This window comes from Nesoenas mayeri (assembly GCF_963082525.1).
Source record: "Nesoenas mayeri genome assembly, chromosome: 3".
NCBI classification, from domain to species: Eukaryota; Metazoa; Chordata; class Aves; order Columbiformes; family Columbidae; genus Nesoenas; species Nesoenas mayeri.
The window spans coordinates 73,973,148-74,045,236 of record NC_137544.1 but is presented as its reverse complement, the minus strand read 5'-3'; the positions used below and the strand labels follow the sequence as shown (position 1 = coordinate 74,045,236).

Sequence of the window (72,089 nt, the reverse complement as noted above, 5' to 3'; positions counted from 1 at the left end):
AAGATGGGAGGTTGAGTCTCAAAAAATGAAGGATATTTTCTTCTGAAAATAGCTCCTGCCTGCTGATATGGCCCCTGAGCACTAGAAGGAAATGAAGGTGAATCAGGCTTAGAAAGCACCCAGATATGGATTCAGGGTTGCCAAGCCAATATGCCTTCAAAAGACCCTGATACGTAGTCAAGGCCTGCTGTGCTGCTTATGTGCACAATACAAAGACAGTGATTGCTTCCTTCTTAACAACTACTGTATTACACTTATCAGAAATTATTTTTACCTTCAGCAAAAAAAAGCCATCAGCTCCCCATTCCTCAGCATTAGTGTTGCCTGCAAGACACTCAGTCCCAGCAGTGAAATTATTGAGTCACCTCCAGGCCAGGACTTCTGCAAATGGAGAATTGTGCATGGCTGAGGGGGTACCTATTTTATGGCTTGTCTCAGGGCTAGGTACCATTTCTACAGCCTTTCTGCTCCCTTGGGGTGTAGTTTAGGAAAAAAGAAGCAGCAGGAGTACATGGAGACTCTGCAGCGTGAGCAAAGAGGTTTGCCTGCCTTTGCCAGGGTGTTCATGAAGGACAAGGCAGAGAGCAGGAAAAATGGCTTGAAAGTAGAGAAAGAATCCCTAACATCATCTAAATGAAACAGGCTTTTCTTCATTTATGCTGTCAGGATACTAATGGCTTTTAAAACAGGTTAATCCAAGAAGTAACCAAGTGAAAAGAGAGGACTGTCATTGCTGATACTGCTTTTATCCTCCTGTTTCTGCCTCTCTGACTACAAGCTGTTTCCTGCCAGCTGGAGGAGACATGTCAGCTGGTGCTGGCCCATCACTCATGGGGACTCAGCCTGCAATGGGCTGGGCAAGGCCCTGGTGGCCTCAAAAGCCAAGTTAAAATTCTTCATCACAGGAGAGGAAAAGAGCTGGAAGACATCCCCAAGTAAGGCATTGCTCCAGCCTTCTCCTGCCTGAAATACCGCAGGAGGCAAACCCAGGAGAAACACTGAGGATACCTTGGCAGAAGACCTTCCTTGGAACTTTTCACTGTAGGGGATGGGGCTTTCTTGTGTGCATCATGAATGGCAGGCACTGGAAAAGGAATGGCATTAGTATTGGGCAGAGTGGGATGCTCAAGACCAACACAGCTCCTTCCCAGTCTCAGAGATTGGCATTAGTATTGGGCAGAGGGGGATGCTCAAGACCAACACAGCTCCTTCCCAGGCTCAGAGAAGTTCTACCCAGGCCCACTCACTTGTGGTGTCAGCAAACCCCACAGAAATAGCTGGTTGTGTAGTGCAGCTCCCAGACTGGAGGCAGCTGTCACTTGGAGTTTGTCAGAACAAATGCTGATTGTCCCAGACGCTGCCCCAGGAGGTCTCTTGGGAAAGGTTCTGTGCTTTAAAAGCTTGATTTAGGCATAACAAAACCCCAACAATTTCTGTCTTATGCCAGATTGGGTCAATCCTTGAGGGCAAAATATTTTGTATATGCACAATATATAAATACTTTGCATATGCCTCCTGTGAGTGACTGTCTACTTATCCAGCTGGTGATGCTGGCCAGTTAAAGACACTTGTTGTCCAGCACTGAAGTTCAATCTAATACTCAAAGATGTCTGGTTGACATCAGACAATAGAGATCCAAGTCTCTATTTTCTGTCAGAGTCCTTCAGCCTCAGATAATGCATGAATATTTTAAAATCTTTTTCGCACTTAAAGAAACCAAACACTGCACTACTAAAGCAGTATTTGCACACATGTAAATGTGTCAGCTAGCTAGCTTTGCTTCAATTTCTCCCACTTCCAGAAATGAAACTTCTGGAAAACACTGGCAACTTTTACATGATATTTGAGTTAGAAGAAAAAAATGCAGCACACCCAACCGTGAATTTGATAGTAGGGTGATTATTGTGACACTCATCTTTATAACAACTGAGAGTTTATAAAATATGCACTTGGGCTCTGAGCTGCCCACCTACACTCAATTTCCTCTGACTGTGGAATGTCCTTTGGCAGCTTAGCAGCTAACTGATACCCAGGAGTCTGAGGAAAACACTACAACTTGTACAGTATTATTGGTCTAAATGCTGTGGGCTCATATTTCAGCCAGCCAGCACAAGGTTATTTGTAAAACACAACCACACCTTGTGAGAGATAAGAAGTCACAGGGACATAGCTGGAAATTGTGTACTCAGATAGCACAGAGATTAATACATTAAAACTGCTAGATAGATATTACACCAAAAGGCATCTGCAATTTGTTTCCCTTTCCGCCACAGCCTTTTTGCTCACAAGCCAAGCAGTGTGCTAGTTAAAGAGGAGCCTTACTGGCTACACACCCTGTACCCCTTGACGGACGAGTGTTGATGGAAATATTGCTCCTTAGCTCAACTACTCATCTGCAGAACTAGAGTGCAGAGCCTGATGCACATTCATCACTCCTACATCATGCTCCCTGGTGGAGCTGCGACCGCCCCTGTAGAAATTCCTTGCTGGACATTCAACATGCTTCTCTTGCACATTGAGCTTCCTGTGAGACTGAGTAGAGGCTGCTGTAACAGTATTTTCCTTCACTTCTGGCATCCTTCAGCTGGTTGTGGAAGGGCCATCCTGAAGAAGAGAACCTGTGTTCAGCCTGCTTGTGGCCCTTCTGAGATCAGAGGTGGCCCCCATAGTTATTCAAAACCAGTATACCTATATGCAACTTTCAGTCATCCTTGGTGTTCATTGAAGCTATCTCATAGCCTTTAAACAAATTCATCCTTCTCCTTCATTCCACTTTCCCTGGAGTCTCTGCTAAGGGAACAGAGCCTGAGGCAAAGGCTTCCCTTCTTCTTGTCCTGTCAGCCTGGTGCTGTCCTTACCTGTCCCTATAACAACACAGGTGTTAATCCTGAAGGCATCTGTTTGTTCTTTCACCTCTGGTGTGGTGAGAGGAAGGGGTATTCTGCTTGACTGGCTAGATAGCCAAGCACTTTGTCAAAAACAGTTCCATACTCATTACCCAGAAGTCCTAAGAAGTTGTAGCAGGTTTCCTCACCTGTGACAATGGTCTCTTGCATTTTGTCAGAACTGTGGACCCATCCAAAGAGAAATAGTCTTTTTACTTCAGTGGCTGCTGGACTGGCCTGAACTCAGCAGCATCTAGTAAAATCCCAAGTAATAGCATCTCAGAAAGGACACAAAAAAGATCAGTATGAAAAATTCCAAACTAAGGGCATCACAAAGCCAGAATAAATGATTTGTAGGAGAGCACTGCACACAGTATTTTAGCACTAGAGAGACTGGAGCAGCAGACCAGTAACACCCACCTGGCACACAGTGACTTATTTGACTTTAAGAAAAAAGAAAGGTTCACTTCTAACTTTGGACACATTAAAGTATTGTCTGATTCTACATTTAGATGGACTTTGGGCCTCTGGCTTGTTCCTTAGCCATTACAAATAAAAATTCAGTTATTTGTTTTGGTACTAAAATACTGAATAGGTTACCAATATTGTTATCCTATTTTTTTTTTTTCACCAGAGTAGCCAGAATCATGAAGGTCTGCCTGAAAAACCACAAATAGACAGTGTGATTGGAGTGAGCAGGCTTGACCTTGCTGCTAACTTACTCCACAAACATTTCTCTGCTTCTCCCCTTGGTCCTCTGTAGATGGACATGGAAAAGGATGACATTTCTCTAAGTTTGTAGAGCAGTGGGGTTTTATTTACTGAAGAGCTGTGATCTCTAAGCTAAAGACTGGCACAACTTCAACCTCACCCCAAGCCATGCAAAACACACTAACCTTTTGCTTGGGACTGGGAAGAGCCCTGTGTCAAAGCTGTCACATGCTGAAAAGGAACATATGCTGTAAAGGGGTAGGGTTAGGACATGCCTCTGCTCGTGGCATGGTAGCTGGCTCCAAAGCAGCCCTTGCTCAGCAGGATGCATTGTTCCTTCCCAGGGTCCAGCTTCCAGAAGACTGTGTCACAGTCACGGTCAGTCATGGAACAGGACTGCCACGGGACTGTGTAGAACAGTCACGTCCTCTGTACAAACTCCTGTGCTGAAGTATACTCAAAACTAGCATGGGTAAATAAACACCAGGCTGCTGGGTCCACCTGTTTGCTTCAACGCAGTAGGTTGCAGCTACAACACATTAGGTGCTTTCTGGGCGGACAGGAAACTGATGCTTTTCCTGTGCAGCATTCATTAAAAGCAACAGGTAAAGGGCCAGATATATGTCAGCAACCCAAACAATTGGATGGGCCTGTTCCAAAATCCACTGAAAGCAGTGGAAAGACTCCCACTGACTTCAAAAAGGCCCTGCCTGAATAGTAAAGTGAAATGTTACAGGGAACATTACACATCTTAGTTTATTTCCTTTATGGAACTGAGTTCCACCTTTTCTACACATGCCAGCAAACCTTCCCTTGCACCCACCTTTTTTTCCTTATCTCTTCCCTCCCTGCTTTGAAAAAAGGCTGATATCACCCGTTTATTTTTCATTGCTGTAGCTTAGTCATGACTGCCACTTACTCCCACAAATCAAACCAGAGAGCCCTTCCCTCTTCCAGGAACCTCGGTGGCAGTGGGAAGGAGCAGGCCACCAAGCTGCAGGGTGATGAAGGTGAGCTCCTGGCCCTCCATGCTCACCACTCCACCTGCACCACCAGCATCGAAACTGGTCATCTCTTGTGAGTCTGGAGGCAGCCTTGCTGCTGAGAAGAGGGCTCACCTGCCCCTCGGCGTCCACACAGACTTTGTGTTACTTTCGTTTTGCACGAAAATCATGCTTTCTGTTTAGATTTTTAAAAATGCTTTGTATTTTGGGACTACAAAACCCTGTATCAGGGTACTTCACACAACATTACTTTCTTTACTAAAGTAAAAATTCCAGAGCTCTCATTTTTTAGCTTAATTTCATCTCTTCTCTAGAACCCAAATGACTAAGGACTTGATAAATCCAGGGATGGCCTTGACATCTGTACCGATGACATGAGGAGGGAGCTACAGTGCTCAGCAGCAAAGACTGCTGCAGTGTTATGTGAGGAACTGAAAAAAATCACCTTCTCCCGTCCCAGTCCCAGTCGTTGTGGGAGCAGTGAGCTCAGAGACAGTCAATAGGCTTCCCATTATGTCCTGTGTTTCAGTCAATGCTAAACACAATGCTAGTGCTTTAAAACATAGAAAGTAACAATAATAGACCATCATATCAGTGTTCTGCTTCACTGGAGCTAACCAGACCTGTTCCGGAAAAAGCAATATAATTTTGCATGGGGATTATATTACCCGAAGGCACTAAATGCTGGGGAAAAAATGTAAAAAAAACCCAGCCACCAAACCACAAACTAATCCTGGAATCATCTACAAAACCCCCACTCTAATAATCCAGGAGTTGCTTTCCCAATTCACGTTAAAAAATAAATAAATAGATAAATAAATAATCTCTTTCAAACAGAGAACAGCACCAAACGACTGCCATGGTCATGCTCATACAACTTCACATGCTGCATGTGTCCCAGGATGACAGGACAGCTAATTCAGCAATGGGATATAAGGCGCTGGGCAAACCATGACAAATGCTGCCATGTGAAGGGCAGCCCATCTGACTGGCAGTGATGTGGGAAGCCAAGCAATTCCAGTTCTCAGAAACCTTTTGCCTCCTGGAAGGCTGTGAATAAAATGGAACTCATCTTTGGCCTGAAGATTGTGGTGTTGTGATAAACAGAAAATCTGACTAATCAGGAGCATTATGTCTGATTTGTGCAAACTTGTGGCTGAGCAGCTATAAATTATACCACTATATTCAATTACTGGAAACAACATTTCCTATGTAAAGCCACCTCTGCAGTCTGTAGAGAGATCTCTCAATTTCAGATGTACGTTTGTTAATTACTGCTTTAATTTTTTCACTTGAAAGGGAAAAATAGAATCTGTGGAGAGCAGGAAGTTCAAAAAGTCTTTTAATCTGGAGTGTTAAATCATTTGACCATCATTGTGATCCTTAAGTTCATAACAAATACACAGAGTAAACAGATGTCTTAAAGATACACACAATTTCACCAAAGTATACTGATTGTGATGAAGTTTGTAACAGAAGGTCTCAAAGCTCTAAGGTGGACTGTAAACTAGAGGTGCAGGCTACAGAGACATCAACACAAAGATGGGTGCGAGCAGCAATCATCAGGATACACTGAACCCTGCTTTTAACTTGGCCTTCTCAATACCTGAAAGTAAACCCTGTCAAGTACCTCTGCCATCACTCCTGGGAGTCTGGCATTCCTGTGTGCTGATGTCAGTATCTTTAACTTGAGCCTTGCTGTATTGCATTGCATGACCCTTTGCTCCAGCTCCATTTACCTTGGAGTCCTCTCCTTCATATCCCAGCACTTCGCTGATATTCACAGCACTAAGGTGTCCTTGTTTTGTTAAAAAAGAAGTTTCTCTTTTAGTGAATTTGCCTGTCAGCTAAAGCTTTCATATTAGCTGCATTTTCCTGGAGAACCAGATACATGTTTTGGTAAACATAGCAATGGAATGCAAAGTTATTGATAAGCATGGATGGACATCTCGGGAGAAGGGCAACAAGAAACAGGTGACCAAGAAACTGACCAACTGTGTATAACATTCCATTCACGTGAATACTTCATATAAAAGTGGGAGATCATGAGGATCTCGTCCCTTTTTTCATCCCTTTTGCTTATGGCCAACATTAGGAGAGGACCTTGCTAGTCATCCCTGTGAACTGAGGCCTAGTGACAGACTGAATCCAGCTCCGGTTGGCTGCAGAGTCCAATCCAGGACTTCAGGTGCCAGCTCTGCAGTTGCTGAGACTTTCAAGATTGGTTTTGTATGTTTTGTATGATTTTTCTCTGTTCTTATTAGTAGCATTAGTAAAACATTTTTAATTTTTCCAAGTCTCTTCTCTCTGTTCTTCTTTCCCTCCCGATCGTCTGTCCTTAGTGAGAAGGAGGGAGAGGGAGGGGCAAAAGGGGGAAAGGCGGGGGGAAAGGAGGTTAACAATACATCTGCCAGGGTTTTATTGTCACCCCGCAATCAAAACCCTCGACGTAAGGCAAGAGACACAACAAAAGCAATGGACAAATGGTTACAGTGAAGACTGTGCAAACTGGAGAGTCCCAGGCCTCTTTCCTCTCCCATACAGTTTGCACTATCTGTAACCCTAGTGATTTATACCAACTTACTCTGGCGTGACAACCATAATTGGCAGTAGTAGGTCCTCTTGGTTTAAATTCCAGGAGAAAAACTGATTGCCCTTTGTCTATTTGCATTTGTCTTCTTCAAACTTTCCAGTGTCATATATCCAGCATTATGAAGAATGAAAAATAGCATAGATAAGACATTGTCTGCTACTGTATTACCAAAAGCCACATTGAACAAGAGTGTTGGCAGAGGTGGTTGAAAGGCTGATAGCTGGTATTCACTTGTGCTTTCACTATTGCTAGTGCTAGAATAGAAGTTATAGGTTTTACTTTAGATCACCAAATGCTGGGGAAAAAAACAACACTGCCACTGGGGCCCACAAATGGTCATTGATACCTTTTGAAGAAAAGACAGAGATATGCAGTGAATTAGCAGTGACAGTGAGCTCCAGTGACTAGTCTCCTCACACTTATATTAAAAAAGAGTTGACAGAATACACAGTGTGTGAAGAGAGTTGGAGTTGGCTAATCCATGCTTAGCAAAGTACCCAGATGTCCGGCTGTTTGAAGTTTGAAAGCACTGAGTTGATCTTAAAGGCCTGTACCACAGCCACTGCCGTTAGCTAATGTTAAGATCTTCTGCAAAACTAACTAGGAATGGGCAAGCTATTGGGAAGTGAATTATGTAAAAAAACCCCAGATTTTTCTCAGCATGTCCAGGAAATGACAAGCTCAGCTGAAAGAGTCTCCTTGTTCCTCAATCAGCTCTGAACTCAAGCACCATTCTAAACTACACTGATTGCACAGGGTCCAGAGGGACTTTCCCAGGAGAAGGAACTCACTGGGTCAGACAATAGTCTCCTCTTTTCTCCCTCCCAATATTTTGGGCAAGGAAATTTCTTGTTGGGGCTCCATCTCTTCAGTTTCTAGGGCTGTGGATCCAGTATCTTTTATTAGCCCTGCCACGGCTCATACGCTCATCCCCATTAAAGAAGTGGCGATAAACTTGATAGCTATGTAAATAGCATCCCGCTTAGCAAACAAAGCAAAATTTCAAATACTGTCAGGGAATGACTGCAACAACAGTGAAGCTATCACTGAGCATTTATTAATGTAACTAACTCATCTGCCAGACACAAACAGCAGCAGCCAGGATTGGATTCAAAGCACCTGTGCTTTTCTCCACTGTAACCAATGACACTGGAAAAAATGGCCATGCAAACTTCACGGGCAATACTATGCCTGCTGCTAGTAGTTTGGAAGACGTAATCTCTTATCTATTTAGTCAGACCCTTAGTCCTTCATTCAAACAGCCTACCATCTACTGCTAGCAGTGTGCTACCAAATTCATTGAGTCTGCTTGGGGACCGCTTATGCTCACAGATAGCAAGACTCCATTTGAACACTGTTCAGGTAATTCTATCCATTTTGCAGTGACCATATTAAACCAGCTTGTCCCCTCACAGATAAATGGAAGGCTGGCAGGCCATCCACCTAGAATTGCCTTAATGTCTCTCATCATGGGAATGTCTTTGAGAGATGTGGAGAAAAGAAAGGGTCATGCTTTCCCCAGAATGGCAAGAGGGTGAAGATAGTCCTTGAGGAAGTGAGGAAGAAATAACGAACTGGAGTGAAATATCTCATCCAACACAGATATGGGAAGTAAGCCTCTACCTATACCAAAAAACCCCCACCAACAAATAATCAGTGTTTCCTATTCCATCACTATTTTTCCCAATATTCTGAGATTTATCAGCAGATCTTCAGACAAACAAGCAAGTACACGGAGGGATTTTTTTTGTATTATTATTATTATTATTATTATTATTATTATTATTATTATTATTATTATTATTATTTTAATGAATAATGAGTGCCTCTGCCTCCTTGCTGTCCTTTCCTTCACACCCCAGATTGTCCCTAACCAAGCAGACCTCCAGAGGACCAGCCTCCCACAATGCAGCATCTGATTGCTGGCACTCTCTTGTACTGCCAAACCCATGCACTACCTGGAAGTAGCAAGAACTGACAACATTTTGTGTACTACCAGGTGAGACAAGGCAAGACACTGGGAATTAGGAGATAACCAGGAAGCAGGATGGTTTATGCATGTCGTACCTTCCTAGCTGCACCCTTCAGCTGTGCAGTGAAAACTCACAGAGGCAGGTACAAAGAGCAGACTCCTTTCTACATCTGCTTTTTCAAAAGAGCAGCCATGGAGCCTGCTTTGTGCTGGAGTTACAAAAGATTAGCCAAAATAACTTGTTCAGTGCAGTGAGACTGTAACATGATCTTCTTCCAGTCATTACTGAAGGTGAGCGTGACCCTTTCTGGGCACTGCAGTGTGCCGTCACTGATTGTTGCACAAATACTTGCTGCTACAGATGAGCTCTTGATGGGCTTTTATGTAAGGTACTCTGACATGCAGAAAGAGACAATTGGAATTAGGCTGACTTGTCAATGACTGCATATGAGAAGTCTGATTTTCACTCTGATGCTCGTAGATAGGACTTTCATTATTGCACCTTGCACAGCCTTACAATTTGGGGATGAAAAGGCAGAGGCTATAGCAGCCCTACAAACATTAGCCTTAGTGACCTCAGTAGCAGATTTCTTTATGAAGCAACTACTTGCTACAGCTTTATGGGAAAAAAAAGCCCTCCAACAAAAAATCCCATGGAAACGTGAGAAACTAAACCACAAGACTTGCTTTAGGAAACAGCTTGGGACACGAGGCAAGCTGGGAACCTTCATTTTCAGTTTACCTCTGAGACAAAAATGTAAGGCTTTAAAAATCAGTCACAGAATGGTTAGAGTTGGAAGGGACCTCTGGAGATCATCTAGTACAAACCACCTTCTAAAGCATATTCACCTAGAGTAGGTTGCACAGGAATATGTCCAGGTGGGTTTTAAATGTCTCCAGAGAAGGAGACTCCACAGCCTCTCTGGGCAGCCTGTTCCAGTGCTCTGGCACCCTCAAAGTAGAGAAGTTTCTCCTCATATTCAGATGGACTCTTCTATGTTTCAGTCTGTGCCCGTTGCCCCTCACCCTGTTGTTGGGCACCACTGAAAGGAGTCTGGTCCAATCCTCTTGATATCCACACATGAGATATTTATAAATATTGATAAAAGCCCCTCTCAGCCTTCTCTTCTCCAGTCTGAACACACCCAGCTCTATCAGTCTCTCCTCATAAGAAAGATGCTCTAAATCCCTGATCATCTTTGTAGCCCACCACTGGACTCCCTCCAGTAATTCCTTGTCCTTCTTAAACTGGGGGGCCAAGAACTGGATGCAGTGCTCCAGATGCAGCCTCACCAGAGGGTGAGGACTGCATTACTGCAATCCGCCAGGTGGGAGCCCCAGCATGGAGCTCCTCTGGAGCTGTGTGGCTCCTGTGGGCTCGCCCAGCCGGCAGCCAAGAATCGCACACACGGCTTGCTCTCCTCCCCATGGCTGCAGTGGGATGGGGAAGGGAATCAGAAGGACAAAAGTTAGAAAATAAAGGCAGTTTAATAAATTTAAAAAATGAAACAAAGAAAATCAAAACTAGAGAAAAAAAAAAAAAGGGAAACCAATAAAAATCCCACAACTGCTCACCAACAGCTGACCAATGCCCACCCAGTCCCTAAGCAACAGCAGCCCTGTCAAACTTTTCCCCCAGCTTTTATTGCTGAGCATGACATCATGTGGTCTGGGATTTCCCTTTGGTCAGTTGGGATCAGCTGTCCCAGCTATGTCCCTTCACAGCTTTTTGTGCACCCTTAACCTGCTTGCTGGCAGGGTGGTGTGAGAGACAGAAAAGGCTTTGACAGTGTGCGAGCCCTGACCAGCGATAACTAAAATATCCCTGTGTTATCAACACTGTTTCCAGTACGAATCTAAAACATAGCACAATACAAGCTATGATGAGAAAATTAACTCTATCCCAGCTTAAATTAGCTTGATGGCTTTGATGGGCTAATGCAGTGTTGATAGAGTGTTTTACACCCCATTATAAACTAACTTTCCCTCACTTCAGAAAATGCTGGGCTAGTAACAGAGGAATTGAATTGACTTTCTGAATATTTATTCCTTTTGCTTCTGATATTTGTATTTAGACCTGCTTGTGATACGCTTGAACGACTGCTGACAGGTATGACAGTGTGTCTCTGATTACAGGAATGTTATCAGTTGAGGCACTGCCATCAAATGCTGCACAATGAGTGCCTGCATCCGGCTGCCTTTCTCAGACTCTCTGTCTCCTATTTCCCTCTCCCTCTTTCAGTCATTTACCTTTCAGGCTGATTTCAGCATCATTGTTCCTCCCTTCTCCTCTCTGAAAGGATATTTTGGAACATATGGTTGATCGCTGTCAGCTGTAATTCCTCAAAATGTAAATGTGCTTCAAAGAACAGGAAATACGGTATCTGTGACTCATCCATACTTCAGGCAAATTCTCTAGTTCAAGGGGAAAATGAAAAGACGGGCATTAAAAAAATTGAAGTAGGAGGCCGGAATAACAAAGTTAAACAGGAAGAGATATTGAATGCAGTCAACAGGCTTCAGAAGCAGTAAATGACTGATAGTAACAATAGCCTGAGAAATTAATTATTCCAGATATACTATATATCCTGCACACAAGTGGAACAGGAGAGCTCAGCTCACAGAAACATGCAGCCCATTTGGGTTTGCACGAGGAGCAGCCAGCTTCTGACACACACACAGTGAGCAGCACTGGGCACCCCCAGCTTCATCAGCTGCCATATCAGGCTGGGCATTAGCACCTGGCTCTCCACCAGAAAACCTCTTGCTTGGAAACAATTGTGTTGGGCTTTGGTATTTCCTTTCTCTTTTGCTAGTGTCCCTCGTGTTGAGTCACTGAGGTCACACATGATGTCTTTAAAGGGCCACGAGCCGTGTGTGCAGAATCAGTGGAACAAACCCTTCTCATCCTCCCACTGCTGCTCTTGAGCAAGACTGTCCGCCCTGTGAAACAATGCCGCCGTGTCACTGCCCACCTTGCCATGACAGTTCGTAGACTTGGCTCTCTATTCCTGGCTGTCCCGATGACAGCAGTTCATGCAGCACACTCACCCTGGGCTTCTAGCCAGCTGCTGGTGGCATCAGGGTGGTCACTCTGCTGGCTGATGCAACATTTAGTACTGCTTTTCGTGAAGCACATCAATTATTAAATCAGGGTTCAGGTGCATGATTCTACATGCCCTGGCATAGATGGAGTCTCAGGTGATACAGAAGAATTTGCACCATACTCCACTGGCACAAACAAGGGTGAAGGCAGTCTCATCTCAAAACAATACAGTACTTCGTGTTTCAGGTTCCAGCACATGCATCTGCAATCCACATTTTAACATCTCTGCAGTGACCTAAGAGCACGGCAGTTGCTGCTGGGCTGGAAGTGTTTCCATGGCAGACTGGCTTTGCAACAAAAAAGCATAACAGGTGGTTGCCTGGGGCAGCAAAATATTAGAAGTTGCACAATGTCAGTGCAGCATGTGAACAGTGGTCAGTCTGGAAAGGCTGGCTTGTCTCCAGTCGTGCTGCTGACTGCAGTGTTAGATGCTCCACTTGTACGCACATCTCCTCAGTCCAAAAGGTGCAGTGCCAATGATGAGCTTTCCCAGCAAAGATGTGGTCAGTAAATATACAAAGGACCCATATTACTGAGCATTAACAGGCTTACAAGGAAGCTATTGCTTTAACGGATTTGTCAGCGGTAATATTTTTTCTAGACAACTAAAAAGGGACTATCCCCAGGGTATCCTGCTACTGTCCCTTTAGCTGACTGCCTTAGTAGAAGACTACTGTATTACTCAAATAAAACTGATTTCCTGCAGAGAAAAATTCAAGCCACAGAGTTCATATCTGCATTTAGACGCAAGTTTCCAGAGTTTTGATCTTTGTTCATTGTGCTTATTTAAGGAAGAGGCCAGGCTCAGCATCCAGTTCAAGCTGTTCTAAATTAGTGCCCAGGCCTGTTTTTCCAATATAAATCCATCTCCAGGTTTTGCATTACTTTAATTGTTTGTTTGCTTGGTTTTTGTTTTTCCCTGGGAAAAGTGCAGGTGTAATCTCCCATTACCACAAATTATATAGCCAGGTTTCCTAAGTTTGGGAAATTCAGAGAACGGCCAACACACTGACAATGTGAAGAATAAGGCTTCCCCTATAAGCCACCCTGCCTGATAGTGATGTCATTCATACCACTGCTGGTAACCCACCACACAGCATCCTTTCCACTGAGTCATTGCTCTGATCTGGCGTGGAGGATGAGTGTACCCAACAGTTTCTGTGTCCAGGGTGCCCTCACTGGCTTCCCGTGCAGCCTTGCCCTAGGGGCAGACTGACAAAAATAATTTGGAGCTTGGTTCAAAGCCAGACAAGGCAGTTGCACAATTGTCAGACAATGGGGAATGCAGGTCCATTTATTCATAAGATACTTCTTTTTTTCTTTCTTCTTTTCTTTCTCTTTTCTTTTCCTTTCCTACTTTTCTCTTTTCTTTTTTCTTTTCTTTTCTTTTCTTTTCTTTTCTTTTCTTTTCTTTTCTTTTCTTTTCTTTTCTTTTCTTTTCTTTTCTTTTCCTTTTCTTTTCTTTTCTTTTCTTTTCTTTTCTTTTCTTTTCTTTTCTTTTCTTTTCTTTTCTTTTCTTTTCTTTTCTTTTCTTTTCTTTTCTTTTCTTTTCCTTTCTTTTCCTTTCTTTTCCTTTCTTTTCTTTTCTTTTCCTTTCTTTTCTTTTCTTTTCTTTTCTTTTTTTTCTTTTCTTTTTTTCTTTTCTTTTCTTTTCTTTTCTTTTCTTTTCTTTTCTTCTTTTTTTTCTTTTTTCTTTTTTCTTCTTCTCTTCTCTTCTTCTCTTCTCTTCTCTTCTCTTCTCTTCTCTTCTCTTCTCTTCTCTCTCTTCTCTTCTCCTCTTCTCTTCTCTTCTCTTTTCTTCTCTTCTCTTCTCTTCTCTTCTCCTCTTCTCTTCTCTTCTCTTCTCTTCTCTTCTCTTCTCTTCTCTTCTCTTCTCTTCTCCTCTTCTCTTCTCTTCTCTTCTCTTCTCTTCTCTTCTCTTCTCTTCTCTTCTCTTCTCTTCTCTTCTCTTCTCTTCTTCTCTTCCATTCCCTTCCCCTTCCCTTCCCCATCCCCTTCCCCTTCCCCATCCCCTTCCCCTTCCCTATCCCCTTCCCCTTCCCCTTCCCTTCCCTTCCCTTCCCTTCCCTTCCCTTCCCTTCCCTTCCCTTCCCTTCCCTTCCCTTCCCTTCCCTTCCCTTCCTTTCTCCTTTCTCCTTTCTTCTCCTTTCTCCTTTCTTCTCCTTTCTCCTTTTCCTTTTCCCTTTCCTTCTCCTTTTCCTTTTCCCTTTCCTTCTCCTTTTCCTTCCCTCTTTCCTTCTTCCTTTTTATCTTTTCCCTGTGAGTACCTGGGGGTGTCTGCAAGTCCTGGCAGCAGGGCCACCCAGGGAGTGCACACAGGGGTGCAAAAGGAGGAATTGGGTGCTGAGGCCAAAGGTGGGCAGCCCTGGAAACCTCACTGAAAACACTCCCAAAACATAACAAACAGAAAAATAAACCACTGCCACTATTTCCGGAGGAGAAGATAACAGCTATCAAGGAAGAACACACAAATCATGGTGAGATCCAGGTAGCCGCCATCTCAGTGGCATTGGCTTCATGACGCATCTGTTCCTGAGGGACAGATCTGCTGGCAGCTTCATGCAAACACTGCAAGTACTCGAAGATGAGATCAGCTAAGTGTTACTAAAGAGGACTGTGTCAGATTCCAGAAAATAACCTGAAAACAACTAGATATTGGAAGAGAGGAGCATGGTACACCCTTGCCCCAACCTTATTCCTCTCCACACCTCCTCCTATGGCACAGAAAGGAAGTGGTGGGGCAGAGGGACCTGAAGACTGAACTGGTACAGCTGTTCCTGAGTCCCTATTTTGGTACATTAGTCACATGCAATGAACATTCATTCAGTTAATAACCCAACAACGATAGGCACTTGCCAGACATACACAAGGACACACATTTCTGTCTGTGTAAAATAGAGATAAAACACCACATTCTTCTAATTCACACAAGCAGAAGTGGCGGAGCAGGTTGTGCAGGATTCTGCTCTCACCCTTGGAAATCTGCTGACACTCATGAATTACTCTGCTAGGAGGCCAGATGTGATGCTGGAGGTGCAAGGCATTGGCAGATTAGACCTAGAGGGTTTTTGAATTACTTGTTCTGCTTCATTCCTACACTTTTTGGTTGGGCAAATTCATTCCAGTTTTGAAAGGTCAAGAAGTCTTGCAATGTTATGTTTGACTAATTAACCACATGACTTCTGTGTTCAGGCTTCCCAGTTGTTTGCACATGGTCAGGAGTGTCAGGCTGATTTTCGTTAACTGGAACATGATGTCCAGAACAGTGGGGGCTTTCAGCATTGCTACTTCTAGCACTACAAGTAGCTGGGAAGTGTCAGTCTGGCCCGGCTGCTCTCAAGTACAAATGCCCTTGTTTTGAGACTGCACTGGTAGCAGTTGAGCCTGGTTTGCTAAGAGCAAGTATTTAAAGTCATAGATGGTTTCCCCAACTTTTCTGGTTCCTGCCATTTCTTCCAAGGGCCAAGTTTTCCTTAGTTAGCTCAAAGTATAGTCCCTCCTCTTCTGCCTTCCTGGACAAAGTCAGACCTGAGCAACTCCAGGAATGGAGACTGCATGTGAAAGACTCTTGTCCTTACGCCCTTGCTGACCACTGCTCCCACAACAAGCCAGTATCTCTCTCACATTGCACCTCGGTGTTGTTGCTTTTCCATCTATATCCATTGCTAGGAAGAATGAGATACAAAACCACTCATGTCACCAGAATACTTTCTGGAGAGGTTGGTTTGTTTTATGCTTTTGTCTGGAAAAAAAAAAAGTGCCATGCTGATTGAGGCATCTTTTTTTTTTTTTTTTTTTTTTTTTTTCCCTTCCTTCTGTCTCACACACACAGAATTATAGAACTGACTGGGTTGGAAAAGACCTCAGAGATCATCAAGTCCAACCCTTGGTCCAACTCTAGTCTGTTTACTAGATCACGGCACTAAGTGCCATGTCCAATCTCAGTTTAAAAACCTCCAGGGATGGCGAGTCCACCACCTCCCTGGGCAGGCCGTTCCAATGCCTGACCACTCTCTCTGTAAAGAATTTCTTTCTAATATCCAGCCTAAATTTCCCCTGGCAGAGTTTAAGCCCATGCCCCCTTGTCCTATTGCTGACTGCCTGGGAGAAGAGACCAATCCCCACCTGGCTATAACTTCCCTTCAGGTAGTTACAGAGAGTGATGAGGTCACCTCTAAGCCTTATCTTCTCTCGTGTTATTTAGTATTTTTATGAAGTCCCAGTTTCTAGAATTATGTACAAGGATGCCAGCTCTTGTTTTAAAAAACACAGTAAGCTGCTATCCACATGCAGCTTGCATCTCCAAAATCAAGAGGCAAATGACATCCTTCACTTCTTGAAATCTTGCTATCTTGAAGACAAAATGATGATGTTAGCAGTTACAGCAAGGGTTCTGGTTATAATTTTGAATATTTAGAATTGGTAGTGCTGTCTTTGTGATTTCATGAGCACAGGGAATGGAGGACACTGGAAAATCATTTCAGACAGCCTGGGGCTGAAAGCAGTGCAGTCTCTCCAGCTTATCCACTGCCAGAACAATATCCTCCTGCATGAATGTGCACTCCTGAGTGAGCTACATACATTGAACCCAAATATTTTAGTTTGCAACTTGAACAACAATCAGAATGCATATTTTGTAATCCACTTACATCATAGGAGAAAAAACACTTCCCATAAAATCAGCAAGAAAGAACTCTTTTTCACTGAAAAGCTGATGCAGGACATGGAACTAAGCAGGATGTCTTTGGTTACTGAATTCAGTCTGACAGGTGTCATTTGTCACTTCCATAAATTGATACAGTTCTTTTTAAAATTATCTGGGTTTCTATCAGGTCTTTCCTCTGATGATTTGACAGCTTGCTTATATGCAGCCTCTATTTCACTGTGGCTACCTCATAGTCATTTGATCTTGCACCAGCTTTGTCCTTTAACCTACATAAATCTCCTTCTGTAGTGTGTTTATTGTAGATAACAAGCACGTGGCTTCTCACCCTTTGTTCTGCTGTCTTTGTCTCTTCCTATCTAACAGACTATCTTCCTATCTTCCCTCCTCTCACTCCATCCCCCTGATCCCCCTGCCCCCATCTGCCCATTTTGTCTTTTTCTTCAGCATGTTTGCCTGGGATTGCATGTGATGTCTCCGAAGGAGTTGGGGTTTGATTTTTTGTTTGGTTTGGTTTTGTTTTTTGTGTGTTTGTTTGGTTGGTTGGTTTGGTTTGTTTTTTTTCTGTGTTGACATTGCTGTTCTTGTAATTCAGCACACTGAAGTTATAGAGATTTTAGGAAGTAAAAAAAGTTCTACAATTCCAGTTCACAACACCCAAACGTGATAACTCAGCACTTAAATCTGAGGTAGTCAATCAAAGTAAAAGAGAAGAAGCCATCATTTAAGATTCAAAATCACCCATCCATAAAAGGATGTCAGGATTCTTTAAAATGTAAGTTCTACTCAACAGCCAATGAAGTTTATGGATAATTGAGCACAGTCTATGTAAACCAGGATAGCACCTGATTTTACACAGTACCTTCCAGAGCTATAGAGTCTTAAAGTTCTTTAAATAGCATCACTTCCCAGATGGCTGCATTTAGTAGATTACACCTATAATTAGCAATAAGGGGCTAGGGGATGCTTCCTGTAGGGCCTGTCTCCTCAGAGGGACTTTAACCACGTATGTTGAATGCACCTAACACACCTCTGTAGGACTGACTGTGAGAAACAAATTTAATTCCCTCTTCTTTTTGCAGAGACTCAAGCCCATTTCTCTCACGTCCTGCAAGAAGGGTGACCAGCCTGCTAGCTTACGGGCTATACAATCCACCTCCATTTCACACTTTACAAAAAGGCCAGTAGATACATTAGATGGGGGAAAAGCAGTAAGGGTGTAAATAATTCTGTAATCCAGTGGCATAGGTATTCACTCTGTAGGGAAAGAAGAAACATGAAAACTGGATACTGGATCCTATATTGTATTCTATTCTATGTACTGCTCAATATGAAATAACAAAACACGGAACAGGGACTAGTTCTAGGTGTCCTCTCCCAAGCACCATAAATGTGATATATCGAGAGTTGAAAAGCCTTATATTCTTCTGTGGGTCTGCTTCTAATTCATTAGAAATTTAAAAAAAAAAAAAAAAAAGTGTTCATAATATTCTGTTTCTCCTGTTCTGTGTTTGCCTTTCAAATATAGGAGGAGAGGACTGTTTACTCTTAAGAGTCATTTTGGATAGACTAGCAACACAGTACTCCTACAGACTCATCACCAAGGCAGAAGCTTCTGAGGAGATTTGTCTGTCTTTACAGGAAATTCATACAGTCTTATTAATGTACTTTGGCTTTCAATGGCTGCCAAATCTGGCAGAAAAAAACTCCAAACCCCACAGATTAATTACATACAGGCAGTAATGTTAGTAATGTTTAGCTATTGTAAATCAGCCTAAATTCATTGACTTCAGTGAGAGTACACTGGTTCACATGGGTACAGATGTAACCTTTGAGACTGAAAGAATCCTAGATAGTTCTGCTCTTACTACAAGCTTACTGGAATCTCTAAGACCTCACTCTGACAACAGTGCCTCTCCACAGAGAGTAACAGCTCATCAGCCAGCAATACAGCTTCCCATCAATTAGTTTTTAAAAGGAACAGAGAGGAAGTGCCATGTATGACTTTGTGCATTTGGTAATGTTCGACCCACTTAATTCAAACTCATTGGATTTACTGGGTTGCATATCACAAACATTCCAATTGTGTGTGCAGCTCTGTCCAAAAGGATATTCTAGGCAACCAGTAGAACTCACACTGGGGAGCATCTCAGTAAGCGTAAGAGAAAGATTACAGCGTGCAGTTCCCAGGAGGCTTTAATATGTTTATGTGTGGGTTGAAGAGATCATTTATATTGTATTTGTTTATAAAGCAACCTTAGATGTCTGCTTGAATAGGAAATTTGTGTAAAGTAGATGTTGGGTCTTGATGACTCCAATTATTTGTAGAGCATGCGCCACTGTTTTCTGGGAAACCAAGGATAAGCAGAAGCCATGCAATCATTTTTGTTTCCTTTAGCTATGTGTGTTAAACACTCCTTTGTTTGTTGTAGTTCTCCACTTGGATAAAACAAGCAAATATGTTCACTTTGTTTGAGTGGTGACTTTCTTGCAAATCCATGAAGGTCCAATGCTGCCTAGGTAGGCAGGACTACCCAATGCATTAGATACATAAGTGCTTACATGCCTGAGGATGTATTCGAGGCAGCATTGCTGGTGCTATGCCAAGCCATTGCTGCCCAGCTTCAGGGCTCAGAACACCAGCTTCAGGCCCCCAATTCTTGGAAATGAACAATGCAGAACAGGGCAGTTCTGCAGCTCCTTTCACAACACTGGGTCTGGCGAGTTCCCGCGCACAAGCACCCTGCAGGTCTCCCTGGAAGGTGGCTGGTACAAATACCAAATACACCAAATACCTGGTAACACCTAAAAGACTACATGGTCCAGGAAACAAATAAACAAATGGAAAACTGCAGCATGCTGAGAAGGAAAAGAGGATTTGCTAGTATAGCAAACACATACATCTTGTCAAAGGTTGGATTGCAGTGGTCCTGCATATCTTTTCAATGAAGACAAGACTGCGTTTCAAAGGTTTATCTGAAAACTCGAGCAGACTAAACTGCATGTTCCTAAACAGGCCTGGTCAAAATCTTCTGAAATTTGGTTCTTCTAATAAGAAGAGAGAAATTATGTTTAAAAAAGCAAAAAGAAAATCCTGTTTTTCTAGATGAAGTTGTGTTTGCCAACATCAAGAGCCACAACATTTATATTTCTAATTCAGCACTGATATCTCATTACAAGAAGCGCTGTTAGTACTCTTATTCATGTTCCAATATACAGATCTATTAAGTGATTTCCAATAATCTTTATTCCACAGGATTGCCATCCTAAGCCAGCTCTTTCTACCTGTGCATTTAATTAGCTGTCCTTGGATTTGCATATTACTGTCCCTCTTTCTAGTATAGAAAGTTTTTCCTGTAGACAGAGAAAAAGTGAAAATCACAGTGATAGAAACATGCATGAAAATTTGCACAACTGTCAACAAAGCTTTAATTCCCAGGAGAAAACAACAATAACAACAAAAAACAGGTGAGGAAAAAAAAAAAAAGAAAAAAAAAGTAGATCTAATTGTTACAAAATAATGGTTGAAGGAAAAATAGAATGAGCAGCAATCAGCATGGATTTGTTAAGAAAAAAAGTTTATGTCTCACCAATAGAATTTCCTTCCTATAATGGGTAACAGGCTCTGTAGCTAGAGGAGAAGCAGTAGGAGTCACATATCTTTGTTTTGTTATGTCGCTGCCCCTGGTTCACTTGGCATCTTCACAAGCAAGCTAGTGCAGGTTGTATGCAAACCCACAGAGAGCTATACGCAGCAACTACAGAAACGCTCTGTTTCCCAACCAGAGCGGAGATACTGAGAGAGGTTTTGCAAGCATCTATCCTGGATCTAGTCCTGCTTGTTGATTTCACTCATGATCTGGAGGCCTGAATAGAGAAAGAACTGAATGCACCTGCAGAAGATGCTGGAAGAGACCACAAGTGAGACAGAATTAGAATTCAAGATGATTTTAGAAACATCATCCAAGACTTTATAGGCAGGGGTGTCATCTGCAGGACATACAAAGTTACCTCTCTATTCTGCTTGGCACTACTGAGACCTCAGTAATTAGCTCCTACAGAAGCAAGAATAACTCAAGTTATGTATTCAAATAAGCTTATATGAATAAGAGGACTGAAATATATTTCCAAGGAAGGTACATATCACCTCTTTACTTTGGCATCTTTAGGAAGAGATGAGACAAATTTTTAAGAAATGACCCTGCCATGGGACAGACCGATGAACTAGAGGAGCTCTTTAAGTCACATGCCACATTTCTTGTTCTCTTTCAACTTTCCTCCTTGGTGCTCACATTCTCTCTCCTTGGAACAACACAATCCAAATATGTTATTTGATTGCCTCATATCTAAATACAGCGCAATTTTAGTAGCCACACACGAACGAAGTGGCATTTCATGTTATCAAATTGTCAAATTTCTGCTTTGGTTTTAAAACTCAATAGCTCATCTAAATTGGATGAAAATCAGGTCATTTGATTGATCTGGCCCCAGTTTATAAAGGGTTTTCTGTATTAGTTGCCAAGAGTAGTAAGTGCATACAAACACAGGATGCCATGATGGAGTACCTACATATTACCCACCCTTCCCCCATCTTTTCAAAGTTGCATTGACCCTTATGGATCTTCACGCTGATCTTGCAGCTTTTAACATGATGTCTGGCTTCCTTTTTCATGAGCTTCTGCCAACACACTTCTAAGGGAGCCTTTGAGTCTTTGGAAGGCAGCTTTTTTTTTTTTTTTTCATTTTATATGCTTCATGATACTAAATAGGTCTTCACAGCAAGTTCTTAAGGAAAAGCAGAAAGTCAGAGGCAGAGTTCCCTTTGATAATTTGCTATGCCTGGTTTTTGTTAAACAGAGTCAGATGCCGAAGGAGCAGGTTTCCAGGTTCAAATTGACAGGTCAGCCATATCTGCTATGTTCAGCTTCCCTTTTTATCAAATCATGGCTCAGAGACTGGAGTTGGGAAGATGATACAATAAGCAAGGTAAAAGAAAGATCAGCCATGCCACAGGTGAGATTCTCAGCCTCTGAACAGATATGGAAGAATCGCTCAGGAAAATTAGCTGAGCAAGTCCAGGGAAATTACTGAGGCAAGATGCCAAATAAGTTCAATATCTAAGAACCAATCTGATGGAAAGAGTTCAACCAGACAGAAAAAATTCATCAAACCCGAGCAACAAGTAAAACAGTGCTTCTGATTTCTTAAAGTAAGTTCATACAACCCTGTGGTGTTCGGAGCATCAGAATACTCCACTCAAGAGAAAGAGGCTATGTGGCAACTCTATATCTAGATCTGAATTCTCAGTCCTCCAAAGAACAAGCTATTTAAACCCAGTGATTTGCCCTAGACTGCAAAAAGATTCAAGGCATGAATCCAAAATAAATACTAAGGCAATATTCATGACTATTAACCTAATTTTGCACTATGGTCATGTCTAGCAAGACCTTTATTACCATCTACTTGTCATAAATTTCATAATAGATTCTGTAGACCCGCTACTCCTTTCTCTAGAGGTCACTGTGGACTCCTTGCTGTGTAAGGATACATAAGGTACCCAAGTAGTCTGTAAAATAACAGGCTCTCTCCATAAGCATCTAGCATCTGAATACGTTGCTCATGTGTGTCTCTGGGGAAAGTCTCACGATAGGGCTTCCTGCTTGAGAAGTAAAATCTATCAGGAGAAGTGTCCACAGGGAACTCCCACTGTCCAGTATTATTTCACTAGAGATAAATGTTGCAGTGGTCCTTGGTACAGGAACATTAACTTCAGTCCAGGCTATGTTGTTTCAGGCCTCATATCAGTTTTTCTGCTTATGTTTAAGTAATGTTTCAGGCTATTGTGCACAATGAGCAGAAAACACCCTGACTTGATAACCTTAAATGTCAGTCGATACACAAACCCACCACCTCCAGTGCTGAAGTAGCAGAAGGCCCTTCATTCTCGTCAGTAGTCCCTCTGCATTTCTATCTGGGAGTGCCACTGTTTCCCCAATTTCTGGCATCAGAAAGAAGCCTTTCCCCCCTTTGAAGTTTGTGCAGGTAGGTCTTTTTTTTTTTTTTTTTTTTCTTCTAACATAATAATGTTAACATAAAATTGAAAATAAGTAGAAATCAGGAATGATTACTTTTGCATTACACACGGCAAAACATTTCCTCAGTGGGAGGGTACCACAGCAGAGGAACAGGATACCAGAAAGGCCCTGTAGGCTCCCTCCTTGGGACGTGATCTAAACAAAGTCACGGCTGAAGTGACTTTGTGCTTGTGGCAACACTACTTGGAGTGGGAGGTTGGAGTAGATGGCATCCAGTGGTCCCTTCCATCCAACATTTATGTGATCCTGTAACTTCTACCCAAAAGAATCAACTTACTTATTTTAGATCTGCAGCAAACTTACAATATAATGCAGTTTGATTTTTGCTCCCCTCAGATATATAAACATTTTCAGTAGTCCCTCAGTTATAGGAGTCAATTTCACAGTCAGTAAATGGTTCATTTATTGATCCCCATCTACTAAATCCAAGTAGCTTGACAAACAACAATATACTGCTGCTGTAGTGGGGGCTAAAAGAAATTACTCACATTTCAGAGAGAAAAACCACAAAGCTACAAATTGACAGGTATAATTTCAAATGTCAAAAACCTTTGACATGCCTCATAGATTACATCTTGAGGAGAGCCATGCCTCTGTTTTAAAAAGGAAATGAAAGGACTTCTACCCATTTTGAATTGTAATTTCAGCAAACTCTTTAGGCTGCAATATTTAATCTATTTCTCTGAGGTTTGAGTTACTCATTCCGCCAAAGAGCTCTATCTTAGCAGAAGCTGATCTCCATTGGAATTCTGCACCTACCTCCAAAACTTAAATAGGAATGAGGAAGATGTAAAAGTATAATTAATTAAAAGCCCATATCAGGATCTTGACTCGTAAAAGAATAGTTGCAACCCAAAACACAGCCTTGAGCTCCACTAACTGAAAAACCAAGCCCTGAATGCTTTCAGCCCCTGGGATTAAGGTCCTGATGTTTCTCCAACAGCCATGCAAAGGACAAGAAACAGATGACTCCTCCTGGCTGTTTTTTCATCTCTGTAGAGGGATTCTGCACAGCAGACAGCTAGCTTATAGCCTGCGCTCTGATGTACCAAACCATCTCTCCTCATAGCCCTGGTTCCAGTCAAAAGCTACCATGAACAGCTACATTCATACAGACATCCAGCTTGTTTTTACTATTCCTCTCCATTGTAGAAGGACCTTCTGGGGAAACAGCCTGCAGACCCTGCACTGTCTAAATCCATGGATGGTCAAAGGCACCAGAGCTGTTCCAGGCACTAGAGGGTCCAAAGTATAAAACAGCCTCAAGGCTCAACACAGGTTCAGCTCAAGGGACCTGAAGGTATCAGCGGGAACTGGACATATTTACACAGAAAACCAGAATCATCAAAATCAAAATCATCAAAATCATCAAAAGCCAGAGTCATTCAGAATCATCAAAATCAAAATTAATTACCATTCCTTCTGGTGAGGTCCTACCTGGAATACTGCATCCAGCTCTGGTGTCCTCACAACATGGACCTGTTGGAGAGGGTCTGAGATGAGCCACAAAAATGATCAAAGGGTTGGCACAGCTCTGCTATGAGGACAGGCTGAGAGAGTTGAGTTTGTTCAGCCTGGAGAAGAGAGGGTTCTAAAGAGACCTTACTGGGGCCTTTCAGTACTTAAAAGGGGCCTATAAGAAAGATGGGGACAGACTTTTTAGCAGGGCCTGTTGCAATAGGACAAGGGGTAACAGTTTCAAGCTAAAAGAGGGTAGATTTAGACTAGATATAAGGAAGAATTTTTTACAATGTGGCTGATGATACACTGGGGCAGGTTTCCCAGAGAGGTGGTAGATTTCCCATCCCTGGAAGGATTCAAGGTCTGGACGGGGCTCTGAGCAACCTGATCTGGTTGAAGATGTTCCTGCTCACTGCAGGAGGTTTGAACAAGATGGCCTTTGAAGGTCCCTTTCAACTTATACTCTTCTATGATTCTATGATTCTCTGATTTTGTATATTTATTGAAAGCCTCGTCACGCATGTTCTTGTCCTATGACAGAGAGCTGTGAATGTGTGTCTTCTGCCTCTGATCATTAAAAGATACGAGGAGTTTGATTGTTTAAGAGTTTGATAATCAGAAAAAACAGGTTACCAGTCTGTCTGCTATTTTCTAACTGTTGCATTAAACTACCTGGTGCTTTTTCTCCATGTGATGTGGTTTTACTCCCAGATTTTCTTCTCCTCCCTTGCAGAGCAGAGATCTCACAGTGAAAAGGCACTGAGATTTTCTGTAGTGTACTCTGGATTTATTTCTGTTGGTCTGATTACGAAAAACACTTATAGTAACTTAAAAAGCTATCTCTGGAAAAGAATGTTTAAGATAAAACTTAATTCAGTCAGTCTTTAATACTGAATTATCAAAACTACCATATCTCCAGAGGGCTAGCATAGAAGAATCCAAGTTTAGCATAATTATTGTAATTTCTGACAGTTAAGCATATTGAATTTTTTTCTTTTAAAGTACCCACAGACATATTTAGTCCACTCTGGTCTGCTTGTTGGCCTTAGGGAATCCAGCAAACAGAATAGAAATGCCTTTTCTCACAGAGAGCCTATTAAAGTTAGCAGTCTGTTAGGAACTAGATATTGCTTCTAGATTTCCTGCCCACTGCTCTGACAGTTTTTCCTACACATTTCTGCAGAGTTGTCCTACAATGCTCGGAAGTCTTTAGCCTCCTGCTTAATCTGACTTTGCCAAGCTTTAACTCTCTCACATGGGAAAGCCAAGGGCATCCATCCCCCAGCCTATGAAAGACTGAAGCTACCGTTGCCAAAGTCACCGGTGGATCCTGGAACGGACCCTTTGAGTGACTCTTAATAGGAAAAAAACAACATGGATGATTTTCCAGATATGTGATCCAAGCTGAAGCTATCTGTATGCAAGGGCTCTTCCTGTGCTGTCACTAAACGACTAAAGAATGGGTGGCAATACACTGTTACTTTTCACCTTCAGGTCCCCACCCTGTGCTCACCTGTGGTGGGGGTAACTGATAGTCCTCACCATCCTGAAGTTATGGAATGGCTTTTGTGAAATGGATGTGGTCACGCTGATCAGCAATCTCAGCACTCCTCTGGAGGTGGGATCAATTTGGTGGAATATTAACAGTTCACAAGAAATGAATATGCAAGCAGGAATGCAAGCAAAATAGTAATTATTCTTATTTCAGGCGATAAGCAAGAGGTGGGGCTGTGTATGTGCTGTCTTTTTAAATGCTGTTTGCTTCTTGGTTCAAGGCTCACATAAGGACAGGCAAAATGAAGAGGAGTTTCAAAACGAAGATGGGATAGGAGTTTTGCAACCCTCTTGAACATACCGGGGCAGCTTCCATAAAGATCGGTGCAAGATTAGAAGTACACAGATGGCTTGCTAACCTCCCTAAAACACATGTGAAATGTGAAGCTTGTTCAGAGCAGCAACTGTCAAGATGTTCCCTGCTGGACTCCGGTACCTGTTTCCAGGGAGGTCTATCATAGCTCCATAATTTCAAAGTACAGAAAGCTACTTGAAAAGGTAATTTGATTTGATTGAATGCAAGGAGATGCAGACTAATGGGCCTGCAGTTGGAGGGACGTGTGTGGGAGAAGGCAGGGCTGCGGATGGGGGGAAATGGGTCAGGAACGGCTGGTAAAGAAACAATGTCCTGGATGACCGCATGATTTACGGATACTGGGGCAAAGGAAGGAATCTGTTATTTAGGCCTGGGAGAGACTCTCTGTCACCCTAGAGGAAGGTTATGAATCTTCCCCATATTTTATGTCACAGCAAAGGCCAGCTAATACAGGAAATCACCTACCCCAGGAAGCTGGTGATATCTACTAGGATAGGGAAGAAGTTTTATGTTAAAATTTGCTACTGGAAATAAAACAACAACAAAATTGCCTATTCTGATTACTTCCATTATATCTTCTTTTTTCTTCTATAACAACTCCTTTCTCTCATGCCATACTGCACACCAGCCTGAACAGAACAGCCCTTTTTTTTTGTTTCACTCTCAAAATACCCTGCTTGCACTTCTGCAGCTTGGTAGCTCCTGCTCCTATGCAGGGTACAGAAAGTACATGTGAGGGGCAGTAAGGCTTACAGAGGAGAAGACTAATGCTACCTTTTCCTTTTATCTGCCGTAGATATTTGGATTGATAGCAAGTTGGTGGTAAACAGCTGGTAAATATTCCTCTTATGCCAGTCTTCAGCAATAGGTGCAACCAATGGACAAGTGAAAGGTGGAAGGTACTGGAGAGTGAGAATCTCCACATCCTAGGATGTCTGCACCGATATGCCTTTAAGCAACCCTGCTTGCTGGGACCAAGCCTCATTCTCCTTATCCTTTCTTAATTCCACAAGGAGATAAATTGGTCACAAGTCTTTGTGCCCTTCAAAAGAAGGTCCTTCCTGGCTGAGCATTATACTCCCTTTTTTGTCCTAGCTTGATAGTGGACATTAATAACATGAGCAGCCACCTGTGAACCAAAAGAAAAGGCAAAAGTCCATGTTTTGGGGTTGTTGACAGAGTCCCATCCTCCCAGCCCACATCATGGGTGTGTGCAAAGAATTTCTGATGCATGCTCATGTGAACAACCAGTATGCAGTCAAGCAGCTTCCAGTGAATGGCTCTTAAGACTTCAGAGCTGCTGCCATACAAAAGCCTATTGTTCATATGCAGGATCCACCTCTATGCCCTTTCATTATAAAAGCACAGATCACAACAGTGGCATGTTTATCTTAGCAGGGTGTTAAGTCCTACCAACTGAGTCACAGACGCTAGTTTAGGATTAGAAATGGGTTTACCCCAGCTATTCCGAAAAACCCAAAATGCAGGGCAAGGCACATGTACTGTGCTAGTGCTCAATCAACAGTTTTGATAAGGTAAAATGTGAATAGGCTGAGTCTGAACCAGATTAAAGCAGAGAATTTAAGAGAATTAATACAAGACAATTCTGGTGGAGTTGTTCACGGGCAGCTGTCAGCCTGGAGAGGCTGATCTTAGCTGTCCTCTGCAGAGAGGTTGGCTGCTACATAGAGCAGGGTTTTACCTTCAAAATGCTTGAATCTCTCCCTAGGCAGGAATTAGTATCTCTGAACACCCTCATAGACGTGTTCATGCATTGAAAGCTCCAGCCGAGAGAGATTAATATCTCAGGAGGTGAGTAACATCTATAAGTCCAACACTTAAAGGAACTGTTTCTCAAGCTCATAAAAATTTATGAGTGAGCCTGGCATCACATCGTCCTATCTTAAATTGAGTCCTGCCTTTACTATAGAGACAACATTGGTTATTTGGACAGCTGGATTCAGCAGATCAGACAAATGTCCTGCAGGGAAAGTCCCCTACCTACACTGATATAAAAGCCACAACTTTATTCAAGCCTGTGGTCTGCACCCTCTCTCCTCTGGGCTACCAGACCAGAAGACAAGGTGTCTCTCCTCCTCTTCCATAAAGTGGTGGAGCTGGAAAAGGGCCTCATGAGATATTAAGAGCAGTCTTGAAAGAGGAGGGAGAGGGACCTTACAGACAGCAAGGCTAGAAGTAATGTAACAGTCTGTGAGATGGGAACGCAACCAGCAGTTTTCAGGTGACTCTCCCTTAAGAAGCAAAAAGTCTGTTGGCACTCAGGAGACAATGTAAGGAGTGTGAAGCAGAGAGATGAAGGCAGGGTGATGGTTAGAGAGCAGCAAAGCAGTAAGGAAGGACAGCATGCATCAAAGACATAAAGGAAGATTGAGATAGACAGTTTGGTGCCTCCAGAGAAAGACAGAGGACGTCAGCAGGTAGGATTCAGACAGAAGTGGCATCTGATGTCAATGCAGCCATGCATGTAGAGGAGGCTTGGGAGAACAGATGAAAGGATAATATCAGTGGATATATTGCATGGTGGAAAAGAAGCAGTATTTGACAGGAAAGAAGGGAAATACAGGGAATTTGGAAATAAGACCTCAAATGCTAGAGGAGAGGGAGATATTTAGACCTTTAGAGTCATACAGGAGCAACTCACACTGCTGGAGTCTTCGGCAAAACAAAAACTATTTTCCTCTGACTTTGTGGGCAAAATGAGTTCACTGACTGGCCACTCCTCTTCTTCTCCCTTCCCAGGAGAAAACGGCGTTTACTGCTTGATCTGTTTGGCTTAGTATTACGGATCTCACATCTGAGTTCTGACCCTTTCTCAGCACATAACAGCCTATATTTTCTAAGGCCACCAACAACAGGTCAGTGCACCTCAGTCCTTTCAGCTCCCAACCAGCACTTACCAGCATGGTATGGGCACAGCCTCGCAAACACCAAGGGATGTGATGTGACCCTTGCAGATCTGAGCACAACCCTGAGGAAATGGGTGAGCTTAACCCATAGTGAGGTAAACTCCTAAAATCACAAACCCCCTGTCAGGGATGGCTGGACTTCGCAAGGCATGCGCGGCACGTTTACTCATTCCTGCCTCAAGTCCAAAGACAGAAGGGCACCAACAGTGGTGAAGGAGAAGGGGAAGAACAGAGTAACATGGACAGTCTTTCACAGCAAGAGAGATGCTGCGTAGGCAGCCTGGACCAAGCAGTCCTGAATTTTAATTAGCTTTTTTTTATTTTGTTCTGAAGGGGCTAATAAAAATCGAGAAGTCAGATATTGATCTGGCAGGTGGGAACACTGCAGGTATGTCAGAACAGTCTAATTTCCTGGAAGAACAGCACTTTGGAAAAAACAGTGGCTGCAGTAGAGTTAGACATGCCTTGGCATCTCCTAGGTATCAGCTGTGCTTTCCTATGCCAGCTGCAAACTGTGAAAGATTTTTCATATAGAGATCATTTAATGTTGCTTGATGCATCAGCCTTACGTTTTGCAGGTACCCCACGCTCTGGAGAAGTGATTTTTTTCCTCAGGACACTCACACTGCTACAGCCTTTTGAGTGACAGCCCCAGAAGGTAAGCATTCAGGGAGGTGGTAGCTCAGGCACAGGAGGCTCCTGACTGCCCCGCAGTAGTCTCTGGGAAGACAGCTCAAGGTTTCTGTGTCCAACAGGTTGCATTAATTAGCAGCAGGATGGGTTCTGCCAGCTGGGAGTGTGAGCCAGGTAGCTCTCTGTAGCTTACCGAGAAGGACCATGCAATCTGCTGGCTTTGCCACAGTTAAGAGCTCCAGAACAAACCAGTACACTAAGGGCTTTGTAGTGACGCCATAGATCAGGGCAACAGGCTCAGTCCTGGTGTTCCCCACTAGTACATCTGCAATACCTTCAACATGGGATAAGGGCAGCAAGTGGCTTCATTTCTCCAAGGGGGAATATGCAGACTCTGTCTCCCCTCTCTGCATCCCTGTGTTTGGAGGCATCCATGAGCAAGCACATGCCCTCTGCATGTCCTGCTCCATGTCAGCTCCTCAGAGACCAGTGCCACTTGGGGCCAGCTCTGAGAAGAGCACTTGCAACACTTGCCCATACTATGTGGCTCACCAAACCATTTGCATATAAAAGTATTCATCCTTTCTACAGAGACACTCAAGCGATACTATGTACCACCAAGGAGCTAACCAATTAAAAGCCTCCTAAGACAGAAAATCCTATGGTGAGTATTCTGGTTGTTGGGGTTTTTGTTTTGTTATTGTTGTTAAAATAACTGCCTAAACAATATATTTAACCAGCAAAGGGTCAATAAGGAAGTAATAATTATGAAAGCACAAACCTCAACAAAGATTAGCCTCTGATGCTATAATCTTTTAAGCAAAGACTTCCCTCATTTACACTGAGAAAATAAACAAAAGAAAATAAACACAATGGCCTGTGGGATGGAGTAATGAATTTAACTAGCCTCTTCTATCTCCCATTTTTGTGATCACACTCGGCAAGACATTTGAGTTTGGGTGGCTGCAGTCCCCTGTGTGAAAGCTAAGCCCTAAATATACTGCACCGCTCCTGAGGCTCATTTAATCTTAGAGTGGCAGAAAGAATGAAAGCAGTGTCACGGGTGATACACAGCAGGTCTGCCGGAGCAGCTCCTGCCTGGTACCACAGGAAGAGCTTCTCGGCTTTATCAGATCTGCTTGGTAAAGACTCTGCACATTCCTAAGGAGGGGCTCAGGACCCGGCCCTGTGATGACCCAAAGCTCTGGGCAAGGGTTGTAGAACAGGCTGAAATGTCTTTGATCAGTCAGAAGGAGAGAAAAAGAAAGAAAAAAACAACTCCACAAAAGCCCCATCATCTCCTGTTTGCTCTCCGACATTTGCTGCTAAGAGGACATGACTGAGCTAGGAGTTAAGAATTCCTGCAGAGCAGAAGTGCTGATCAAATAACCTATTCAACACTGCATTTTAAAAATAGCATCCAGTTAATGCTGATTTTTTTAAAGCTGTGTTGTTATTACTGCTCATGTCAAGAAAGAGCACCAATAAAAAGGCCTTTATTAACTAGAGCGCACTTTGCACTATCCTTGGTTATTGCCTCTGCCAGAGAAGGTGATAATTATTTCTCATTCATTTTTCTAGGGGTTTTAAACCTGTGATCTCAAACTCTTAGAATTTTGCAGACTATTTTTAAGGGGTACAGACCATAAACAAGCATGTTATCACCAGGTGTAAATTTCTTCTGAAATTTCTTCACCTGAAAATTGCAAGTGTTCAGAAAACTTAAAAAGATTAGAAAAACTACCACCAGTTTGGTTTATAAGCCTTGTAGAGGATTACAAACACTGCAAAACAAGAGTAGCATTGTGATCTAATTGAAAGTGTTTGCATGCTGAGCATAAGACTCCGTAAAATAAAAAGCCAGTATTTCACCATCTAGACTTGCAATATAGAAGTACCATTAACAATAGAGAATTAAAAGATTATGTTTTCTGCGTTATTTCATTCAAGAAGATTATAAGACAAAAGAAGAACATGAAAAGGCACATACTGGAATTTTCTCCAAAGTAGAAACTAGCTATGACCTCTTTAACACATTAAATGAATGAATACATTAAGGCTTCCTCCCCGCACCCCTGAACGTCCCTGTGGGAAGCAAAATTGTGCCATCTAGTGGGATTTAGATCAAGCTGTGCGTTCCCACTAGATACTATGGACACCCTACAAACCACCTCCACGTCAATAGGCTTAAGTTATAGCATGGATATTTTTTTATTCCACTTTTCCCTCGAGTTCAAATCGTCCTCTGCTACAGCTGCAGGGAGGGTCTGCAGACAGTCTGCTTGCTCTGCCATGCTTAGGGGAAAAGAGAAGAACTTGTGTGCTCAGAAGGGGAATATTCAAAAGCTCAGTCAGCATTTGCAGGATAGCTAATGTCTCACAACTGAACAGGTAATGCAACTTCATAAGGGCAGTCTCTGAAATGAGGGGAGTGCAAAGGCAAACACAGCCAGGTGGGCTGGCCATGGGGGAAACTTTTCCCTTCTTGAGCTGGGCAGCTCTGGCAAGGTAGATACATCCCACACAGGCTGTTTGTTGTTTGTTGTTTGTTGTTGTTTTGTTGTTGTTGTTGTTTGGGGGGTTTGTTTGTTTTTCCAGGGGCCAGTAGAAGGGAGGGGAAGTTGCTTTTTTATTTATCTGCTGACGCCATGTTTCTTCTTGGCTTCTGAGTTGATGCGAAAGATGGAGTAAAACTATTTTCAGGAGTATGACTTGATAAATTTGAAACACCAAAGCTGTGGGGTTCAGCAGGGATGAAGACTCTCCCGCTTGCCAAGCAGCCAACACCCCTGGGTTGCTACACTGCACAGTCATAGGGCTGGTGCATGCAGACAACACTGTAACACAAACAGTCTCATTTCCTAGTACTCTTTTGTAACCGTTGTTAAGCAACAGACCTAATATAGACTTTGGTACCATATTTTAACCTTTGCTCTTTATAGATTAGTCCCCTTTATACCAGACAGGCCCACAACTTTGCACATTTTTTCTTCTGTGCTAGTGCTAGTAGAGAGCTGTGTAATGTACGACCGCAACACTAAAATTGGTCCAAGTGTTGCAAGTAACTTCTAGACCTCTCTAATAAAACCTGATAGATATCCTTTGGGAGTGCTCATTTGTGCTTCAGTCACACCAGGTGAATGAGTAACAAGTCTGTAAGGAGTTTTCAGGATCAGAATAGGTAGAGCTCACTGGCCAGTCCTCAAATAATTAACAACACTTTCTTCTACAAATCCAGTGAGAAGTAACCTTTTCAAACAAAACATAAGCTATTTTTCTCCAGCTCAAAGCATCCCCTGGAATAATTGGATCAGCTTTGTGCATCGGCAAACCTTTGTCTTGTGGGAATCAACATGGAAAGGAATCTCAAGAATGTTTTGGTCATTTCTTTCGGATTTTTACTTCTCTTCACTGCTTATGGAGGACTCCAGAGTTTACAGGTAAGTGGAACATTTCCCACTGGTTGGCAGGACAGCTGGCCTGGAAGGGCATCAGGCCAGCTGGTTGTGGGAAACCCGCCAGTCTTTCCATGCTTTCTCTGAGGAAGACATGCACAATATTTTTTTGAGGTGGGTTAGAACATCAGCTTGGTGCAGGGTGATGCACCAAGATCACTCAGATCCACAGCATTTACTAAATATTTGATTCTAGTACCTCTCAAATAGTTTGAACAATTGTGTTCTTCATGTCCACAAAAGCTGTTTGAAGTAAAACTAAATTTCTATGAGAAATGTTCTCAAAATAATATATGGCAAAGCAGAAAACAAATTCCATTTCTGGAAAGGGTTTGTTTTGAAGATTTCTAAATCACTATAATTTTATTATTAGTATACAGCAACATAAAATACTAAAAATGTATGCCAAATACATTAAATAATTTAAGTATAAAATAATACAATTCCTGGCATCATAATATAATAATAAAAATATTATTTTACATCAAGGGCAGCTGTATCTTGTATTGGTAATAACATCTTAAAACACAGTAGCAGAAATGGGGCTGTAGAATTACTTGAATGCTTAGGATGCTGACAGAGCTGGCTTGTTCAGCATAGCCAAAATAAAAGACAGAGGGTTACTGTTGCTGTCTATGGACACTTCAGAGTAGAAAAACACAAGGAGGAACTTCTCAGACTAGATGACTCTGCTAGTCTAATGACAAAAAAAATGGGTGTAAGTCATCCATGAGCAACTTTAGGCATGAAATTAAAAGATTACCCTAATCAATTGGGTCAGATTTTCCCACTGATGTGGGAATCATTGTGCTTTAAAGGTAGAGCTTGATATATTACATGATCCGCTTGTTTGCAGTAACTAGGGGTTGACCTCATTTCATGAAGACGTCCCTGCTATTAATAGCCCCGTACATCCCCTCCTCTCCTCTCCTCTCCTCTCCTCTCCTCTCCTCTCCTCTCCTCTCCTCTCCTCTCCTCTCCTCTCCTCTCCTCGAGCAGTTTCTAATCACTGACACTGTTAAATTCCAAGTTTGGGGGAGTTCTGCAAAAACAGTCCCCAAAATAGATGGAGATGTTATGAGCTGCACAGGCTAACAAGGTGGGGAAGATAAACCCAAGAAGCCGCAAGTCAGCCACATCATCTGAAATGAACCATGCTCACGTTAACTGCTGGAATGTAAAGCCTCCCGTAATGCTGCAGGAAGGAGGGATGTTGATTCACTGAGTAGTCCTCTCTCTCCATTTTGTCTCAGTGGTTAAAGCAGACTTGCTGAGATACAATTAAGGAGGTTATTTAATTGTATTATAGCCTGTAGGACAAGCATTAGAAATTTACATTATTTATTTCAATATTCCCACCCCTCAAAAAAAAAACCCAAACAAACATTAAAAACCAGTAGCAATTAAGCTAATCATATGATTTTGGAGACCTGGCTTATAGTTTTTGGAAGATGTAGCTGACAAAACCAGGCATGTAGTGTTTCAGAAATAAGACCTCAGTGATCAGGAAGCCCTTTTACAAAACATCTTGCTGTCCTGATGCCGGCCTCTCACCAAGGGTGCCAGATGACTGCCACCATGGTCCTGCATGGCCCGACCACGCAGCCACCACAGGGCTTGGAAGTGTTCAGTGCAGCCACCAGCAGCCTCACTCTCCTCCAGCACCCTCCAGTGCTACCTTCCCAGCATCCATTCCCTCTTCCAAAATTGTACTGGATCATGTCAGCTTTTCATGAAAATAAATAGCAAAATGTTGATAAGCAGCGTCTTGATCTTCTCATTGAAACTTTCATGGTATCAAGACAAGAGGAGAACCAGTTTGAGCATAAAAATATAAAACTTATTCAGATCAGTAAAATGTTATTTCTCCCTTTTGAAAATGTGGGTGAATTGATTACTTCCAACTAGAAAGGGCTGCTGTGAGCCTATTAGGGTATTTGGACCTTGGTCTCTGAAGAATTTAGTAATTATCAGACCTGTAGTTTAAAGCAAAGAATCTTCCACTCTTGTTAAGTCAGTCTTTGCAATGTAGATCTGAGAATATTCCTGCCTGAGACAAAAAGGGAAGGCCAAGAAAAGAGGTTATCCTTCATTCAGGTAGCTTTCAAAGACAAATGACTTACACTGAATAATTTAAAGTCTGACCAAATCTTTGAATCTAAGCAATTGTCACCTGGTTCTGTATCCCATTTTCATAAATGGGCTATCATTGTGAGAAAAAACATAAATCCATAATCAGTTTGCTTTGAGGAATGGAGACAGCAATAGTCAGCCCCAGCTTCCATTTCTGTTTCTGCCTGAAGCCACTCTCTGTACACCATAGTAACACATGCCTGTGACAAAAATAATCTCAGCCACTGTTTTTGTCCATGCAGAGCAGTCTCCACTCAGCAGGCGGCCTGGGTGTTGCTTCCCTAAGTGTTATCTATGCTGCGCTCATCTTATCGTCCATGCTCCTCCCTCCATTCCTCATCAAGAAGCTGGGCTGCAAGTGGACCATCGCAGGCTCTATGTGCTGCTACATCACATTCTCATTAGGAAACTTCTACGCTAGCTGGTACAATTTAATTACTCCAACCCTGTCTATTGTGTTTGAAAATAATCAGTAAGGGGAAAATTCTTTCTTCTTCTTTTTTTTTTTTTTTTCCCTTCCCTTCCCTTCCCTTCCCTTCCCTTCCCTTCCCTTCCCTTCCCTTCCCTTCCCTTCCCTTCCCTTCCCTTCCCTTCCCTTCCCTTCCCTTCCCTTCTCTTCCCTTCCCTCCCCTCCACTTCCCTCCCCTTCACTCCCCTCCCCTCCCCTCCCTTCCCTCCCCTTCCCTTTCCTTCCCTTCCCTTCCCTATTTCTCCTCTGCCTCTGTGTTGTGGATTTGAAAGCTGGATGCAAAAGGTGTTACCTACAGGAAAACAGGGATAAATAAATCCAGCAGACGGTGAACCAGAAAGGTCAACATATGCAAAAAGCCAGAATGAATGCATCCATCAGCCCATCTGAAAGCTGCTTCTCTAACTCATGTGTGTAGCAGATATTTTTTTTCAGGAAAAAAAAAAATAAATCAGAAGTTCCACTGAAAATCCTAATGACTTTCAGGAATATTTCTGAAAAGACTGGTACAGGAATGCTGTCTTCCAGTCAGTGGCTCCAGGAGCAGAGGATGACAGAAGGCCAGCTCCTGCCTTGCCCTTTCAGAGGTGGATGAACAATTTCCCTCTGCTCTCCAGTGACAGGGAACACAACTCTGCAGATAAAAGTTGTTGTGATCCCTCTTCTAAAGTGCAGGTGCAACTTAATTCTTAGTTACAAGAGGACAAGACACATAAGCACAGACCCAGCCAGCCTAGCCCAGACCTAGCCCGTGGACACAGCTGGGAGTGCTCACACATCCTAAGTTCAAAACACTGGCTCTTCCATAGCTCCACATAGTAGATATATGGAATCACACAGAGGATAAATATATTTCTTTGTTGTCTATTTTTGCCTCTGGATCTTTGGGCGAATGATTATTATGGTAATGGTTTATATCTATGCTAAATAAAGTATTCTTTGGCAGGTACACACTAATCCCTACTTCTGTGATCCTGGGCTTAGGAGGAGCACCGCTCTGGTCTGCCAAATGTACTTACCTCACCATTGCTGGCAATTCATATGCTGAGAAAGCAGGAAAAAATGCAAAACACATTATCAACCAATACTTTGGGGTCTTCTTTCTGATATTTCAGTCCTCCGGCATCTGGGGAAATCTGATCTCGTCCTTGATATTTAGCCAAGATTCCAACAAAGGTAAAATATATTTAACAATCTTGTTGTTTCTCTTGAAAAACATCAGCTAATTCTAGATAGTTAAAAGGTAGTTTTCTGTAGCTGAGCTAGTGACTCTCCATTGCCTTTATAGTCAGCAGAAACAGGCACTTCGGATATGATTTAGCTCATCTGAAGGTAGATGTCTGAAATAGATGGGCTAAATTTCTCTCTGGAAGTGTCTATTTCCTATCTACTCTTCCTCAGCTACAAAGGGAGTTCAGACAACAAGCTCAAAAACAGATGTCTACCAAATAAATTTTGAATTCCACCCCTATGTTGTAGAGCACAGATAGGCTGCTGGCAGTTACAATCTTTCACATTTGCCTTCTATTTAAAGTGGTTAAAACAAAAGGCAAAACACTGAAAGCAGCCTTTTTGCACAGCCTGTAGTATTGGATTAATCTGCTGTTAAGCATTCGAGGTTAGTCAAGCTGATGCTGGTGCTTGCTGAAAATTAATGCTTTACAGAATTGTCAAGAAGAAATAGAAGTAGCTGTTGGCAGGAGCCTGTATGCCAGGGCTCCTCCACTGTATTTCAGACCCAGACAAGGGATGTGGATGCAGCTTGAAGAAATCACTCAACAGTCCTGCCCTCATTTCCCATGCTTGTAATTTGCGTAAGCTTTAAAGGGGCAGTTGTGAAGATAAATTAATACTTGGATGCCACCTTAGAGATTGAAAGTGCTGCAGTCTATTAGCATTGCAGTCTCCTGTGCATTCCCTCTCCTGTCGAAGTCAGAACAGGATGGGCATGGAAAGAACTTTCCAGATACATGGCTACTATGAACAGCAAGAAGTTACTTATCTTCCCTGGCTCAGTTGAACAGTATGTCCTCTGGAGAGTATTCAACAGGTATTCAGTTAAACCTACATGTCAGTGAGCTGGCATCAAGTTTTAATCTTTGAATCCTTGGTGTTATGGCATGGTATTTGTCACATGGTGTGACACTTATGGAGAATCATGTGTCCTTTAAACTCAAGTAACTATAGGTGAAATACCATCGAAGCAGAAAGCTAAAGGACTGTATCAAGTGCAGCTGATCCCTGCTGACCTGATCACTGAGCCACACAATGTCTCGGGAGAGAATGGCTGTTCTGGTTCCATTTGCAGGGCAGAGGTTATGGTCCAGCTCTGGGGTCTGCACAGACTGCAACCATTTTACTCTCCTCTGCCTCACAGCACACATCATGTTAAATGATGTTAATAAGAGGATTAAAATACTATTTTTCTTCCTTGTAAATCCTCTCCCAGTTTTACATCTAAGGATGTTTCTCTAAATTCTAATGAAACTCTAAGTTTTACTGATTTTTGATCAGTTACACTGGATTTCAGGAAAAGGCTGTGCTCGTGGTAAGTGTGCTAAGAACAGCTCTCAAAGCCAAAGGCCTTGCATATCTTTACAACAGTGATGAGCAGTCATACTGTAAGTTTCCCAACTGTGCCTTCTCAGTGAGACTCAGCTTTAATCTAGAGGGTGCCTCTTGCAGGGGCATAAGGGTCTCCAGGCACTCACTTCTTTTCCTCTCCTCTGAGAGTGCAGCAAAGATATCCACCCATATTGTCCATATATTTAAAATGTATAATTTCACTGAGCAGTCAGAAAGATACAGTATGTACCCACAGAATCAAAATGCCTAAAATTTAGACATGTACGTACACTTGACATGTTGCTTGCATCACTGTATCCAGACACAGCAAAGCAGGCTGCACCATGAGGTAATGCTGCCACAGAAGACAGTAATCAATGTAAATTCTGAGACTCATCCTTTCTCACTCATCAATATTACAGCCTTACTTCTAGAGCAAACCCTGCCTCGCAGCTTCCATATCACTAATTGCATGTGCATCTCCATCTTCAGATGATGTGTGAACACATGAAAAAACTTATTTTACACACTTCCACACTTGACTAGTGTGACTCACCTTTTGCATATGGTATTTTTGCTGAGGGTCTGTTTGTTCAAAACTCTGTGGCAGTAGCCACTGGCTATAATAACATAATGGTTTTCTTTATGTTATGAAGTTTTATCTGATGTTGAACATAAAGTTGTTTATGAAGCTAGTTAAACAGCTGATTGACATTGGAGCAGCTTTGATTAGAAGCAGTGGGGAAAAAACACACCAAAAATAATTACACAATAACTCTAACTGAAAAATTACAGTTCAAGTCCTGTTCAAGGAATCAGCCAAGGTATGCTGTATTGCCCTTTATTATGCCAGGTCCAGTGACAAATTCTGCAGTGAGAGCACTGAAATAATTGTACGTTTTTTTGATCATCCTTCCCACTACACAGCTTATTCAGGCTCACAGTTTGGGTTAGTATTTTTCCTTTACAGAAAAGGAACTGGAGGGAGTGGGCACAGTGTCGTGGTGACATGTAGGGTGCGTGAGTACATGCATGTTTGTGGCTTTGACACATGCCCAGCACAACACTGATGGGACTGAACAAAGCACGTGTCTTATTCCAAACCCTGCCAAACTGTTCTAGTTTCAAGTATGTTCTCAAAGTGCTATAAAGCCAGTAATAAAGTGAAAAAGCCAGGAAAAGCTGATTTCTTGGAAGGCTGCATTAGTGGGTAATCGTAATTTAAACTTATAAAACAAAAAGATGTCTTAAGATGGTTTCTGTTCCTGTAACATATACAGAAATTACCCAGAGAGGGATAATGTGCTCTGGCTGTAAGAACTGTGGTCCATTAGTTCAGTAGTGGTAAACCGAGCGACCTGTTTTATGGGGTATTATGATTAAATGGTACAGATACACACTGGAACTTTAAATACTGCAAATTGAGCTTGGATTCAGATTGCAGCCTCTGGCTTTAGTCCATGTTTCCATGAAACCATCAATTCAGTGTGTTGTCTTGAGCAACTGTTTCTGTTAAATCTGATTTTTGTGTGTTAGACTGGGATTCTGAAGCTAAAGATCTCTAATCAGGAAGGATTTGAAACCAAGACCAATCACCACGTGCTGGATTCCTTTCTCCTTATATCCTTACATATAGTCTGCACTCATCTGATTTTTCCCCTGTCCTACCTTTCTTTTGGTTCTTACTGAATTAGTGGAAATCTCAGAAAAAAACCTGGCATGCTGCGGAGCGTATGACTGCATGACCGAGATCACTAACACCACTGGGTCAGCAGAACCCTCCAACTCCTTAATCTACACTCTGCTAGGGATCTACACAGGTAAGTAATCCACACAATCTTTAATGCATATCACTGATGGAGAACCTACTACTTGTGAAACCTAGCATGGCTTTGCAGATTAAGTTTCCTACTTCCTCCTTCAATCCAATTTGCTAAAAGGAAATAAGATATGTGAGAGCTGTAAACAATTCCTTCCTAAATAGTTTCAAATGCTTTGTCCCAGTGTCACATCATTTTTATCTAAAGGAGCCACACATTCTTTACACTTTTCACCTGGAATAAAGCTGAAGCCCTGTATGGTGACCCCACTGTTTCACCCAAAGTCAATGTCGCTTTACAGAAAAGAATCTAAATTATGCCCACATTGCAATTAGAGGATTGCAGCAGCTTATCCAGTTATGCATGAAATAGTTTTAAATTCACTGTCTTCAGGATCAGCAATAGTGAACTAGTTACTGATAGCACTGGGCAGTTGTATATGTATGTGCAGAGGTTCAAGATGCTAAGAGCTGCCCAGCTAGTGGTACTTGAACTCACCAATTTCTAGTTATCTGGGGATGCCTATCGGAACTGGCTGATGTCCTGCCACGTGTAAAACAGCATTAGCACAAGAACTGCACTGTAATTAGAGGTGGACCTGAACAGTGGCTCTCAGAACATGCAGTCATTTGGTGGCAGGTTTTTGAATCCCTGCTGAGGTATTGCAACTTCAGTCAATTCTCAGCTGTGATGCCTGAATTATGTGTCTTAGTGTCAAAGGTGAAGAAAACATGAAGCACTAGGCAAATTGTTGTGTCTCCCATTTAGTAAATACAGCTGCTATAGACCTTCCTTGCACAAGGATGGAAAGGAATCAAGCAGAGGGAAGGTTGATGACATCAGAAATCAGAAAGACAAATACAGATATGCAAAGATTTATTCAGCATGGAAAGTTCAAAACATATCCAGCTCAAAACAAGTTATTCTCTGGATAAAGGGGAAGTATCTAGCAAGGCAATACGCCACCTTAGCTCTGCTAAAATATCTTTGCAGTCTCTGCACATAGATGTACTCTCTATGCTGAGACAGATGCACAGAATTTGTCATACGCTCAAGCAGAGAGTATATGATCTGGTCAGAGCCAGCCCTCATTAGATAAGTGCATCATGGCTAAACCCCCCTCCTTTTTCAACCTCCATTCCTAATTGGTGAGAAAATGCAAAGAATATCATCCTAATTCCCTTCCACATTGTGCTGGAGCTTATGCCTTTCTGCTAAAGGCATGTTTGGCTCACAAATTAAATTTAAATTTGATGACTAACATATACAGTACTCCCTTAGGCTTTGTTCATGCAAAATGAATGCAACTCTGCTGTCTACTGACCGTGCGTCAGTAGGGTTTCATTTTTCTTTTAAGCTCTTAATAAAAGATATGTCTTTTCCTACCTCGAGGGAAACCAAATAGCTAAATATTTCATTCACAGACATTTTTAAAATGTCTCCTCTGTTTGGTTGCTGAACATATATTTTGCTCAGCTTGGGTGGGGATAATAATGGATAAATCTGCTAATATATTTGGACATTTTAAGGTTCACAGAAAAGAGCATGCCCATACATAGTAATGTAGGAGCACATTAAATAGGCAATGTGGATGAGAAAAGGTGCCTGGTTTCCCTCTTCCTCTGAACTCCATTTGTTTCCACGGATGGATTTCTAGTCAGCATAAGTAAGAGAGGAAACATAATCATGCCTTGCATCTGTAACAAAGCAATCAGTTGTAAATCTGTGGCTGCTTCGTGTATATTATGAGTCACAGTTATCTTCTTGATTACATGAAAAAAACCAAGCAATAAAACTAAAGCAATGTATGCATGACCATTTTCTGTTAACTACCCCATGCATTCTTTCATATGCTGCTTCTGCTAGGAAATTAGAGGTTCAAAGCTGTAAATTCCCTCTTTTTCAAGTCACCCAGAGCTGCTCACTATCAACTTTAAAATGGCACATATTGTGTACTCGAAGTATGGCTCCAAAAAAGCAACATATACTGAGATCCAAGGCAGCAGTTCTACTTTTAGCCCTTTATTTTTCTTTGCATGTATTTGAAGGAAGATCACCTCTAGCCATGAAAACCTTGGCACTGCAAGTGAATAATCCCCTCTTGTGTTGATTTAAAGTCTTTTGATAGCTCCCGAGGGAGCTGTTTCTGGCCAGCTCCCCATCCCCGCGGCCCCTGGCCTGCCCTGGCAGGGTGAGGATCACCCCCTGTGGCCCAGCAGCCGGCCTGGCGGCTGTCACCACAGCCCCGTCACAGCCAAGCTGAAGGGATTTGTGAGGCACACAGCTGTATGCAGAAGATGTGAATGCTGATCAGGCTGCCTTGTTTTCACAGAAATGGCCTTTGCACTGCAGCAGAATCAGAGGCATCTGCCAAAACATCCCACAGAGAGCTAAGCACTAAGTCAGAACAATAACAGCAGCAAGTGACTTCCCATCATTCTTCCAGCATTCTTCATTTTTTCATGAACTTTTTGTTTTGTTTTTGCAGCTAGTGGTGTGCTAGCTGTGTTGCTGATTGTTATATTTCTGGACCAGATCAAATCTGAGCAAGCAGAGACTGAGAAAGAAATACTAGAGACTCCATCCTTTTGGTCTACGTTCCTAGCAACTTTCCAGCATCTTAAAGATAAAAGACAGTGTCTTCTAATTCCTCTGACAATGTACAGTGGGTTTGAACAGGGATTTCTTTCTGGTGACTACACAAAGGTGTGGATGACAAAGAAAATCTATTTCTGTCTGATTTTTTTTGTGTGTGTCTTTGTGTCTTACTATTGCATCTGATCTATATTTACTTGTTAAATTAAGATGGTTTTGGTGGCAATTTGTGGTTTGCTAAATTACTGCTTACTTCTACTTAAATGAACTCTGAGTGACATCTTCAAACAGGAGAGGCCAGCAGTATATATGTCCCTTGGAACAGCCTTAAAGACAATGTGGTATGGAGCTTAACTCACCAGTGGAGACCACAGCAGAGAGCTACAGGTTCAAGCTCTTCAGCTTGTTGTAAATAACAAACTGGGAGAAAAGCCAGAAGTCTGCAAAGCTTTTATATCTTCCTTCCTTCTGGTTTCCCTAGAGTCTGTATAAGTGCAAGTCAGCACACTTACTGCATATTTTATTTTGAGAACCTTTATGGTAAGAAGGCAAACCCTCTATGTGGCTGGCTGCAGTCCACCACCAGTCACTAGTACAACAGGTCCAAACTCTGAGGGACTGAAACGATCAAAACCACCTTTGCTCCTCCAGTTCCTCTACAAAATGACACCCACAGCAGGTGTGTTCTCCAGGCATTTGTTGAGAAAACCTCCAAAGAAAGGGGGCAAACTTCCCGAGTTGCTTATTTGACACTTAAGCTTTCAAACCTTGCACATAAGCAGATGGAGGAGGGGCACTTGCTGCTGTGTTTGAATGGATTGAAAGGGGCACTTATTCCATGGCCATCTCTGTGAGCTGTACATTCTTATAGGTGAGGTCCTCTTCACTTCTTGGGAGCTGCTCTGTAATGGCCATAGTGGTGACTATCAATTTTCGTCTCTTGGGCTATGAACGAAATAGCAGAAAATTCCTAATGCTACTTTCAGGAGTTTTGTTTGCATAGTGAGCAGTGTTCTGGTTTCTTCTCCTGCTTGTTACTGCCCTGTTTGCATGGCATCAGTCTGATTGGGAACTGGGTTAGGAATATCGTGGCTGAAGGCCAACTATATCAGTACGCCAGGGACTTGTCAGCAAACTCTGCAGCCGTTGTCCTTTGATCTCATCTGTGCTGGCTATTTACCAAACACTCAGGCTAAGACCCTTGAACCTTAGCTGGATATTTTCATAGAAGAAAACATGTCACCACTGTCTTTTCTCTTCCAGACGTATGTGACCTGTGCCCTGGGGATACATTATGTTGGTTATGCGATGATCTGTTTTTCAGCCGTAAATTCCCTCTGCTCTCTGCTCTTTGGAAAGATATCTCAGTTCACCGGTAGAAAACTTCTATTTGCATTCGGTATGTAAAGGTCACTTGAAGGACTGATCACCTCGTGTAACATATCAAATCCAGTGCTCCCTGCTTTGCATGCAAAATAAAGGGAGAGCTCACTGCCAGCTATCAATTAAAACCAAAGTCAATCTGGAGGCAAACCTCATTCATGAGAAGAGAGGCAGCACAGTTAACCACTTTCTTGAGATAATTGCCATACATCACTTTGCTGGTGGTATAGTTTCACCCTGCTTTTGAGGGTGCTGTCTACTCAGAAAGTGCCCTAGAGCTTTGATGCTTCCCAGCTCTAATGCAACCAGTGATAAATGATCTTACAACACAGAGGTTGAGGCCTACAGTAGACCTGAGATGGATTTCTCCATTGGGATGAAGCCTCCTCACCTTAATGGAGTGAAAGCAACAGCAAACCTCATGAGATATGCTGTTGATTTGAGTCTCAGGGGATGGTGAACTTGGAATTTAGGCAACCAATCTAGGAATTTCAGGATAATTTTTAAAAGTTGGCTTGATGTCCTTTTCAATACTTGCTCTATAGGGAGAAAAATGAAAGAAAGTCATATGCCAGTGTGTCTGGCTAGGATAACTTGAGGACCTCTGTATGTGTCAGTAATTTTCAGGTTGGCATGAGAAGAGTTTTGTTTATTTAAGAACATCTTCCTCTCCAGGGAACACTGTTCCAATGAGTTGCAGAGTAATGGAGGCAGAAAAATACCAAGAAATATTTCATTTGTGTGCCTGTATCCACTAAGGTATTCATACTAAAGTGTACTGATAGCTTACTTCCACTACACAGCAACTTGTATTATTAGAAATGTCACTGACTGAGTCAATGTGCATCTAGACATTCTAGGCAATTCCTCCACAGGAAACTTTAAACCTTGGCAAGGAAAAAGAAATTTAGAGTTCTTTATGCTATAGTCACGAGTTCAGAGATTCTTCTGTACATATCTGTCTTACATGTATGTCTCACCCTGTGAAACTTATTTTGGATTTTAAAAAATCCCAGATAATAAACCCCTATGGTGTTAGTTATGCAAGACCTCTGAACCCCTCTGTTCTGTTTAGTGATCTTGGTACTCAGCCTGTAAAGGTGTTCCTGTGTGAGGAGGAATCAGTGACTCATTTACATTCTGCTTTCAAAAAGAAAGACAGAAAGTCACCAGACCCTCTAGATATCCGTAACTGTCTCCTCTGGCCCTGAAAGGAAACCTGCATTTAAGGACTAGGTAAGGAGAGCAGAAGGGTGGCTCCCTCTCCCTTCCCACACACCCCACACGATGACTGCAAGTCTTTCAGCAGTTCCTTCTCCTACTCAGTGGCAGTTCTTGTCCTTTGGGCCAACAGCCATATCAGGGCCCAGAATCTCTCAGCTCTAGTCACTGCCCAGAACTATTATCTGAAGCCTGCAAAAGGACTGCATTGTCTTGTATTTCATGTGATAACGACTCAGTCAGTGCAAATCTCCATGAACCAGAAAGATTTTCAGATTGCCTTGTGCTCTAGTTGGGGAAGGAATTTGAAAGCGTTATCTACCACTATCTGTCCTGTTTGTAATAGCGTTTATATTTCTTTTTTTTCTTTCTGAATCAACAGCTACAGTTACAAACACTGCCTGTATAATAGCACTACTGCTGTGGAAACCTCATCCTAAGCACTTTGCCGTGTTTTTCGTATTCCCTGCTCTTTGGGGCCTATCCGATGCCATTTGGCAGACACAAGCTAATGGTAAGTCCTGGTGACAATGAAATGAATCCTCTTGAGATATAAAAAAGTGCCTGTTTGTGTTTATAAAACAACACGTGCAGGAAAGTGATAATGGGTTTAAGACAGCATCTAAAGGAAATATGTTAGCTCATTGGAAAGTACAAAAACTAAGAACAAGCTGGGAATAAGAAAGTAAAATATTCATTAAACTTTTTTTTCCAAGATGAAGAGAGAACAACACTGCAGATGATAATGGATATTCAGAATAAATATTCTGGAGGAGTATGAGTATTTCAAAGAAAATCGGAAAACTCAGAAGAATGATACATTTAGGCTGTCTTTTGCAACAGCGGAGAGCATTCTCGATAAAAAATCAACTCAAAGCTCAGCAAAAAAACAAAAAAAAAAAAAAGCAGAAAATTGGCTGTTAGGAGTTATTAGAAAAAAACTGAATGAGAGAACCACAGAGAGCAACATCATGGAATCGAGAAGTAAATCCATGCAGTTCTGATTTGCTCCATTTCAAAAGCTTAATCAAAAGTGATAAGGCATAAGAAGGCAATAAAAAAGAACAGTCATGGGAGACTTCCACTTGAAGGAAGACTAACAGACTTTAGCCTGGACAAGTTATAAGTAAGGAAAGCAGTCAGTAAGATTAATAGTATGGAACAGGTGATCAGAAATTCACTTTTCACACAATGCATAATCGAAGGATGGAATTAATTGTCAAAAATGTTAATGTTTTTAAGGTGGAATTAACATCACTTCAGGGGAAAATGTTCTTGGGAGTTATCAAAGTCTGGTGGTCCGGAGGAAATCTCCAACTAAGAAAGTCCCCATGTCTTTGACTGACAGTCAGGAGGGATGCGGGGGGGAGACCTCACTGTATACTTGCCTCATTTCTCACACTCATCCTAGGAGTCTGTTTCTGGAAGTATACCTACCATTGGACTTCTTATCTGATGTACTATGGTTGTTTACATCATCTTTTATGTTCTACTCCTTTTGATACAGTGCAATTACTATGTACTGACAGTTCAGATAATGAGCTGATACAAACTGACTTCCGTAAGAGATTATTTAAATTTATCCCTCAATCACAACTAGAGGAAGTTCTCTTATAGAGGCTAAAAACAGACTCTAAAGTGCTGGAGAGGGCAAAAAAAGAGCTATAGTCTGTGATGACTTGAAGTAAAGTATGCTAATCACTGTCAGTCACACTCTTAAAATCAATGCCATAGCCCATATCAGTAAGACAGTTACATGTTCTCCCATCTGCTTCCATATTTTTCCTCTTATTTCATGAATATTGTTTTTTTCTATCTCAAATTCATATTTGCCTGATGCCATAGGACTATGCACGTGACAGAACTAGCTCATCTGGGCCCACATGAGACACTCGCAGCAATCTCCTTTCCAGCACACGTAGAGTCCCCCCCTCTGCACACAAAGAAATGACCAGCCAGACTTCTCTGGCCCTCCAGCAGCTCCAGCTCATATCCCTTAGAGAAGAGCTAGCACATACATCAAGTGACACCCTCTCATCTTCTCTCTTCCCTTTGGTACAATTTTAAATTAGCCCTCTCATTATTCAAGTCCATGGAAGGACAACCTCGGTGAGGATTTGCCCTCTTTGAAGTAAAGCTGTTCATTCCTCCTGCTTCTTCAGACATGGTCTTCCTGACTTTTCCTCAGGCTCCTTCCCAACACTCTTGAAAGCCATATCTCAGTTTCTCGTTGCGATAAAGGACCTGCCCTTTACCCTGCTTCTCTCTTTTTTAGAAAGCCTTGCCCTTAGACACTTGGCTTTTTTCAGTATCACAGAAGGGCTGAGGTTGGAAGTGACCTCTTGAAGTCACGTTGTCCAACCCTCTTGCTCAAGTAGGGCCACATGAAGCCAGTTACCCAGTACCATGTCCAGTCACCTTTTGAAGATCTCCAGGGATGGAGACTCCACACCCTTCCTGGTCAACCTGTAACAGGGCTCAAATACCCTCACAGTGAAAAAAGCCCTTCTTGATGTTCAGAGAGAACCTCCTGTGTTCCAGTTTGTGCCACTTGCCCTTTGTGCTGTCATTGGACACCACCAAAAAGACCCTGGCTCCATCCTCTTTGGGAATTTATACACATTTGAGATATCTTTTGAGAAAGACTTCTCCTGAGTATTATCCCTACATGCCTGAAAAAGAGGCACCTGGTGCCTTTGTTAGGAAAAGGGACAAGTACAGAGGACCTAAGTGTCAGAGAAGGAGCCTGGGAAGTGGCTGCAGTTCCCAATCCCTGGATGAGGCATAGATGGCGGACAAAGTTTTGTCCTTACTTCATGGTGACTGAGCTCTGCAGTGCTGTGACAAGACTGACCTCTGCTACAGCACTGTAACAGGTCATCTGCATTCCCAGATTCCTGCAGGATACTTGTGAAAATCTCACGTTTGTGTTAGCTGGGGTAAAAACCCCACAAATGTTCCTTATGCTTGCACAGTATCTTTTTTTGTCTGTACTTTTTTCAGCTGTTCCATAGCTCCCAGTTATAAAAATATACAGTTTGCCGCGTTGTCACACTGAAACATCAAAGAATAACACTAAACCTTAACAGAGTGGTGCAGTGACATTACTCCATAATGCTGCATCCCAGAACAGGATCTTCAGTGTGACATGCCCATTTAGAACTAAATATCTTCTCTCCTTCATCAGTTTTATACAGTTATACATCACACGAGAAATTGCCAGCTCCAAAGTCTGTGAGGTGAGATGAGACCTCTGAAACAGCATTGGGGACCGAGGTCTGTGGCCCTTCCTTTGGGAAGCTCCCATGACTGATGCTTGGACCTCAGGAGATTAACCACTGAATAAATACAATGGCATTGTGCCACACACTTAAGGCATTCTGTGGTGATGGAAGATGGCTTTCCTTGGCCTGCTGTGGATAGTTAATGCTGGAGTTCCCCCTAGAGGGCATATAGGCTCACAGTAAATTAGTCACTTCATCCTACGAAGTTTCCTAACATGTTTGTGTACGTGTGTGGACACTCCCATTTATCTCCAGTGAAAGCTGCTTTGTTTCAATGCACGCAGTGCTCTCTCTCTTATCTAACAGATGCTATTACTAACCCCCAGCCATAACTGCACTTTAGTCATACCAATTGTATAGCACAGAGCTATAGGATAGACTACAGTAAAATAACTCCAGTAAAAAAATGCACTCCAGGCTGACGTGAGCTTTTAGAAAGGATAAGAATCAGTCTGGAAAGTTTATAGACCTGGACTTAAATTATTTCCAGCAGTGCCGTTATATACCCTTTCCTACCCAGGGGAATGAGTGGGAAACGAGGGAGTGGTAATTAGGGGTAATTAGGGTGGATAATTTCCATTAAGTGAGCTGCAAAAATTCAGATGTAGCTGCCCCTCCACACAGACAGCCTGGCAGGTCCTGCTAAAACTTCAGCCAGGCAACTTGCACCCCATTGCTCTCGACAGTGTTTGTGATGAGGAGAAATGTTAAGCTTTGAGACAAAGCCATGATTGTGTTCCTATGTAACTGCTAGCTAATACCACACATTCATCCTGGAAATGAGAATTTTCCTGCCAAGCCAGCCGTTCCTGTAGCTGAACCTTGAACTATATCCCCACTGGATTCTCCCATTGCTTTGACCAAAAAAGAAGGCTTCAAAATATCAAGGGAAAACAGGTGCCTCCTAAAAGCCAGAATATTTACGCATTAAAAACCTCCCTATATTAAACTGTCTTCACTAATCCCTTTTCAGAAGATAGCATAGGGCATATCAGTAAAATGATATTAACAACTTGTACTTGTTCATTTATTAGACTAAACTATGAAGGATTATCAAATAATTCACACTATATTACACTCAGGAAGTTTAATGAACTAAGTACATCTTGTGATGCACTTGTCCAGGTTTTCCATTACACCTAAATTGAATCATTCAGTAAATGTCCTCTTATAGTCATCAGGAAGCAGTGAATTTTTACACATAGTTGATGTCTCCCCCTTCTTGACAAAACTGAAAAGAGTTAATTGATCCTGCCCAAACTTCTCAAGAACTTCGTAGTCCTCTGTGCCTTTTGGCTGAATACGTATAATTCACACAGATGTGTTTTGAGAGAAGTGGATGAGAAGAGTCAAGGTTCATGATATTCCTCCCCTGCCCTCCCTGCACACCAGAGCTGAGTCACTGGAAATTCCCGCTGTTTCACCACCACTGATGCTAGCTCAGCACCCAGAGGAGAGCAAGCTCTCTCCCCTTGCCTGTGTGCCCAGCTGGTCAGACCTAGGGGCTGGGAATCCCACCCTGACTCCCAGTTATGGGTGTGCAGCTGACTGGACTCAGTGGGAGCTTCCCAGTGAACACGACTGCATTAGGATAATCAGTCTAATTATGTCTCTATGTCAAGCAAGTTTTCCAGTTGTGGCCCAGAGGTTCTATATGCATCAAGGGTATTATTTTTGCCAACCCATCCAGGAGCTGAAAATTTGAAAACCTGGTTATCTCAGAGAGGCGAATCTCCTTTGCATATTAAATCTGAGCACAGCTGTAGTGCTCTCCTCAACTTTCTAACTGAAGTGTTTTGGGTCAGCTTGTTTCTCCAAGCAAATATGAATAGCACACGTTGCTACCATAGACAACACTGTGCAAGCCTCACCTGGGGGCTCCCTGAGGCCCAAATTCTTGTGAAAACAAGGGACGTGCATTTTACATGAAAAGTCCCTCCATGTTCTTAGGTGTGTGAAAGAAATGGTTTCAGGAACAGGTAGACAGCAAGTGCATGCAGGGTCCATGCAGGTTCCCCATGAAAGTGGTGAAGGATGGCAGCAAGGAGATCCCTGTGGTTCTTTGATCCTTTCTACCCCACACTGAAAGGGCAACTTGGTCCTGAAGGACCATGTCCCTAGACAAAAACGCCTGTTCTTTGAAAGCCTGTAAGGACTTGGTATAACCTTACCAATAGCAATGTACATGGAGACTCTACAGTGTAAAGGGCTATTCCTGGCCATCTCATCTTCTTTCTTACTTATCAGTACAAGAACCTTCTCTTTTGTGGCTGATAATCTGAAAAACAAACTTCCTTCCATCTCACTTCAATAGAACCCTTCCTTCCTTCCTTCCTTCCTTCCTTCCTCCTTTCCTTCTTTCCTTCTTTCCTTCCCTTTTTCTCTGATATTCTCTATTTTGTCATTTTGGCTCTGTTATTTCACTTATAACAATTCACAGGAATGCAAAAATATTTTAGAACAAAGCTTGTATTTTCCTTCCTCTGACATTTATGAAGCAGAGTCTTTCTTCCTCATTGTGGTCTATTTATTCCCTTTGCAGAAAATACATGGTTTCAGACCTAATCTTCAGAAGCCATGTCTCTCCTTTCTTCTAGGACTCTATGGCATTTTATTTGAGAAACACAAGGAGGCTGCCTTTGCCAATTACCGTCTCTGGGAATCACTTGGATTTGTCATTGCCTTTGGTTATAGCACCAAATTGCAAGTCTATATCAAACTGTACATTTTGTTGTCTGTGCTCATGTTGTCTATGGTGACATATGGAGCGGTTGAATATCTTGAAGCTAAGAGCTCCCCTGGAGCCCCTACTGCTACAAAGAAGGAAAATGTAGGAGCCCTCACCCAGGAAACATCCATGTAATCCAACAGGGTCAGAGCGGTGGAGCCAAAGCAAACTGGCCAGCTCTCACAGGTATGTCTTCAAGGGTCTTTCAACATGTACTGTCTCCAGAAAGGGGCATAGAAATAGATTTCAAGGTCAGTACAATGTAAATGTCTTAGGAGTGAAAATGTCTTTTGACATCTCAGATTTATCAGTGAAGATCATCTACCTTCACTCTTCCATACAGAAGTCAAACTAAATGTTTTCTCTTCTTTTTTTTTTTTTTAATTAATAAAGTCTTAATAAAGGCAAACAAGACTCTTAAAGTCCTCACATTTTTGTATTTGTGGATCAGACCTAGTACCATAGCTTTACAGTCAAACCTGAAAATCCCACATGACAGCAACTGAGTTTGCTCAGGTTACTGTGAACAATACGTACAATTTCATGGAACCACTATTTACAAAGACTTTCATTGTTCTTATTGTGCTTTCTTTAACACTTGCTGTAAATAACATAAAGTTATAAACTGGCTACATCTACAGTTCATACATGAACGCTACAAAATCTGCCAACTGCTGAGTCTACCAACCTTAGTTCAGCAGACAACTGTGTTTCTGCCCATGTCACCCCCCTGCCCCAGCACTCTTTCTCTTTTGGTCTTCCTGTTTCCAAGTTTTCCCTTACTGCTTACAGCAACTTTCTCCCAAGACAGATGCATTCTGCATGACCAGATCCTTCAGTCTTTCCCCACTTTCCCATCCACGGACAGAGCTGTTTTCAAGATAAGCAGCCAGGGCAAGTTACTTTTGGAGCCCAACCATGCAGAGCATGCGGGTAACAGTGCAAGTCATAGAGTAAGGAGAAAAGGAGGATGGGTCTGTGCTGTAATATCTCTTTGAGACCTATATGCATCTAGCAGTGGTGCACATGAGGATTTCCCTCGTCTCATTTCGACTTCTGTTTAGTTTTATACGTACTATATTGTTTCCAGATTTTCATTTTTGTGTTTTTACTGCAAGAAGAGTGCTACAGTGTAATTATTGAGCAGTGTCCCTACATCTTGATGAGAAAACACTGCATAGATATCATGATCATTACTGACAATGACACTATGATCAGATCCTCTGTGTGAGGCAGACGGCATAAAAGAAATTGGAGACAAATGCTGTTCATCTCAAAGGTGAGTGCTGCCTCTCAGATTAAACTACATGGCTAGTTAAGTTGCTGCATGTCACAAAGCTAACACTTGAAACTACTTCTCAGCTATCAGCCATAACAGGAGGATGAGGCGCCATATGGTGTGACAGCATGATAGAAATCAATATCAATTTATGTGGAAAAAAATGCCCCAAATTGTTAGGGCTTTTAAATAACAGTATCTTTCACGCTACTTTACTATCTCTCTAATATTTCTTGTTCCCGAGAACCTGAACTCCCCTCCAGACTTCCCCTGTGTTGCTTCATGGCTTTTAATATGGTAAGCTTCTTTTCCAGGTCTCCTACAACTAAAGAGAATTTATTATGTGCTGCAGAAAAGAAGCCAACAGGTGGGCTCCCTCACGGATCCACCTTTTTCTTGTGCCTTTGCCCTGTCAGCTCAAAAGCGTGCTGTTAATCTCTCTGTTGGAAATACAAATGGCAAAACTATTGTGGCTGCAGAATCCTGATGGCCTCCCAGCTACCCAGAGATTACAGATGAATTTGTTAGGCTGCTGCTGATTCTCACCTTGCTATGCTTCCGTCCCATATAGAAACTTGATTTCACCTCAATAACAGTGAAACAGAGATCTCTGAATTCTCCTCTTTCCAAGCAACCTCTACACATGCTGAGGTCCTGCTTTCCGGGAACTGGCTGGACACCTGCCTGACGATGGGAAGTACTGACTCAATTCCTTATTTTGCTTTGCTTGCACATGCCATTTTGCTTCACTTATTAAACTGTCTTTATCTTGACTCATGAGTTATCTCAGTTTTGTTCTTCTGATACTCTCTTCCCTCCTGTTGGTCAGGGGGGTGAATAAGCAATTGGGTGGGTGCGTTGTTGGTGGCCAGGATGAACCCAGCACACCTCCTTAAGTGTTTTGTACTCTGTGCACCGAGGGTTTGTCTCCAGTACAATTGAGCAATGGCATCCCAGCCAATGACTCCTCACTCCATAGATTCCAGCTGAAAATGTGAGGAGCCACCAAGGAGCAAGAAAGAGGTGTTCTGACCTTGGAGAGAAGCCCAGTGTCACCAATATAGAATCAACATGGGAAACAGGACCTTGTGGCCTGCAGTTTGGGGAGCTGTTTCCACTCTTTATTTTGTCATAGAACTTTACTCTAGTCATTTTCTCAACTGTAAAATAAGGGGAAAACCAACTTTTTCATTCCACAGGTAGCGCGAGGAAAAACTCCATTGCCTTGGTGATGAAAACCACAGCTATATGTGGCGATGTAGAGAACATGCTTACTCCTGGGACAGAGGGAGGATAAAGCTGCCCATCTGTCTTTGATATGATCTAAACAGAAAGTGTCATATAGGATATCATTATGCATGGACTGCACACCGTTATAGAATTTATGTGGGTTTGTTTACTATAAAAGCAATAAGGAGAAGAGAGCACCATAAGCAAGGGCAGTAGGTAAGGACTGAGGTGGGAGAAGGGGGGGCCGCAACTGATGGGTTTGCATCCTTCTGGGCTCCCTGGGTGTGCGTCCTCCCAGCCGGCTCGGGTAAAAAGGCTTCGGGCGGTTAAAACAACAGCCCCAGGCCCTGCACGGGGAGGCCCGGGGCAGCCGGGGTGAGCTGTGCCGAGCTGTGCCGAGCTGTGCCGCGCCCCGCCGCCCGCCCCCGCCCTTCCCCATCACCAGGCAACGGACCGCGGCCGCCCGACGGCCCTTCCGCCGGCGCCGCCCGCCTCGGCTGGCTGCTCCGCCCGGGGCTGGCCCGGAGCAGGCGGCGGGGCTGGCAGCGGTCCGGGCGGAAAGCGGGGCAGGCCCCCGGTCCCCGGCGGGCACAGGTACGATGTGGGGCCGGGGGTGCGGGGAGCTCGGCCGGGCCCCCGCCCCGGCATAACTAGCGGCCGCGGCTTTAAATACTAACACTTTTGCTAAGCTGAGCGCGATGTGCAGCAGTTCAGCCGCGCTTCTGCGCCTTCGGGGACGTGCGTTTGGTGCTGCTGGCAGCGTCGCAGCGCTGAGAGGCTGCGGGCGCTCGGAGCGTGTGTGCAGAGATGCCCGGGTGGGTGCGCAGCTGCGGGTGGGTGAGCAGCCCCCGACCCTGCCTGCAACCCGGCGCCAGCCCACAAGAGTTTTGGTAGGAAGCTCTTCAGCCTGAGACAGACAGGGCGGACCTGGGTGGTGTGCCAGACAGAAGCCATCGCTTCAAGAAATGATTAAAATGGGTATTTCTGAAATTAAATCTCAAGGCAGGCAGCTACCAGACCTGTGCTGTGGCCTGTCACTCTGAGGAATTAAACACTTGACATGAAAAAGCACCAGTCAGTCTACTGAGTCTAATTACACAGAGACATTCCATGTTAGCTTGGCAAACCACCACATTTGATACCTAGCCATTAAGGATCGTATTTCTTCCCTTCAGTGTAAAACTGAGTGACTGGAACACATGAACTGCTGGCAGCAGCCATGGCCAGCACAAAGCCCCAGCTCACCTGAGCACTTCCCCAGGGATGCTGGTGCAGGGTCTGCTGCTGTGACATCAGCACAACTGCATGGGCTCAGAACTCATGCTGTCCTCAGGTGGAAGGTCTCTGCATCTGGGTGCCACTTGGCAGCAGCGTTAGGTGTGTGTTAAACTTGAATGTTGTCAGAAACAGCTGTAGCATTTTTTGCATTATGGAAAAATGTCTGCAAACACACAAGTGGGTTTCCAAGTTATTAAGGAGTGGGCTGAACACAAAGCCCTTGGGAATGCAGGCTAATGAGGAGATGGATGTTCATTTGGGCACATGTTTATACAGAGTAAAGGGAGTGAAATTTGTGTTCATTCATTTAGACCAATGCTTTATCCTAGAGTTACTGTTTCATAATTGCACTTCAAGAGCTTCTGCTTATATGATATGACATCCTTAAAAGCAGATAGGTGCTCTTTGTTAGTTGAAATATTTTATTTTCTTTACACTTAATTACCAGGGAATTTGAGCCAATTACCTGTAAAGTACTCACCAAATGCCAGAGGTATGAAAGATGTTCAATTAATACAAGCTGGCATGAACAAACTACCAAAGAAGGCTTCATTGTTCAGACATTACTAACAGCTTAATTCATTATTACCTAGTGGAGAGTGTGATGGCACAGGATTCGTGTACAACAGTGCTTTTCACTGAAACCTGCTAGTAGCAATGTTGAGCAGCACAGAAAAGACAAAGCTAACAGCAGTCTGTAAGTTGACACATCCAAATGCTTAGCATGGCTACTTTCAGTTACATCATTTTTTTAATTTGTTATACTTGCCCAAGTTTGTGAATCAACTACTATAAAACTTGTTTAGTTTTCTCTATTTTTTTTTTTTTCATTTTGTTGTGTGACATAGTGCTGTTTAATAAGCAGACAGGAAAGAGAACTCCCTGGAAAGAAAGTGGAAGTGAAGATAACAAACATTTCCTGAGTCCACCACATTAGGTTTCTGTACAAGCTATGCAGCAAGCCACCAGCTTTCTGAGGTCTGTAAAGAAGCAGTAACTGCAAGAGACACATCAAGACTGCTTACCCCTTCATGGTGTTTTATGTAAGTCCTGTTTAGATCATGACTGCACTTCAGTACCTACTTATCATCTCTCTCTCCTGTTCCTATAAACCACTCACCCAAGGAAAGCTCTCACTAAGGAGAATTCAACTACTGCCTGTACAAGGAGGGAATCTCTGATCTCTAAAGAGATTCAGAGAAATAATCCCAGTGCTCTCTAGATCTTGCTCCCTCCTAACACTAGCTTAAACCTGAGATGGAATGGTACTGCAAATCTGACTGTAAAACATCATTACATACATTCATATTACTATTGTATTACTTTGGAATATAAAAAGTCATCTTACACAGAAATTCAGAGTTTGGCCACAGTCTCAGCCCATTAGTGAGGCCTGAGGTCCACTTCCAATAGAAGCCTCATTCCTCACATCCTGGACCAAAGGCTTGGCAAAAGATTACTCTTGTTCTCTGGAAAAAAGCTTTGCATTTCAACAAACCATAAGTTTTTTCCACAGAAAAAGCACCCCTGGCCAACCCAGCTGCACACTGCTTTGGGTACTTTCAGATGTGACATATTCCCTTGGTTTCTGTAATTGTTTGGAAGACAGAGAATACTCATTCCGGAGTCTAAAACTCAACCTGAAAAGAAAGCAAGGATATCACTTTGGTAGTAGGATGTAAAAGGAGTTGTATCTACTGTATGTCTCACCCAGTTTGTATCTTATGCTTGCTATTTTCTGAAAGGAGGTGAAGGTCAGTATGTTAATACTGTATCAGAATGGTCCTCAGCACAAACATTCTTCTTTCATCCAAGACACTCTCCATTCCAAACACAAAGTTGAATCCTCACGGAGCAGGTTTACAGGGTTTCAGGAAATTGAGAGAGACAGCAACACTCTCAAATCTACAGGTTCAGAGGACTTTTTTTTGCCCCCTGTGCCACCAGCCAGTAGGACATGTTTTAGTTTGAACTAGCTGGGGAGGGAAAAGCACACTTCATTAACTGTTTATATGAGAATTGCTATGTCCAAAATAACTCAAAATGTGTTTCTTACCCATAAAAATAGACAGGGGCCATAATCTACTTCCACTATAGATAATGGGAAATGGTATTTCATTCAAAATCTACTTACGTTTCTATGGAACATTGTTGTCTTGAGAGGAAAGCAATGAGACAAGAATGTGCCCTACTTTTCAGGATCTGGAGAGGAGCTCACTGGAGGAATAGCAGAACATTATCAGTGAGTTAAATCAGCTCGTGTCAAAGGAGGAAAAGAGCATTGATATCAATATGTGTTTTCCTCCTGTCTGCCATCAGTTTTGCATCGGACTTTATAATCTTAACCGAGTTTACTCAGAGCAGGATAACACAACACATTAGCAGAATGTCTCAGCAGTGCAAAGTTCTGACCATTAAACTGAAGGCAGTTGCAAAAAAAAAAAAAAAAAAAAAAACACGACCAAAAGAAAATTTTGGGTATCTAAGAATAAGAGAAGCTTTGAGATAACTACTGCTCTAGTAAGCTGCCTCAAAGAAAAAAGTAAATAAAGGGTGGAGACATATAGCTCTGCAGCAATCAATGCTTTGTGCTGCCTTACAGCTGTCTGGAATTTATGCCCTTTTGCATAACTTTGAGCTGAAACACAGCCTTTGACTTCTCAGTTGTGGATCACAGAAACAAATGGGGGGACATGCTTTGCTCATATGTTGGCAGTGATGGCATTAAGAGTACAGTAAGGGTGATGCCTGCTAGCACAATCTGTGGCATTGGTTTCATTGTTTCCTTTGGCGATTCGGTTTCCTTTCAGCTAGTAACGTGGAAATGATGGCAGATGACTATGATACAAGAGAGATCTGGAGGCCTTTGGTGTTCCGTCTCCATGAGAATGCCCCTGCAGTAGTCCGTGAGGTTTTACTGGAGCGTGGCTGGACTGAGTTTGACAAAGAGGAGCAAGATGATGCTGACTGGAACCTGTACTGGCGGAACTCACCTTTCCGTATGACAGACCACCACAGCATTAAACCTTGGCAGAGGCTCAACCACTACCCAGAAGCTGTCCGGATCACCAGAAAAGACTATTTGGCAAGGCATCTGAAACGTATGAGGGGATCATACGGATCAGCTCTGTATGAATTTAGTCCAGTGGCGTTCATCATGCCCAATGACTACATCAAATTCTTATCAGAATACAGCAAGGAGAGGCAGTCAGTAGGCAGAAGATCTAGCTACTGGATTTGCAAGCCTGTGGGTCTTTCCCGAGGAAGGGGCATACTCATTTTCCAAGACATTAAAGACTTAGTATATGACTGTACAGTTATTGTGCAGAAGTACATTAGCAACCCTTTGCTCATTTCAGGGTATAAACTGGATCTGCGCCTCTATGTCTGTGTCACCAGTTTTTGCCCCCTCACCATTTACACTTACGAAGAAGGACTGGTGAGGTTTGCTACTGAAAAGTTTGACCTTGGTTCTCTGGACAACGTCTATGCCCACCTAACGAACACCAGCATCAACAAATACGGGGCTTCATATGAAAAATATAAAGAAGGCATTGGCTGTGGCAGCAAATGGACATTCAGCAAATTTCGTTCTTACCTTCGAATATTTGGGGTTGATGACATGCTCCTCTGGCAGAAGATCAATAACATAGTGATTCTCACCCTGCTTGCAGTAACCCCTTTACCAGTGGCTTCCAATTGCTTTGAGCTCTTTGGCTTTGACATCCTGATTGATGAGAAGTTCAAGCCATGGCTTTTAGAAGTCAACTACAACCCAGCCTTGCGTTTAGACTGTTCCACTGATGACACTGTGAAGAGAAAACTTCTTCATGATATTGTTGAACTGCTGAACTACAGACAGATTGACGCTTTCAGGCAAAACCAAGTGGCTGGGACAAAGGCTGGTAGAAGACGGCTGCCCTGGAGCGCAGCGGGTGAGTGTGCCACCAGGGAGGTTCCTGGCTTACTCACTTGCCAAAAAGTAGCTAAATGTACTTCTACTTCTTCTGTACAACCTGCCCTGCAGGCTGCAAGAGGGTCAACCGGTAAGGTGGCTACCCCAAGCAAGAAAACTGCCAAAGCGTATCCAAGAAAAACACTGACTTCCCAGATGCGGGAAAGGATGAATATGCCAAAAACACCCTCCCCAGAAAAAGCTGAAGCTAAAAATAAGCAACTCCAAGGAGCTGGGTATTCTCCACACAAATCTGACCAACTGAGCCACTGGTTACCTACACCTGACTTCTGCAAGTGCAAGTTGACCACACGCCCCTATTTCCTTTCTGATAAAGACCAGAGACCTATCCCCCGGGTAGGAGATTTTGTCCTTATTTTTCCTTTCAATGACGCTGCACTTCAAGCTTCCAAGGATGGGACAGATGTAAAGAGCATCATAAAGGAAATAAACAAATTAGTGAGCAAACAGTTACCATCAAAAGAGCAGAACACAAAGAAAAGGGTAGGATGTTTAACTTCTGTGTAAATTCATGGTGGTAGGTTGCCTAGCCATATCGTAAATTACAACTTCAGCTTGAAGGAGGTAGATGTACACTGAAACTGAATTTAAAAGAGAGATATCTCAAACAATACACAATTTTAAAATTGTAATTTATCAATTACCATGAAAGTTTATTTTTTAAAATTAAAATACTAATTTTTTAAGTAATTCTTGCAATATTAAAGTAATCCTAGAATAAAAATGGAGAATTTAATTTCTCAAAACATTCTCAGAAATTACTTTCTTTGTTTATTATTTTTCTCCATGATCTTTGCTTCTTTTCTTTTCTGAACTAAGGGTGCTTTATGGCTTGGAAAACCAGTCACTTTATATGGAGAACATTCAACATGCACTCACTTTACAAAGGTGCAGGTCATATGAATGACACAAAACTATCATGTTTTCGAAGAATCCAGTGAGCTTCCCAGCATCCATTTCCAGAAATTAATTTTACATTGTATGAAACAACAGTATGAAATAACTTCCATTTTATTACCAGTAGGATTCTGTAGAAATTCTTAGAGAAAGTAATTGTTTAAAGATATACATGCTGCTCCAGTGTTTTGTTTCAGAAAAACTCTTAATAAAAAATAATTAGGCTTCCCAAAGTAACAGAGGCAGACGTCACATTCGGAAGACTGGATCAAACCTGTCTCTAGCAGGCTCTGAATTAGCCACCTGGTGGGTACAGTGGTTAGGCAGCTTTGTTTTGCTTGCAATAAAACTTTTGCTATCAACTGTGCATGGAAAAATACTAATGCTGAACTGAAGCCTTTGAAATTATGGTCAAAATACTGCCCTGCCCTTGTGCTTCTCTGTTGTCCTTAGCTGTTTGAATGGAAGTAACTGTTCAGAAGTTGGAGCATATTCTAAATTTGAATCAAAATTGAGGCCAAATAATGGCTGTAGCAGCCTTGCGCTAATGCCAGAAAACCTGTGAAAAGATGAAAAGTGGGTTTTCCCAACTGTTCTATCTCCCTGAAGGGTTCATAAATTATTTTCTCTATGAACCCTCTAGGACAAAAACCACAGTAAACTAGATATGTGCATTGCTACAGTTTAAGAACATATGCAGTCAGACTTAAATTGGATTGCTTTCCTACAACAAGGAACTATAGCTGGTAGGGTCATTACTGCTTCTGATTCACTAATGCAAGTGGGAGGCAGAGGAGATAGGTTGTGAGAATCAGCCTGAGAAAAATAATGTAGCATGTGTCATCACTGGTCTGTGTAGGACTCCCACTTATACCTGACAGAGCTTGTCATTTATGTAGGTGGTTTTCTATCTCCTCCTTTTCAAACCAAATTTGTGCCCCTTATTTCAATAATCCATTTGCTATTATGCTATAAAATATTACCCAAAAAAGACATCTTGGTAAAAATGGTGGCCACACACTGGTTGACAAAAGTACCATGAAATCTCCAGTAGTCTCACGTTTTGATTTCACCAATGGAAGTTTTGCCATTGATATGCCAGAAGGTAGAACCAGGCCCATACTTGGGTACCATCACAAGCTCCTTGTAAGCAGGCATCAACGAGGGCAATGCACATGTCAGCAACGTGTTTGCACACATCAGCACGGTGCCTGCACACATATGTGTCTACACAAATGCAGTTTTACAGACTGCCTTGCAAATATCCCTCATGTGTTACACCTGTGCGGGATCACAGGCCTCGTTATTCCAGAATCCCAGTGCTTCCTCCAAGTGCAGTAGAGAGTGCTTAATGAAGCAAGGAGCAAGCAGCATACCAATAAAATAGTTCCTTATTTGATTTACAATTGGAAGGGATTATATACACAGGTTATTGAATGGCAAATGGTGATTTAAGGCTAGAAGCTGCAAATAAAGCCTGTTTTCTCTATTACTATGGAAACAAAGAGAATGCCAGCATATTAACTGGAGAACAGGGACCTTTTGTTAAAAGGAATTCCTGGGAATAAAAACAGTGATCCTCTACAAAACATTAGTATCACATCTAGTTTTCCAGCCAAACTGAAAACATTAATCACATTCACTTCATTTGTGATGCTTAATTGAGAAGGAAAAAAAAAATAAACAATATAGATTTGTTTTAGTGAGTAAAAGGCATCACTGAACTGAAATTCTTGGTGAAACATGTGGAAAAGAATCATCTTTTGGTTTTCTTTTAATTAGAGATTCCTTTTACAAAACACATAAAATATATTTCAGTAGTAAAAAGAACAGGTTTAGAAATTGTTCTTTTGTTATACACTAGTATAGGAAAAACAATGCAATTCTATTATCACACCAGCTGACATCAAAACTGCATGGGTATTCAGGGTATCATGATTAAATTAATAAACTGCAGCATATGTATGATCAATATTAGCAATGCTTCTTGTTGTATTCAATGCATTTCTTCCAAAGATGCTCTGTGATTTGGTGATTTGTTGACAGTCTGACTCACTAGAAACTGAAGAGAAGAAAGAGAAATTCCATAATATTGCAATTGTTTTACACTTAGGTATGAGAAAAAGCTAAAGCTTCATGCTATGAAAGTGTGTTTGTTGCTAAGGAAATTGAAGGGCATGAGCAGATAATTGGCCTTCTTAGTCAATGGGCAGGTAATGAATGAGTTGAAGTCTACAAGGGAAATGCTTCAGTGCTTTGGAAAAATTCAAGATAGATGATGGACATGCAGTCTACGGGGAAGGCAGTTGAAAGCAGCATGTGATAAATGATTTGTTCTCCTAGGTATCAAGTGTAATCCAAAGAGGCTGGAAGGATTCACTGACCAGAAATATTTTTCAACTACTGGCAGAATAAAGGCAGTAGTGAGAGAGGTTAATTCAAAAACAAAGCATCACAGAGGAGGTCTGATGAAAGAGTGCTGAAGGTAAAAAAGAGGGCTATTTCATTCAGAATAATGGCTAGAATTGAATAAACATTACATTTTGTCTTCAAATGCGTGAGACAGAGTTCTTAGATTATGATCATATAATTATTGAATCATTTACATTGGAAGAGACATCCAGAGGTGTGACTGTTCACTGAACTCCTGCTCAGGTTTTGGTCTAATGTACAGCTCATTTTAAGGCCTGATGCACGTTGGGATCTTCTGCTCCAAAGAACCCAGCCAAACCGAAAACATCAGTCACTTCCACCTTTTTAATGGTGGTTAAGAGAGGAAAAAGGAAGAAAAAACAACAAAAACACAAAACAAACAAACCAACCCCAACCAAACCAAACCAAACCAACAACAAAATTCCAAACAAACAAATGTAGATTTGTTTTAGTCAGCAGAAGGCAGCACTGAACTGAAATGCAAAAAACTTTGTAGATTTGAGGTTCTTATGCCATGCTGCTTTAGTCACTAACTAGCCAAAAAACAAGGGAAAGTGTGATCAGTATCATGAAACAAACACTTTGATGAAAAGTACTGTGGGCATTTATTTTAATGAGACATACATGACTGCATTTCCTTCAAGTTTCACTTGAAATACACTGAGCACCAGTCACCCAAACAAAGTAAATTTCAGCTCTACAGATCCATCCATTCATTTTCACAAGGCTTAAATCTTCTTAACAGTTCTGATGTGATGGGAAAATAGGTTGAGCAACTTACGTACAGTGCCGCCCTTGGATGGGAGGAATCACCTCTTGTCCAGGATGATATTACCCTCCTCATCTTTGATTCGAACTCGCCCAGTGGAGTACTTGGTTTCTTGTCTGCCATTGCAGTACACAGTTTTTACAGTGCCATCTGGGTACTCCCGCCTCTTGAACTGCGCAGTGTGAACCTCCTTTTGGCCATTACTGAATGTCACTATTTTATCTCCATTCCTGAGAGAAACAGCAATGAATTAAGCGATGAGAAGGCACTATCTGGTATTAATCTGTCTCACTGAGCCATCTAATGTGACACAATGGAAGTGGAAAATAATGTCAAATAATAACTTCCTCACGTTGTAATTCACCTCAGAATTTACGTGGGTTGGCATTAGAGATGTGATCTCACAATAAGATTTCAATACAAAAGTACTTCAGTACATAGTATAATAATACAGGGTTCTCAAGGCACTTTGCAAGCAAGAAATCTTTTACAACAGGATCCTCCCTAAGGCCAGAAGAGGTATGTCTAAGAAAGTGCTATTGTTATTTTTCCTCATTTTACATGGAGAAATTGGGAGATAATACATGAAATGCCTTGCCTGAGATCAGAAAGGGTGCCAAAAAGTTAGCAATAGAGCTCAGAAGTCCTCATCCCAAGTCCTGTTGTTAACATAGATGACTAGTCATCTCCCAGTAACCTTGACCAGTGTAAAGTTACATGGAACTAACTGAGGAATATTTCACAGTCACTTTGCCAGTGACAAATGGTGATCTATCATCCAAGGTGGAAGTGAGCAAATTTTCAGTGTCTCATTGTAGCAAAACCCTCGTTATCTTACAAATCATTTCTCCTTTCATCTGGAAATTTCCCAGCCATGCAGAATCCAACCACAGTTTTAAATGCCATTATCATTGTACCTGTGCCCAATGCCTGGTTCCTGTAATTAACTCAAGACTTACTTTTCTACTTTTACTATTGTACCATCTGGAAAAAAAGTTTCCTTGGATCCATCACTATAGAGGCATTTCACTGTGTGATCTGGGAACACAATTTCTTGTGTGCCATCAGGATAATGTTTTTCTGTGGAAAAGAAGGTGTAAAAAGTCTGTCTATTATAATATCCTTTCATGTTGCGTTACACAGATCTAGATCAGATTTTTTTTTTTACTTTTTAGTGAGGATGGAAATGATATTCAGCATACTGCTGAAGAAATTAAAGGATCACATAACTAGATAATCAAAATTGTAAGAGATGCATTTACACCCCATTATAATCTTTGCTTTGTAGGAGGAAACTGAGTGATAAAGTGATGGAACATACTGAAAGTCAAATGCAAAGACAATGCAAATTGAGAAGAAAAAAAATCCAGTCTGCTAGAGTCAGAATCAGATGACACTTTCATAACAGAAACTTTCTTGTGCATGTACTTCACATTTATCAGCTCTTGCATACCTATCTGATTATTAGGGAACTGCAGCACCTCCAGGCCATCTGGATAAGCAGTGTGGGTTGTCTGTGCATCTGCATAATAATAAATCTGGAAGGAGAGTAAAGTGTTTGCAGCATATTCACGATATTTGCATAAGCAGATTCAACCATAACAATATGCTTAAAAATAAGCCAGCTTAAAAAAAGTCATTTCAAGGACTGTTTCTGTATCTGTCATCCATAAAAGTAGCTATGTTTGCATTGCTGTTCCTTTCCCTCATTCCCATCTCTCCTCATGGCTGTACAAGACAACAGTGCAGGCACGGAAGTCATCTTCCCATCTCTTTGCTTTGGCTCCCATCCATGCACTATTAGTTTAAAATAGTCCCACTGCTGCCAAGGCCTCACTTATTTCCCCACTAGCTCAAATTATTATGAACAATTTATATCTATGTAATACCAAGAAGGAAGAACCCCCTGTGCTGCCTACATGAGAAATGTATGAAATGCAGTCCTTGCTTCAGATGACTGACCCTGCCCTTCACCTTCTCTCAGTCTCCTTTAATCTTCTTGGCCAACTACCCATTTGTTCCTTTGACTGTTGCCGCCTTCTCTTTCCACTTTTGTCCTTGTAGATGAAGCAGTCCCACCATTCATGGTTCTTAAACTAACACCCTTCCTCATAAATTTCTCTCAGAACCAACAGATCACGATAAATCATACAACCTTGTTGGAAAATCATTTAGTAATTTAATTTTCCTTAAAGAAAAAAACAATGTTACACACCACTCTCTGATCTGGCATGATCTTCTTTACATCTCCATTGAAAAAGCTGATCGTAGTCATCTTTTTATCAGCACTGATCTCTTTTTTAGTACCATTGCGGAAAGTTATGATTCGGCGTCCATCGGTGAGCACCTCTTCTACCTTCAAACACATAGAGCATCTGATGTAAATGAAGTTAAAGGAAATGAGTAACATTGCACTGTCTTCCAATTAAATTGGAGCTTGAAGTAAGTCACACTTGCCTTTGTATTTCAAAAGCTGGCTCTGCAGCACAGGTACATTATTTTTGCTTCATTTATCCGTAAAAGAGACCAAAAGTAATTTTCACAAAATTAACTCACTTCTAGCACTCGGTCCACATTTGCACCTGACCACCTTGCTTTTTTGTTAAGCAAGGTGAAGCGCACAGCCCTGTGGCCATAGGGAAGCCATTCAGGGTTTTCCTTCACCAACTTCAGTGAGTTGCTGGCTGTATCTACTTTCATATATGCTGGTACACATTCCACACAAGTGACTCAAGAGACCCCTGTTCTGGATTGTGTGAACCAAAGTGATTGAACTTGATGTATCAAGACAGACTGCTGACATATGTTAACAACTATTTCATTTCAGGTAATGTAAGATTGTTCAGACATTCAGTACTACCAAATAAAATGTGGCTACATGCAGAGATCTACAAAATTGCTGAAGACTTCTTAACAACAGGCGGCAATAATGTCATCAGTGTGCTCTATGTTCTGTTATTCTATGAACAATGCATTGGTCAAAGACTTCATACCTAGCATAGCCACTGGTTAATCAATTTCCTGGAATTACTATGGCAGCTCCTTCTGTTCAGCATATATCAAATCCCATAATATAGTTATTTTGCTGAAGTTCAAGGAAGAAGACAATCAGAAGGTGCTCTATAGCTCTGCCATATAGTTCCAATTTTATCAGACTCTCCACAAAAAGGGAATACCTCCTAACCAAAAACAAGGAATAAATATGCTTGAGAGAAATCTATGTGGTATTGCCCCAAACAGTCATTGTAATGGTTATTGATGGCAAGATTTTAGTTTTTTAGAAATGATTTTATTTAAAAATTACTAGTTTGTAATGGAAAGATGTTCTTACATCTACTTATGACAAAAGGCATTGCTGCAAGAAGTTCCATATAGTTTAAATGAGAGTTAATATTTCTTTCTAAAGCTATCAATCCCCCTTTTGACTTCTCTCTCTAGTTGCACAAGAAAGTCCAGCCCAACGCTCAATTTTATTAATAAAATCCAGTGGTAAAAATGTCAGAGTGAAATTTTTTCACAATTATTTTTCTTTTGAGGATCAAAACAACAGATACTGTATTTTCTACTTCTACAAGAGGGAAATGTGATTTTTAGAAGCTTTCACAGAGCCCATCTCAGCATTAGCAGTAAAAGAACTGTCATCTTAAACCAATATTCCCTGAACAAGTGCTATATTGCAAAAGCTATTTCTATGACTGCTCACTGGAAGTTATCCATTAATCAATGCCTGTATTGGTGGCGTGAGAAGCCCAGAAATGAACAGACACAGAAATCGAATTACTGTCTCAACTTTATCTAGCCAAAAACCTTACCCAGAATTGACAACTGCAATTTGTCAGAGATCACCCTCAGCCAGTATGACAGGAATGTTTTAATCGGAGGAGCTTGCTTAGAGTAGTGTAATTGAAGAAATATCTGGGACTGAGTTCATATCTGGCCCAGATGAGAAGAGACAGTGTTGGAAAGAGTGCTTGCCTATCAGCAGGGAAACCAGCACCAGTTCTCTTGGTCACCTTGCTGACAACCTTTCCCAACAGCAAGACACCAGATTTCCACTGCATGGACTCATCTACAGAATCAGCCTTTCAAGATCATTCCTGAGGTGCTGTGCAGGAAAGGTGTCATGGCCACTCAGGAAGGAATTATTCAGTTTGGTGTCAATGAGTGTAGGGATGCAACGGGAAGCCAGCAGGAATTGCCTGCTTGTCCCCTCCTGGAAGACAGGGATTTCCAGAAAAGGGGCAAAACCAGCTGCCATGCTGAGCTATGGGCTTCCGGACAAGGCATAGTTGGAAACAATCTCAAAATGCAGCTGGGGAGTTACTGGGGATTTTGACAGGTGGCTTGAGCAAACTGGACAGGCTGTGTTGAGCACAGCTCTGCTGATGCTACTACAAGTGTAGCCAGCTGTCTATAACAAAAGGCATCTCCCACATGTGGTGTCCAGCGGGCACAGCTCACTGCCATTAGACTCATTCCAAGAAAATAGAAGTATAGCCTTTAATCTTGCTCTACAAAACACCATCACTACCCCACTAGCACATCTCTAATGGTAAGCATATCATTCCTCCCAGCCTGCAAATGAAGTAGCTGAAACAAAGAGGACTTGGTGAAAGTCATAGAGCAAATCCATGTCAGAGACAAGAAAATAATTTGGTTAGTTGATTTCCAGCCCATCAGCTATACATATTGCCTGCCATTCATGGTAGGAACTTTACACTTTAGCTCTCCTTTAAGGAATAGACACTTAATTGGAGACATAATCATCTCTGGCTACTTGAAGTAGTGATTCCCATCTATACTACAGTCCTGTTGGTGATTTCTGCAAGTAATTTTGCATCCTACATTATCTCACCTTTCCATCATGATACTCTATTTTTTCCTGCACCTTTTCCTCACTTTTTCTTCTTTCTTGATGTAATACCGATCTTTGAGATAATATTGATTTTGGAGGCTATATAATGAAAACATCACAGTCAGTGTTATATAAACAGAAATGGTTTTAACATATTTTAATCAAATATGCAAACCCCATGTTTACTTTCACACACACGGAGGAAAGTTGCCCTTCTTTATGGTATTGCCTTGCATTTGTAATGAATTTTCATTTGTAGTGAATTTCAGTCATAACTAGAAATGTTGCACATTAACTCCAATTAACTTCAGTTTGCAGAGCAAAAGATAGCATAGACAAAGCCCAAAACTGAGGGGACAAGAGTACATTCTGGTCAAACTATACTATAGGAAATGGAGAGAATAAACACAAGAACAAATATCTCTGAACGTTGGGTTGCTAATTTGCAGAAAAAGGTACATGTATTAACTAGACACACTCTTCCAAAACAAATGGCATGGTTCTTACCTGTAGGTAATGCTAACTATATAACTATTCATGATGTTACACATCCAATTTATCGCTAGTCAGTGCTCTTTGCACTGTTTAGCAGCTTTATAAAGGAGCCTTCAGTTAATTGACATCTGGCACTTAGCATCTAGAACAGTTACTAAGTAATGTTAATTACAGTTGGAAAACGTGATGTGTTTTGAATCATGTGATCCAAAGAACAGAGAGTACTACTCCCCAGGGGGCAATTATATGCTCCAGTATAAAGCTGTAAGTACAATGCTTTAAGTTGCCATATCCATCCCTAAAGCTCTGTGTCCATTGCATAGCATAGGAAATAGGAATGGAAGATTTTCTTTTTCTTGGTGTGTTTTATTTTAGTTCAGAAATGGAAAGAAGATAGCTGCTGACCACATAAAAGCCAGAACCATAAGTTTCTCAAACCTTTGCTTCAGCATCCAGAAAAGCAGAACTGTCTGGAGGTACTTTGTTGTCATATGTAGTTATGCCACTTCTCCTGTGTGTGGTCACAAAAGCCACTTTATTCTGAGGTTTTAGTGATTTTTCCAGTTTTTTAAGATTAAGAGTCTCTTCTTCCTGAGCCAAAATTAAAATTTTAACTAGCAACACAAATTTATTGGTGTCCAACGGTTGTGCAGGCATATATTGATAAGGAAATCTACTATATTATTTGAATCCATAGCAATATTGCTTTAAAGAGTGTATTTATTATGAGGAGAGGCAAGAAAATAAAACTAGGACAATATTGTTCCCAGCTATAGTTAGCATACTATCTATGAAAACTAAGATCACAGACTCACTGAATTATTTTATAGAGTTACATAGTGAAATACCTCAGTTACTTCATCATTACTGCAGAGTGCAAAGCTGCAAATGTTGTTGCTGTGGTTATGTGAGAGAGGCATGTCTTCTGAGCTATCAGAAATGGGCAACAGCCTGCCTATGAAAAAAAAAAGTGAAAGGGGTCATTGAAAGCATATGAAAATTGTTGTATCACATGTTTCCATACCTATTTCAGAAGACTTTTAAAGATGCTAGCTCTCAGATTCTTATAAGACATTGTTTCTTATACTGATAGTATTTGCTAATGGCTCGCTCATCCTCATGAAGGTGCTTTATTCTGGACCAAAGACAATGCAGACCATGTCCATTCTCCACCTTCTGGGCTTCCAGGACAGCAAACTAGATGAGTAAATCGCAGCCAATGGCACAATCTGTTCTCCCTCTCTTGTAAAATACAATTTTGTAATTCATCTAAGAATCACAGAAGAATTTTACTGACGACATATTGCCTGTGAGCCAAGAGCTGGGGACCAGTGTCTCCAAGTCATTTGCAGACCACTCTAAGCAGGCAAAAAGGTCCCACAAATCTTACCTTTCACATAAGAAGGTAAGTTAGGCTCCTTAAAATTATGCAGATGTGAGACAGCTCCAGGTAACTTCTTATCATCTGTTCTTCTTCCAGTCAGAGAGAGCTGATGTACAACCTGCAGCAAAATGGACATACAGTGACATACAGTCATGCTTCTCTACAACATGGGAGCTAACAGTGACATGGCCAGAGTGCACTTCCACTTCCTTGGACTTTAGCTGCTTGTGCGCAGAACCTGCTGATATGGTGCAGGTGCCTAATCTTGGTTCAGACTGTTGTGAAGAAAGAGATGTGGGTGAAAGCTAGAAGAAGCCTGAGACAGTCCCCACTCATCCTCTTCTTTTCTCGGGAGCTGCATTTCAGCTGTGGCTCTCACACTTGGTTCTTGTTGGGTTGCATTGCAGCCATGCCTGAGCCTGGCCATGCACTTTATTGATTGAAACCCCAGCCCTGACTCATGGACTGACTTCCTGATGTAACCCCAGACCTGCCCCATCACTATGGGCTTTGACACTTGGTATTCCGGCCTGACCCTGACTCCCATTGCCAGCCTGCCCTTCTCCCTGACTGGGACAATAGGGTGGGCCCTTCCCTGCCAAACCCCCTGGTGAGCCCCTGGTGCTCCCAGGCCCTGGTCCCCAGGGAGCTCCTGGCTCATGTGATGTCCCAATGCTTGGTGCTTGTGATGACCTCTGAACTTTTTCTGAGGGCAGAGGTGGCAGGTTTCAAAGCATTCACACATGCTTTAGCCTGCAGATACCTGAATACCTCAGTGTATGAACAGTCTCTGAGATAATTTGTGCTGAAAAAACCTGCGGTACCAGGGAAAGAAGACCAAGAAACACTTATGTAGGGATCATGATCTCGATCCAGCTTCTGAACAATACTGTAAAAAGAAAATAAAGGCAGCCTAAATAGACCTTGCTACTGGCTTACTTTTCCTGGTTCAAAAGGTCTTTCGTGGTGAGGCATTCTGCCAGTTGGTGTTGTGCTTCTGTCAAGGGACCAGTCGGATGGTTTCTTTTCTCGATGATCCTTTGTCACCAATCTCAAAGGATCAGTCTTTTGCACAGAGCTTTTTATTGCCTGAAAATTTTGAATACATTTGTATTAAGTTGATATAAACATCTTCAAATAGCATTAAAAAAGCTTCCGCAACAGGTGCATCATTAGGCATTTAAAAATTTTAGGAAAATATTGATTTTTATATGTGGGCATATGCACAACACACACACATTTTATACTTAAAACTTTATCTGGATGTTATTTCGCTTCCCACATTTTTCTGTACTTGGAGAATTATGCAAGTTGCAGGCAATTGTAGGCACATAGTGTGACATCAACAGCTGCTCTCAGGCTCTGATCACACTGTCCAGCAACATGAAAAATATCTCTCCCTGGAACACCACAACTGAGCTGAGTCCGGTAAAATATATTGCGTGAGAGTTCATTTTTACTTGCCAGTTGTCCATCCTTTTTACATTTTACCCTCACACCTCTCCATCAATTAAAACTGACACAAGCCTTGTAGGACCCTCAGACAGATATAAGCCACAGAAGGGAATTAGATATTAACAGCTTCAAGCAATCTGTATCAGATATTTAGACTGGAAAGATCACAGTTGCTCAAAAGCAAACCAGTTTGCTTGGAGAAAATTCCCTGATTTTTCTTGGAGACCTTATATCAGAGCACAGAGGAAACATACAATATTCCTGTATGATCACTGTGAGATGATGGGATTTATGCAATGACTGCCAGGTGTTGGCAGCTGCAAAGAAAACATTACATTGGTATGACAGTAAAACTGAGGCTGCACTCTTGCCTAGTCAAAATGTTGAAGGTACTGAACCAAATGCAGAAATATCTGGCAGTATGAGAGAAAGGTATAGTCTCACTGCCCACATTGCTGAAGTCAT

At 42.1% G+C, this 72,089-nt stretch overlaps 2 protein-coding genes across 2 annotated transcripts; both read left to right on the top strand.

Annotated features, from left to right (window-relative positions):
- Positions 1 to 33,273: 33,273 nt before the first annotated feature.
- UNC93A (unc-93 homolog A) lies at positions 33,274 to 51,708 on the top strand (the record flags this gene model as incomplete). Its single annotated transcript, XM_080342328.1, has 8 exons — positions 33,274 to 33,360; positions 35,751 to 35,932; positions 36,924 to 37,153; positions 40,237 to 40,362; positions 42,851 to 43,068; positions 44,221 to 44,356; positions 45,944 to 46,075; positions 51,443 to 51,708. 8 exons carry the CDS (start codon positions 33,274 to 33,276, stop codon positions 51,706 to 51,708), a joined length of 1,377 nt encoding a protein of 458 aa, XP_080198454.1.
- A 5,957-nt stretch (positions 51,709 to 57,665) lies between these two features.
- On the top strand, positions 57,666 to 59,843 carry TTLL2 (tubulin tyrosine ligase like 2; the record flags this gene model as incomplete). Its single annotated transcript, XM_080341743.1, has 1 exon — positions 57,666 to 59,843. The coding sequence occupies exon 1, from the start codon at positions 58,185 to 58,187 to the stop codon at positions 59,841 to 59,843; it is 1,659 nt and encodes a 552-aa protein (XP_080197869.1). The 5' UTR covers positions 57,666 to 58,184.
- Positions 59,844 to 72,089: the final 12,246 nt, after the last annotated feature.